The sequence below is a fragment of the Malaya genurostris genome, chromosome 3 (genome assembly GCF_030247185.1).
Source record: "Malaya genurostris strain Urasoe2022 chromosome 3, Malgen_1.1, whole genome shotgun sequence".
Classification (NCBI taxonomy): domain Eukaryota; kingdom Metazoa; phylum Arthropoda; class Insecta; order Diptera; family Culicidae; genus Malaya; species Malaya genurostris.
Window position 1 is genome coordinate 29,619,025 of NC_080572.1, and position 60,544 is coordinate 29,679,568.

A 60,544-nucleotide genomic window follows, 5' to 3' on the forward strand; every position below is an offset into this window, starting at 1 on the left:
TCTATACACTTGAAAATTTCGGATGGCATTCTAAATTTTCAGTTCACATACAGATTTTATTTAGTAAAACAACTTTTGATCATAATTTATCAATTAATCTCAAAATCCAACCATAAAAGCAAAGAATTTCCCAGATATGAGCACAGTACCCAACCTCACTTCATCCAATTTGATATTTCATCTTACGATTTCTCCATAAATATCAATCAAGCAGTCCGCGGAAAGTTACTGAATCATTAATGATCGATTTTTTTACCAAGTTTTTGTATGTTAGTATTCGATTCATAAGAAAAAATAAAACCCGTCATATTTTTCGAATCTTCAAACAAAATCTGAAAATTATCACCATCGCTTAGTTCAAAGCTCGCCACTTGAGCAGCGCGCGATCGCAGAAGAGTTGACTGGAGTCTTCAATTGACTTTGATAAATAAAAGCATTTACCAATTACAATTAATCCTTCGCTGCTTCCAGAATGGCGTTTGTGGAATAACCGTTCAGGACAGAACTGGGTGACAATGGTAAGGTTTTCCATCTGTTGCTAAACGACATAGACTGGCCAGTTAGGTTATGTTTTTAGCTAAACGAATTATGGCATAAAGGTAGCTGATTTGGTCATTGTGATGAATAAGGTAAGTGTAATATCTGCCGATGGTCTACGTCTTACCTTTACAGCGGCTTGTAGTTGAAAGAGGCCGATGTCAGTCGCAGTTTGTCCTCCATCGTGGTCAAGGATTGCTGCGTCAAATATTAGTAGATGCACGTGCTAACGCTGACATAGCTGTCAAGTACAAAACCCTTCAGACCGGCTTCCTGTCACGACGCCATCTTGATAAGATCAAAATCGGAATTTCAAAATCAGCTGTTTGTAACGTAAACAAACAAACAGTAATACATTTGTTTTATGCGTTTACCTTGTCCCGGGTTGACGGTTCAATGCATAGGACGCTGGTCTTACAAGCCAGCTGTCGTATGTTCGAGCCCCGACCTGGAAGGATTCTCAGTATCAGTAGGGTCTATAGTACTAGCCATGCAATGATTCTGTACGCTAAGAATCGGCTGCGAAGTCTGTTGAAACAGAAAGGCTAAATTCCACGGAAGGAATGAAATGCCAAGACTTTGCTTTGCTTGTTTAGTGCACGAAAATTAGTGAATTTTGGGTCGACTCTCTCACAATAACTTGTCGGTTTACCTAAAATACAGCAGACAGTGTTTTGAGACATCAAGTGGAGATAATTTTCACAATTTGAGTGTCGCGATGAGTATCAAAACATCGCAGTGTTTGGGGCTCGAAACGCGAGGGGCTTATCGTAATCGGTATACTTTCAAATGGCTGGTGCTCACATACCGGTGTCAGATGGGTGCTTCAGACACAATTATCATTTGTATAGTATTGTCGTATCCCTATCCCACATCTTCCCTCTTCTCAAAAAAAAAAAGGCAAAGAGTATGTGTATTTTGTGCAATATTTAAATAAGCAGGAGCCTGAAGTTGTCAGTTTAAACAACGTCGAGCTTGCTGTCTCTTCGTGTTCCCTCTATTTTCTCAAGTTTTCTTTCCACAATTACGACATCTCTTAGCTAAAACTCGATTGGACATTCCCTCAATAAGTTGGGCTCTGCATCCGTCATTGATTTCAGGTGCGTAGTCATATTTCTTGTAAAAGGCATATAGCAGTCGGTATCCACCAAATTTAGCGCTCGAATTATGGCTTGCATTTTCTCACCCACAGCCAAGAACAGTAGCTGTGATCTAGGTGGGCAAATACATTTTTTCTGAAATGCGGCAATTTCAAGGGAATCGATAAACTTGTGCCAATCATCCCACATCTTGTGGGAAAAGCTTGGATGTGATCCCATCCAGCCTTTGGGAAAAGCTTGGATGTTGTCCCATCGTATGATGTGCGTCGCTCCATCCAGGAGCACTGCCCTTCGTTCTGTGCTTCACCTGCGTTCAATGTTCATCTTCTGTATGTAGTAGCACAATTACTTAAAACATCCTCCTTCTTGCTGCGTGCTTAAGGTACAGAACGTGTGAACTTTCTCGCTTCATAGAAGCTGAACAATGTATTCTTGAAGCAGCTTAGAAGTTCTTTGGTTGTGTATCGCGTGGATAATTATTTTAAGAAAATGCTATTCATGAACTTCGTAAGCCACTTTAGCCAAATTAGTCCTTTTTATCCGAACTTCTAATTAGTGGGGGGGGAGGGTTAGATTTCACCGCAATTTCTCAAACTCATACGCTATTATAATTCAGCATTCTCTTTTTTAGCACGAAAGATTCTTCAAACCAAATTTTTCGAAATATTTCATCGGAACCTGTGGAGTGCTTTGGCGTTCGAATGTATTTTCCTTCAAAGGCTATTTTATAAGTTTAGTGTATTCCAAAATCTTATCTGAGAGCTGAAGACCGATAATATGGAATCATAATTGATTGCTTCATAATCATTTCATGAAGAACGGGAATGTACGTTCTTTTTTCGAGAAAATCACTGAGAACATTCAGGCGACTATCTCAACTTGCAACGTTTTTGTCATCCAGATATTGAAATATTGAAGCGGTTATCCTCGGGTTTGTGGTTCAATGCGTAGGGCGCTGGTCTTACAAGTCAATTGTCGTATGCTCGAGCTCCGACCTGGAAGGGATCTTAGTGTCAGTAGGATCGTAGTACGAGTCATGCAATGGCTCTGTACGCTAAGAGTCGGATGCGAAGTATGCCGAAACAGATGGTCAAATTCCACAATAGGAATGTAATACCCCAAGACTTTACTTTTTTTTGGCGGTTATCCCAACTAGCAACTTTTTCTTTGTGGTCATCTCGATCTCACATTGAACAAAGTCATTTTCAGGCGGTTATCCCAACTCGCAACTTTTTCTTTGTGGTCATCTCGATCTCATATTGGAAAAAAATCCCTGCTCCTTCAACACTATTGAAAGGCCACCACTTGGAAGCGCATGTGGTCATCCCGATCTCACATGAGAAACGAAACTTCAACACTCGTGGAAACGGTTATCCCAACTCGCTTTTTCGAGGTTATTTTGATTATGCATGCGGTTATCCCGGCTCGCACCAATAACTTATATTTTTTCCACGGTATCCATTACCTGGGGGCACTGGTGGCATTTCACTGTCCCGGGTTGGCGGTTCAATGCATAGGACGCTGGTCTTACAAGCCAGTTGTCGTATGTTCGAGCCCCGACCTGGAAGGATTCTTAGTGTCAGTAGGATCCATAGTACTAGCCATACAATGATTCTGTACACTAAGAATCGGCTGCGAAGTCTGTTGAAACAGAAAGGCCAAATTCCACAAAAGGAATGTAATGCCAAGACTTTGCTTTTTTGGTGGCATTTCACCAGAGTGATACACGCTGGCGTCAGATTCTTGTCTACACAGGGGATGCAAAAAGCAAAACAGCGCACAAAGAGGAAAGCGCACTTCTTCTCAGTGTCGAATATACAGCATTTGAGTGTGTGCTTGTGGTTAAATCGCTCTCACGCGCTCTCGCCAAAATACACCCAAGTGACCACTGGTGCGTGCTAGTGAGCGAACACTTCTGTGATTTATTTTTAAATTTATAGAAGGTAACGATGGCCTTGCTATGACAATCTTTTTCGCAGTAAGGAAAAACTAAACATTAACGATAAATTGCACTTTTGCTAGATATGCGTGCCCCACGTTTCTCTTATGCGAACCGTACACTAGAGTCCTCATCGACGTGCGCACTTCGGAGAAAATATCTTCATCCACCTCAGAGAACTTCAAAGCTCTGCTCTAGCAATTTAGTGTGATCGAATGCTAGAGTTGAACAAAAATATACACTCGCTCTCATGCATAATATTTTGCCGTGAATACAACTTACTTTACTATGGGGTGCCTTTTCAAAAATTTACCCTCTGAGAGAGTGATAAGTTTTTGATCGTGAATATCTCTTGTTGTATCTAATGAATCAACATAAAATCTTCAGTTGTGTGACATAATCTGAAATAATGCAAAATTAAACTTTTCTGAAATGTTTGGTATAAACGAGTATCAAAAAGGATAATTCATAAGGCGCGTTTGCCTTTCTCGTATTTTTAAAGCTCATAGCTCAGGGATCTGTGAAACGATTTATATAATCTAACTACCAATAGAATCGAAATTTTTCAACTTAAACGTGTATAACAAAAGCATTGAAGTATTTCAATAGTACATTACCCTGTCTCATTTGACCCATGTCAACACCAGCCAATCAGAACGCGTTCTGAGGAAGAAAATAAAATATCTGCTGCTGTACAACAAATCGTTCGAGAAAAATGTTCCGAACAGTGTTTAATATCGTATTGAGTTCCACAATTTGGTCCTTCTGAAAGGCAGGAATGACTCCGTACAGCATCCTGATAGTTTCCTTCAATGAAATGCAAATCCGAAATGAAATAATCGAAATTAAAATTCTATATGCTGCTATTTTTATAGCGGATAGGACCACCCATTAGTGAAAAAGCTACAAACGAAATCACGTAAAAAGAAACCTCTTAACAAAAATTGGATCAGTTTGGATTCTATCGCCACTGCGAGCAGATGTATTTTGTGTCGTTTGCAAAGCTAGTTTCGCTTCCGACAAGAGCGATTACGTCACAGCTGCCAGTCATTTGCATTGGTGAAAAAACAACGGTGGAGACCATTACACAAAATCAGCCGTTCTAATGGCTCTGAAAGTTTTCTAAAGAACTATGTATTATTAGGATTAGGATTTGTTGTTCGCAAATCGAAGGTCCTATAGTCCAATCCACGTGCGAATGTGTTGATGTGGCTATTCTCAGCAGTTGAAAAGTTAATGCTAGTGTGAGTGAAGTGTTGTTGAATGTTGAAATATCCCAGTGAATTTTGTCGAGCCGCATCGTGCCAATTATTGAAGACATATATGCAATAAAAAACACTGCAATGCCAAGAGAACAGTTGAGAAAGACATAAAATCGTTCATGAAACTCTATATCACGTAATGGAACTGTCTTCTACTTGGTTCATTAGTTCATAGCTTACGAAATTCTATATGAATTTTTCGCAGTGTATGATTATGAGTCAAAAATGTTGTCAGTGTAAAATTGAACCCACAACAAACTTTGACTTCGGCTCGCACACATTCTAATTTCGTATATGAATAGATCTGCGCACTCTGCATCGGTGTGAGTAACAGAGACGTCAAATTGCTCAATTATCGAATACCTAATAATTGATTAATTCGAAAAATCAGACATCACTAACTGCTCCAAACAAACCAATCTTCGAGATGGTACGTGTGCATCATTGAAGCAATATCTAGCTATGCTCACTCGACGACAGAACAAATTCATCATTGCTGGGGACCTGAAGGCACGGCATGAGCTTTGGGGAAACAAAAGATAGAATCGAAACGGATTCGTACTTGCCGAAGAATACTAAGCTGGACAGTACAACATCCTCGCTCCAGATCAACCAACGCGACTTTCCAGATCGGGAGTTCATTCCATTTTGGATATATTCATCAGCAACATCGCCATAGACAGCTCTCCGGTTGTCTTCAAAGAGCTCTCTTTCGACTACTTTCCAGTAATATTGACGTTGGGATCTTCACCAGAAACAGTGCCTATGCAACCATGGATTAACTATTATCACATCGACTGGGTCCAATTTCAACAAATCGCCGACCAACTTATTAATATCGATTTGCCACTAGATTCTCCGATGGAAATCGATGCGGCCCTATCTTCCTTCCAGCATTCAATCACAGTCGCTTGTGATAGGACGGTTCCAGTACAACATATGCCGAGTTCCTCTCTTCAAATTGACAGTGTCACCAAGAAACTCATCCGACTTCGAAATATCTACCGGAGGCAGTATCAACGAACTGGCATCATAGATAAGAAGGCCTCTTATAACAACTTAACTAGGATAATCCAGGAAAGGATATCTGAGCTTCGCAACAGGAACTTCCAGCAAAAGCTTCGAGAAATTCTCCCACACTTTTCCGGCTGCTCGGCCATCCATGGAAGTTGACCATCAATGTCAACTTCCCTCTCTGAGCAGCCTAGATAGCCGTGTAGTGTCGGTAGCGGTTTCCCAACTGGCTAAGAATAACGCTACGGTCCACCTGTACCGGTGGTATAAGTCCACCAAACAGGTAAGCCGTGTGGCATCCGGCGGAATTATTTTTTACCAAGAATTGATCCACTGGTTTCCTGTTCCATGTCGTAAAAGGCCACAAAAATAGGAACTCCTAAGTCAAGGTGTATTTCCGTGCCGATGACTGGATGGCTGCAGGAGGTTAAACAATGCAGTCGTGAACGGAATATCTTGGGGTTTTCCCTTACTGTGTTAAGCGAAGCTCTGGCACAGTGGACGACTTCTTTCTTCGCAACTCGTGGGATTTAAATGATTGAAACATTTAAAAAAATCCTTACGTGGTTCGCTATAGGCGATTATAAGCCAATATATTTGGTTTCTTGTAGTTGTACGGTTAGTGCTGGAGGTGAAATGTTCGTTGCTCTAATTGATAATGGTTAGAGTGGCACAAATCAATCTTCAGCATAAACGTACAGCAACTATGAATCTATCCAGACTTCTGCAAGAAGGTAGAGCTTCTATAGCTTTGGTTCAAGAACCATATTTCCAAAAGGGAAACTTCTACGTTGGAAAATTGTTAAACCCAGTCTTTGTTGCCTTCAACAAGACCGGTATGACTAATCCACGTGAAATGCCTCGAGCATGCATACTTGCAAATAGTGCTCTCGATGTTTCTCTCATATCGGAGTTCACAACTCGGGATATTTGTGCTGTCACAGTTGGTATGACTATTGATGGCATAGACAGGAAATATGTCTATTGTTCGGCATATTTACCGCATAACCAACCTTCACCAAGCGATGACTTCAAAAAGGTTGTATCATACTGCTGCAAGAGTGATTTACCGCTTGTAATCGGCAGTGACATAAATGCTCACCATATCATTTGGGGCAGTACAGATATACAATTCGAGAGGCTCTGATATGATGGAATTTGTGAGCAGTACAAACCTGCACATAGTCAATGCAGGAAACAGTCCAACTTTTGCGAGATCTGGAAGAGAGGAGGTTTTGGACGTAACTCTCTGCTCTAATAGAATTGCACATGAGTTGGTGAATTGGCTCGTCTCCGATGAGCTCGAACCTTCGTTGTCTGATCATAAGTACATATTCTTTGATCATTAAAACGTTAAATTTGATATTATCACATATCGTAATTCCAAATCTACAAACTGGGACCTCTATGAAGAGGGCTTGGCGACTAGATTTTACGGGTACCAACCAACAATTGAAACCCCAATTGATTTGGAAAATGTTGTCGACGAGACAAATTCACTCATAGTTGCAGCATATGAAGAGGCTTGTCCACTTCGGATTGGGCGAGCTACTAGAGGAACTCCTTGGTGGAATGCTGAACTTGCTAGACTAAGGAAAGTATGCAGAAGAGCTTGGAACCACCGACGCAGAGATGGGTCGGAGGCATTCGTGTCGGCTCGAAGGGCTTACAAAAATGCTCTTCGATCGTCTGAGCGAAGTGGTTGGCAAAGCCTCTGCACAAATGTCTCTAGTCTCAATGAGGCTAGCAGATTAAATAAGTTACTTTCGAAGTCTAAGGACTTTAATGTCAGTTTCTTAAGAACTTCAGATGGTGAACACTTGTCTGATGAAGGTGATGTACTTCACTATCTTTTTAACAATCACTTTCCAGGATGTATGGATCCATCACCGACAGCTCTTCCCGAGACTTTTTCAGGTAGTTACGATTCTTGGGCACTTGCTCGAAGCGTTGTGACGATTGAATCGGTCAAATGGGCAGTTGAGAGTTTTGCTCCGTACAAGTCTCCTGGAAAGGATGGAGTTTTCCCAGTGTTACTGCAGAAAGGGTATGAACATTTCAAACATGTTTTGAAGAAAATACTTACTTTTAGTCTTGCGACTGGATATATTCCAAGAGCCTGGCAGGAAATAATTGTCAAATTTATTCCCAAAGGCGGTCGCGACACTTATGAGGAAACGAAGAGTTTCAGGCCTATCAGTATAAGCTCATTTCTTTTTAAAACAGTGGAACGCATAGTAGATCACTATATCAGGAATGTTAGTCTGGACGTACATCCGCTACATGGAATGCAACATGCTTACCAGCGTGGAAAGTCCACTACAACCCTGTTACATGATGTTGTGTACAACATTGAAAAAGCTTTCTCACAAAAGCAATCTTGCTTGGGAGTTTTCCTAGATATTGAAGGTGCCTTTGATAACGTGTCTTTCAATTCAATTCTGGAAGCAGCTCGTGGTCATGGCATACCTTCAAGTATCACAAATTGGATACACGCAATACTTAGCAATCGACCTCTCTTGTTCATCGCTTCGGCAAGCAGAGATTAGAAAGCTGAGTGTCTGTGGGTGTCCTCAAGGTGGTGTACTATCCCCACTTTTATGGAACCTAGTCGCTGATGGTTTGTTAAGGAAACTTAATAACCTTGAATTTCCGACTTACGGTTTTGCCGACGATTATCATATATTGATGACCGGTATAAGCATTAACACTCTCTTTGAATTAATGCAACAAGCCCTGCGATCTGTTGAACAATGGTGTTGTCAGGTTGGATTATCTGTAAATCCGGGCAAAACATCAATGGTGCTTTTCACTCATCGTAGGATAATCACAGGAGCTCGTCCGTTGCAGTTCTTTGGTTCAGAGGTGACTGTGGTCGATCAATTTAAATACGTCGGGGTTATTCTTGACTCAAAACTGAATTGGTCTGCTCACATTGACTTCAGGATTAAAAGAGCTTGCATGGCTTTCGGCCAATGCAGACGAGCTTTTGGAAAATCATGGGGACTCAAACCCAGATATTCATTGGATCTACACAACTATTGTTAGACCAATTTTAGCATATGGATGTCTTGTATGGTGGCAGAAAGGAGAAGTCGCGACAGTTCAGTCAAAGCTAAATCATCTCCAAAGGATGGTCCTAATGGCGATGACAGGAGCATTCACGACAACTCCTACTGCTGCTCTAGAGGCGCTACTGTGCATTAAACCACTACATGTGTTCCTAAAACAAGAAGCATTATCTTGTGCATACCGTCTTAAGGTTACAGGGCTTTGGAACAGTAACCCATTAGATTATGCTACCAGCCACACTCGCTTGTGGTCTCAAATGGTTACGTGGGATGAGTATTTATTCGCTCCTAGTGACCTAACTCTCACATGCAGTTTTCCTTTCAAAACATTCAATGTGAGCTATCCTCTTCGTGAGGAATGGTTGTCTGGAGCGACAACTTGATGAACACATAGTTTGTTATACGGACGGTTCTCTGTTGAATGGTCGTGCTGGTGCTGGTGTCTACTGTCGTGAAATGAGGCTGGAACAGTCTCATTCACTTGGAAGATACTGTACTGTGTTCCAAGCAGAAATCTACGCGATTCTGTGTGGAGTACAATCGGCACTTCAGCAGAGGATCTGTGGTAAACGAATTTATTTTTGTTCCGACAGTCAGGCAGCCTTAAAAGCACTCAGTTCGAATGACTCACGGTCGAATCTAGTGATCGCGTGTCGAACTCAAATTGAAGACCTCAGCATTTCAAATGCTGTTTACTTCTTATGGGTACCCGGCCATTCTGGTATTACTGGAAATGAATGGGCTGATGAGTTGGCTAGAGCTGGTGCAACGAATGATTTCGTTGGTCCTGAACCAGCTTTACCACTTTCAACTAGTTGGATAAAGCACAAGATTCGTTCTTGGGCTGCATCCAAACATACCAGCTACTGGCGCAGCTTGCAAACTTGCGCTCAGACAAAAGCATTTCTACCAGATTTAAATCTGAAAATGTCAAAGTGTCTACTGCATTTCTCCAAGCATCATTGCAGTATTCTGGTCAGAGCTCTGACTGGACATTGCAAACTCAATTATCACATGGCTACTATTCAACGTGCTGAGTATTATTCGTGTGATTTGTGTGAATGCGATTATGGTACTTCATATCATCTGATATGTAACTGTCCCGCATTGAAGCAGCTACGTATCCGGGTTTTTGGTTCTCCATACATGGTTGAGTCTGTGTATGCGGACCTAAAATTGAAGGATATTCTCTCGTTTCTTACCCAATGTGGTAAGGAGCTATAGACAGAAGGGTTCATCGTTCTTCCTGGAGTGAATGAATCCCTTCTGTATTCACCTTAAATAGGGTTTAGCAGATTGTTTGGCATCCTTTAGGGGGTACCGAATTTACTTCTGCTCGTACATACTGCGAATCGTTCTGCATTCTTCCGGGAGTGCAGAATGGTGTCGCTTTTGTAAGATCTCTAAATCCTCTCGGGGGTTGGAGGTTTTATTAACAGCAGACTGTTCGGGACCTCGTAGAGGTTCAGAATTTACTTCTGCTTCCACTAAATGTGATCCTCAGCAGATTGTTCAGCATCCCTTAGGGGTGCAGAATTTACTTCTGCTTTTATGTGTTTTTGTGTCGTCAATTTTCCCCATCCTCCTAGTCCAACCCTTACCATTTCCTTTCAATCCTTCCCTCTTATATATCGGGAAAATGATGCTAAAAACAAATTGATGGCAAGGCACAAATCTCCAAATATCAAAGGGAACGTGCCATTTGAGCCAATTTGTTATGATTCCTGATTCCTGAAAGCCCTTCTGGTCCATAACGAAGGTGATTAAGAAAAAACCGAAGCCTATTTCTCTTCTGATGTCACCCCAGAACGCAGCTGAAGGAATACCTTTAATCACACCAGTAGAGAAGGCAAATGCGCTAGTCTAGCAGTTTGTGTGTTCTCACAATTCAGGACTCAACATTGTTAGTCCACATGAAAGAGCCGTTGCTGATAGCGTAGCTAAGGTTGACCAATCAGACAGCTTGGTTCCTGAGGAAAGTAGAGACACTGCGAATGAGCTGATGGCTATTGTGAAAAAAAATCCGAAAATATGAAGGCCCTCGGATTCGACAACACATTCAACATTGAGCTGAAGCATTTGAGTATTCGCTCATTTGTTTTCTTAGCTAAGATCAACTGGTGCTGGGATCTTGGCTATTTCCCTCCAATGTGGAAGTTAGCTAAAGTTGTCCCAGTTTTGAAACCGGGGAAAGATCCTTCCTTTTCCAATAGCTATCGGTCCATCAGCTTACTCTCTGCCCTATCCAAGCTGTTTGAAAATTCAATACAAAGACGAATTATTGCTTTCGCAGATGAATAGGATATATTACTTGGAGAACAGTTAGGGTTCCGGAAAGGAAGATCCACCATCCACCAACTTACAAGGGTTAACAACGTCATCCCGCAATGTCACTTGTTTATGTTTTCTCTTCTTCACGTCTCTCTGTTATTCCAAAATAAAATGACAACCGCACTAACACACAGAAAAATGTGATCACCAGTGTATTTTACATTTTGGGGTGACCTACCCAAGCAACCAGAAGTTCCACAATTACTTAAAAAGTCCACTTTCTTGCTGCTTAAAAGTACACGCGGAACTTTTGAGAACTTGAAAGTACAGATCAAGTTCCGCGTGAACTTTCTAGCTGCTTAAGAAAACACGTGGCAATTTTTGACAGTTCGAAGTACAGAACAAGTTCCGCGTGAACTTTCTCGCTGCTTAAGAGTGCACGTGATACTTTTAGCAACTTGAGGGTACAGAACAAGTTCCGTGTGAACTTTTTCGCTGTATAGAAGCTGAACAACGTATTCTAGAAGCAGCTTAGAAGTTCGTTCCGCTGCGTCGCGCGAACTTTCAAGTGTGGATAATTACTCAAAAAAAGGGCTGCTTAGAATGGTATTGATTAACTTTGAGAGCTGCTTAAGCCAAGTCAGTCCTTTTTATCCGAATTTTTGGTTAGTTGGGTATAAACTCAATAAAATCTACACGTTAACTTTATGTGAAAAAACACGTAGATTCCAAAAATGGCTTTGTCATCGGAGTTTACGTGATCTACTTATCAACCATCGGATCTTCAGTTCGGTTTCACATCTCATCCAAGTCAGTCGATAAATCAAAACCGCTTATGTTCGGACAGAAGAAACCAAGTACAGTATTGTGTAGTGAACAATAGAACGATCTCAAAATGAGTTAACCAAACGAACAAAAGCTACCGCCGGTACGAAAGAATACAATTATTGTTGACTTCAGACAGTGCAAAATTCGACCTTCGATACTAGAACTTGAAGGTTTGCTAAGGAGCAAATGCATCTTGACATTAGACGTGTGCATTTACTTCAATGCAATAAGACCAATAATGTTGTTAATATCCAGTTCTATAAAGAGTTGGTTGCAATTCAATTCGCTAAAGACAATAATAATGTGCACTATGTGGAGCATGAAAATATCAAGTACAACATTCCGGTATATATGGAAGATAGTGCTATGGAAGTGCGTGTGCATGATCTTCCCTCAAGCGTCCCCGATCCTTATATTCGCGCAACTACGTCCCAATACGGAGAGATCTATTGAAAAAGAAAAGTGGAAGAATTTTTTCCCCGGTATTCTAAATGGCGTACGTTTGTTACGCATGCGCTTGAGGAGGCTTTCTTATGTGACATTCGGTCAGGATACAAGAATACCGTGCAAATCACTTGTTACCTATGACAATCAGATGGCCACATGTCAATATTGCCAAATAGCTGTTCACTATGGTAAGCCATGTGATAAACCGGACAAGGAGACAACTACACCAAAGGACAACGGTGCTTCCTTCACACCAACCCCAAGCAACCCCAGTACACCTGTGACAGTCACCAACAACAGTGAAGCATCCCCTTCAACGAAACCATCCAACGTATCCCATATAGAACAAAGTACACCAGCTGCAATTAACAGCTTACCATCTAACCAACCAGCAACTGCAAACAATGTACAACAAGGCGCATCTACAGCAACTAGCAACGAAATCAACAACAATACCACGGCAATGGATGACGAGACGAACCACGAACAAACTGCCCCTCAATCCTCGCAGGAGGAAAATGGAAGCTCCCCCTAGAAAAAGGGTGACAACGAGATCCAATACAAAAAAATAATCTAAAAACTCAGCTAAATCGGCCACTTAAAGCTTGTACGCAAATAGGCCTGAATAAAATATCTCTTAAATAAAAAAAACCATCGGATCTTGATTGAATATGAAATGAACCATATGTCAGAATTATTGCTGTTGTCACATATATTCTATGTGTCATGTACTTACTTGAATTCATTTTGTCATGTTCATTTTGTGCTCACAATATGGCGTCAGTTGGAAAACCGAGAACAAACAACATAGGCCAAATCCCTTTGGACCCTTCTACGGTTATCGACAGTTATGAAGTCTGGCTAATTTTCACTATATTTTCAGATCCAATATTAGTACCAAGCAAAAGTATAATTAATAAGCAAATGTACCATTTATTGAGTTTACTAAGGCTGTGAACAATTTCGCGATTAATTTCATCTTTTGGTTAAAATCTGACACTCGAGCGGTTAATTTGATGTTGTCAAAAATAATCATGCCCACTTGTACGCGGCGGGCAGATTTACCCCCAGATGGCTGGCTATGTTTGCGAGACATTTTTCTGTCTGGCAACAATGCAACAACCGTTTCTGACAGAAAATTTCGCCTAGCGGTTATTAACGGTTCTGTTTCTGTCGGATTTTTGCATACAAGATTGGCAGATCCGGTTTGACTCGATTTTACATTATTAGCGTCTTGGTTTTATGTTTTCAATAAAAAGTACACGCTCGTTCAATGTTACTCTAAAGTGAGTACAATTTCACTCACTTTCGTTAAAAGTTTAACTACTCTATAGTGCATAAAGCTTGTTTACTCACTTTTGAGTAAATATGGTATTTGTCAAATTCTGAGTAACATTTACTCAGTGCTACAAATGGGAAAATTAGCTCGAGTGAGTAAATATTACTCAATATCATTCGAATTGAATAAGGAATTCTTTGCTTTAAACAAATACTAACTTACTTCTATCCAACGAATGAATTAAGACGCTACCTGTTCATCGGTCATTGGAAAGGATTCGTCTGCCTTCCTACGTTGCCCACGTACTGGCATTTTGTACAGCATTCGTAGAAATGCTCTGATGTATTCTTATACAGAAAAAATAAATAAAATACTTGCTATATGACTGAACTACCGTCTTCAACTTGCGTGAATTTCTTTGAGGTGTATAGTAAGCATTTCGATTATGTACCTTTATAATCTGGTTCCGCCTCCAACAAAAGGTAAAGTTCAGTGAACGTAAATTTTCACACAACATTTTCAAAGCACTGTGAGTAAAACTTGTTGTCAATTTAAAAATTGAGTAGAAGTTACTCAGTCTTCTAAATCAATATTATTCACTTTTTGACATTTGAATTAAATAAGCAAAAGTGAGTACAAATTACTCACTTCAGAGTAACATTAAATGAGCGTGAACATATGAAAGGCAATAAGTTATTGCTTTTCATATATACTAATTATGGAAAATGTTAACATTACGTTCTCACTACCAAACATACATATTTCAATCTCAGTTACCTCGTCTCCAGATTTGTTTTTTGTATGTACATACGGAATTGTCGAATATCAAATGAAGTCGAATAAAAAAAGGAAGAGAGAATTAAACAAGACACATCCCATTTGTACGCGGCGGGCAGATTTCCCCCCAGACGGCTGGCTATGTCTGCCAGCCATTTTTGCCGGAATTCTGCCAGAACTCCGGCAAAAGTCTGGCAACAATGCAACAACCGTTACCGGCAGAGAATTTCGCCTAGCGGTTATTAACGGTTCTGTTTCTGTCAGATTCTTGCCATACAAGATTGGTAGAACCGTTTTGAATCGGTTCTACATTTTTAGCGTCTTGGTTTCATTTTTTCATTAAAAAGTACATATTAAAGGCAATAAATTATTACCCTTCATAATAATAATTATGGAAAAAGTTTGTTGCCAATAACAGTGTTTTCTCACTACCAAACATACCCATATTTCAATCTCATTTAACTCGTCTCAAGATTCGTTTTTTGTATGCACATGCGGGGTTGATGAATATCGAATGAAGTCGAATTAAAAAAAAGAAAAATAAACAAGACACATATGGCGAGATAATGACGCAATTTCGCCTAGACAATTTTGACAGCAGCCGAAAGGCAGCCAGCCTTCTGACGGTTGCCAGAATTCCTCACAAGCGGGATACGGCGAGATAATGACGCAACTTCACCTGGACAATTTTGACAGCAGCCGGAATGCAGCCAGCCTTCTGACGGTTGCCAGAATTCCTCACAAGCGGGTGCTCGAGAGTTATTTACCGACATTGAAAAAAGGCTTGCAATGAAAATTCTAATATTATTTCGTTAGTCGAAATCATTAACAGTGGAAAATAAACCCAAATAACTTTCCGTCCGTCAAATTTTGAAATGGGTCGCAGTTTTAGTTAAATTTAACTACTCGACACAAAATAACCACTCAAGTGTCATATTTCAACCAAAAGATAAAATTAACCGCGAAATGGTTCACAGCCTAAATGGCTCTACGAACCCAATCCTCAACAGCTTATTTGCATGACCAATTGTCATTACGCGAATTCTGTGCACCAAAAATACGAAACACAATTCAATTTTGTTTTTTTCTACAGCGAATTTCAAAAGGCAAAACCTCTAGATTGTGTTCCAGCACAACAATCACATCTTGAACTACTAGTTCCAGCTGAATGCTTAAAGGGAACAATGTTTGCTTAAGTTTAGCTGCTCCAGAGATAGCATCAGATCATAACATTTAGAACAATGCATTCTATGTTTCTGATATTTTCACCAGTGATTCAACAGAAACGAATTTATGTCATTTAAGGGCTGAGGCCAGTAGGTCGCGTATAACCACGTGGCTCGCTCTGCGTATTAGATTTTTCTTCATGCTCTCTCTCAAATGTGCAAAATGACTCTCGATGTGGCCTAATGGCCAAGAAAGTTTTGATGTTTTCCGTTACAAGTTTGACTACATCACATAAAACCCAATAAAGCTACCGCTTGTTTGGCAGCCACTCTGAGCCGATTTTATTTCTCTCTCATGCTTCGTTACGGTACTAGGAAACAAGAGCAGAAAAAATGGTGCGTCTGTAGAAATCGACTTACCATCACAAAAATAACATTCACTTCATTTTTATCGCGACAACATATATGTTTTATGCACTAATCGAATCTAAATTGAATTATCTAGACATTGTCAGGATAGATTTTTGATCCATGCTTTTGAAGGCGAGATATTCAATGAACAAGTTGAAAGACGGCATTTTTAGCTATGCAATTCTTCCTTCAGAAAAATGACTTTCCCGACCGCTAATGTCAATGAATCATTCTGAAATTTTCACAGAATAATATAAACTAATTTACTAAGAGATTGTCAGTTGGGTTTTTGATATTCGTCACCGTTTCTGAGAAAATCAGATTTAAAGCGTAAAAATAGCCCTCTAAAACGCCCTAAAACACACTGCCCTCAGCCCTTAAGGTAGCGCTTCGCCGTGGTCAGGTCGAAGCAAGACATCTCACTGCTTCCTCTTGCTTTGTCGCCGAAATTTCACCCTAAATTGCAAATTTCTAAAATACTAACCCGATTCACGAAAAACATACGATTGTAGGTAAATGATTTTACTATACATTTGGCGAAAAATATCAGTTAGAAAGCTTTTCTTTCGCGAGATTTCGTGCGAGTTTTGTTAAAATTTGGTTTTCTTTTTTCCTTTTCTCGCTATAAACAACTCGCATATGTAGGGATGTGCTACGTTTTCAACAAAGCGTCAAAGCTAGTAGCGATGAAAATCTTTACTGATTTCTGGTTCTACTGAAACATGAATAGAAATAATTTTACAAAGTAGTAACACTTACTTACATTTTCTACTCATCTACATTCAACGTTTACTCAGAAAGAACGGACAACGAAAACAAAAGAAATGTTGTTAGCGTCTACCGCATGTAGCATTTTGCACACCCCAATGCATGCGTTGACATTGTGTGCGTGCGAAAGAATAAGGAAAAACTCATTTATATTTAAAACTCGCACGAAATCTTTCGATAAAAATGTTTATCAGGCACAATTTATATACGAATAGATAGAAAAATTAATTATCTAGAATCGTATGTTCTTGGAATTTCCGTTTTCTTCCCCGTTTTCTCACAATTTTGGGTAAAGTGCGTGAAACCCCGGGATAGGCAGCGAACTCCCGTGACCACGGCGAAGCGCTACCTTAAAAGTAAAATTTTCAAAATATCTGCGTGCCAACAAAATTTATAGCAATGTTATGTCCCACAGACTATGTAATCTATTAGTTTTTAGTACCAATATACATTATTAAGATTCAATATAGGACTTTATAGTAACAAATACATGAAAATAATTTGACTATTAAGTAAAATTAAGATAAAAAGTAAGTTCACATGAAATAAATTTCACAGTACAATTCATTTTTTTTTTATTCCATAATAATATATTTAAAGGCACACTGCTAAAGCTCCGTACAATTCAAATGAACTTTGTATAAATTTCGCAAAATTATTCTATAGAATCTACGAAGAAAGTGACGTAGTTATTACGTGATGAAAATGTGGAGTAAGAGTTCATGAGTTCATTATGTGCTATTTACACACTAAGATTTAATTCCTTTGTTCGGTAATATTTTTGACGAGAAATTTGGGTAATCTATAAAAATGACCGATTTTTCGGTACGTGAGTTTTCTTTTACAATAATTATGCAATTTTTTACCAAACGATCAGTCTTACGTAAATTTTCATTACAGAATTTTGTAAATAGATATACAATTCATACGGTAAATCTGAATAGTCGCCGAGTACGGTAAAAACCATACTGTCCGTATGGTAAAATTATCTTCCAATGACCGAAATTCTGTGAAAACTGATTGTCATGAAACTAACTGTCAAACAGTTTTTAGTGTCTTTTTATTAACCAAACGAAGAAAATCTTGAAGAATGCATCGAATGGATTGAGGCACAGGTGCAAAAATGTTTAAAACAATAGAACAACTAAAAGCTTTTTGTTTACTTATAGGCAGAAAATAATTTTGTATCACTTGTCCACTTGCTGCCTACACAAGTCGTTCGAGGGTAATTTCTGGTGGAGTCAACGGATTGTGCAGTGTTTTGGAAGGCGTTCATAATTCCGGTCAGCCGGAACATTTGACCCTTTTTTGTGGAATAAAACCATAACCACAACAGGTTGGAATTTTCTTTATTCGTTTTTGTGAATTTGTGTTGTTGTTTGAAATCCGAAAATCCAGAATTTTAACCAAAGGAAAACCATGAAACAAAAAATTATCGAACAATCAGTTAGTTCCAATTGGTTTACAGTTAACGGTAGTTGTTTGACAGCTCAGCAATTACCGAACGATCGGTAATCAATTTAATTACCGAACTGATTAACGAAGGTTCAGCTGTTGAAAATTCGGTAAAAAATTACCGAATTCTGCGAAATATTCTAGATGTTTATATTTCACATAAATATTACAAGAAAAGTTCTATGGATGTCAAAGATTTCAATGTGGAAAAATCCTGGTGGATACGGTTGTATCGTTTGAGTTGTATATCTAGCAGCGGTCGGTCACCAGAATGTCTGCCAGCCATATTTTTCCATCTGGCAGCGTTTAGTCAGCCATCTGGCAGCCATGCGTATCACATACGTTTTCACGTAGCATTGAAGTGTGGATTTTTCTGAGTGTAGGACGGTGACACTTAGAAATGACAATGTAGGTGGCGCAAATTTTGGTGGCTGGAATTTTAGTGCCTGAGTTGACGCAAGTAATAACAAAATAAAAATCACAATGAAAGGAGAATTATCTCGGAAAGTTAATTTTCATTCATTAATAAATCCTCTTGGTGCGAGTGTGTCGTCGGTTTGTTGGATCGGAAGATGTCTTAAATTGTTGTTTTTTTAATTTTGCGAAAATTCAGAACGATATTGATGGTAGCAAGTAAGAATAAAGTACCTCATTTGCCACAAACAACGAATGAAACAAGACCATATGTAAATGTGCGGGCGTTTACTTGCTGAGATAACATTGTTTAATATACTTATTTACTAAGCGAACACAGCTGAAAGCAAGAGTTGATAGTTCTAATTAGACCAAACAAAGGAAGGTTTCATTAATGGAGTCGAAATCAACTCCGAAGTTTTCGGGGACAGGTATATTTTTAGATTAAGATGGAACCGTACAGAATGATCTCATTATTTAATTTTCATTTTTAGATGTCGACAATGAAAGCCCTACCGATAAAAACAAAACTAAGAATCCTGATAGCACTGAAAGATTGTACAAATCAATGTAAGTAATATGAGAAAAATGCTTCAAAGAGTAGTAGTGATTTTCGAGTTTGCTCTCCATGAAGTGATTGCAACAATTTGTCAAGAATAAGCAGATTCACACGATAATGTGAAAAACATAATCAGTTTATTGCTCCTTTATATTTTAATTCAAGGCGTAGAACCTAGTTGAACTTTTTTACCGGTTGCAAATTTATGGTTTCCATACACTTGAATTGCTTATTTTTTTACAGAATCAATGGTTATAAAGCATGACTAAATAATGGACCGTTCATAAACCGAGTAGACCAAAATTTGGAACTTATTTACTCCCGCGCCCTCCCTCGTAGACCTGTAGATAACCTAGGCCTGTTAACATATTTAGTGCAAAGAGTATTCTTACATATATTGCGGAAGAACCTAAAATAAAACGATATTCCGACGCTCCGCAATTTATACGAGAGATTTATCGCATCGCGCTCTATGTTATATTTACGTAAACGAAACAAATAAAACATTCAATAGCTCTCACAGTTGGCCTTTTCTAATTCACGAATACAGACAATACGTTCAATCGTATGTGATGTAAACATGGATGAAAAACCAACTTTTCCGAGGTCCGAAGGCCGAGTGTCATATACCAAACGATTCAGTTCGACGAACTGAGCAAATGTCCGTGTTTGTGTGTGTCTGTTTGTGTGTTGTCAACAAAGAGGTCGAGATCTCAGAGATGACTGGACCAATAATGATAAAACGCGTAACAAGTTAAAAGTGTCCCCGTCACCCTGAACACTATTGAATGGTTTTGAGATCGGATGTTCACTTTTTGAGTTATACGAAGTTAATACTCTCATGACGTTCGTATCACCTAAAAATTACACAACTTCTGAGATCAACGAAATATACAATACAATACAATACATTGTTTACCAAAAAATACATTTTTTAAAAATTGCTTGAACAAGACTGAAGTTTTTTATGCAGACAATGCGTGCTACATAGAAAAAACGTAAAACTATTATTTACTAGTTAAATACTTAGCAAAATCGATTATTCAAATATCATTCTGCCGATACATCACTTATTATTTCATCAATTTATAACGCCGGCTAACGCGTAAACAGTAATCATAAGGAAGACAGAGTACAGAGTACCGATTATTTCATATTTTTGGTAATTCCGTAACCGAAAGTTACATCCGGGTGAAGTTCAGAGAGGTTATGAGATTTTTCAAATTTCATTGATATGTCGAAAATCTCAATCATTTAATGTAATAGATGAAATATTTTGAAATAATTGTGATGTAATATTTGATTCTGGAGCTCGAGTACATATTATATCATATGATTAGCACTTTGTTAATGGTGTAGGTATCTAATTAGGGATCTAATCACCGAAAGAACTACGAAGTGTAGGAAATGCGATGGTTTTTTTTAAAAGTAGGCAAATTCTGTTAAGCAACCATTTTTCGTTCGATGGGTAACAAAACTATATTGTATATACTTTATGGTTTGCGATTTCTATATTTACAAAAGCAACAAGTTTTGTTACAGCTTATTTGTACCTAGTTTGCAAAAAAAAAAATTGTAATTGCTACTAACATCAATAAAAAAGCGCAGTTTTGACTGGTGACTAGCGACATATTGGAGATCAATTCAATATAAGTTGTCGTTACGTTGCCATGTATTACTGAAATAACTAACTCTTTTCATAGCATGAAAATAACTTGTTTTCACATGAACTAGTAAAACTTAATAAGTTTATGTTTCGATTGACTCATCAGTGGATAGCAGTTAAAATTGAACTTCTTGATGCTAGTTGATTTTCTTGATCGGCAGTTCAATTTTAAACTCAATTTTATTTATATTCTTAAATTTTTAATTCTTCTTGATTTCGTCTTGTGTTGGTAAAGACATGAAAATAAATCTATGAAATTACCCTACGTTTCAAATACTCAAAAGTAATCCATGTACACTAAATTCTGGTAAATTATTATTTTAAATTCTTATTTATTGAGAATCCTTTCCATGGTTGGTGGGCTTGACGGTATTGCATACATCATCAGATACAATCCATCACAATTTAATATAAATATGTGTTTCAACTTCAGTATGAAGTGGAAATTAAGTGAAGTGAACGCATCCCATTTGGGTGTTACGCGATGACAACAGATGAATGATAAATCAAGTTTATTGGTGGTTTGTGTACCATGGAATACTGTGGATTGAGATGGAATATAGACTGAACATGCGAGCAATAAAGGTAATAAAGGCCACCGTTTCAGCTCAGGACCAACATTCGACCAATAATACAGATAGAAGTAAAGCAACGGTACCCCCATTTATCTCAACTCCATTAGTCATCTCATATACGAAAACCATTAGTTAGAGTGAGATCTGCTGTCTCGCTTCGCTTCGAGTTTTTGTGTCGCTATAACAGCAGTATTGAACAATTTTCGAACTATTTTTTCTGCAGTATAGATGGTTAGTGACGTAGCAAAGATATTCAGCAATACTGTGTTCGCGAAGTAATATCATCAAAAACAGTAAATAATATTAACATATATGCTGTGGTTAATAATCATTACAATGATAAGAAAAATATGATCAATCATAAAGTATGTTATGCAGCTCTAATTCACCCTATTTACCTTAAATATTAGTAACAAGAGTGCAGGTTCTGCTACGTCAATTCAAACGTGTCATTCCATCGCTGCGCCTGTTACTTCTATAAATTAAATTTATGTCAAGTAGCATTTTGTTGGGTTTAATCAAAATAATGCATCAGCAGCATCAAGTAGCTGAAAGTAAAACAAAGTCTTTGGTGCCTATAAAATGAATACTAGTGTGATTTTCTTTCATAATGCTCAAATCCATTGATTGATCTTATATGAATCAAGAATCATTTTAGCTAAAAACTACCGATTTCGTGTGACGAAAGATCAGTAACGATTTTAATCGATGGGATTTAAAGATCATTGATGATGATCATAAAAAGATCAGATCAGTGGTGATCTTCATTGGGAAAGATTACAAGCGATCTTCTTCGGCAGTGATTTCGATTTAACAATTTTTTGCTTTTCTCATATAGAAAGGCAATGCAATCGCTGTGTCGACATCACAAAATGTCTGTGTGTGTATGTATGTATGTATGTGTCACTCAAATTAATGTCATTCAATTTTCTCAGCGATGGCTTAACGGATTTTCACAAACTAAAATTCAAATGAAAGGGTCTTAAGGTCCCATAGAAAGTACCTGAGTTTCATTTGGATCCGACTTTCGGTTCCGGAATTACAGGGTGATATGCACTAGAGATGGGCAATTCGTTCGCGAACGGTTCAAAAGAACTCACTCACTGAAACGACTTCACTCACTGAAACGACTTCGGCTATACTGGTTCCAAGTTCCCGGTTCCAGAAGTATCGGAAATAGTGGTCAAAAAGTTTAGAAGAAGATTCACTCTATTTTCTCAGAGATGATTTAATCGTTTTTCACAAACAGGCTCAAACGAAAGTTCTTATAGTCTCATAGCCTGTTGTTTAATTTCATCCGGGTCCTACTTCCGGTTCAAGTACTATAGCGTAAAGTGTGCAATCATTTAGTTGGACGATAAAAAATAATGAAAAATTCTTATTAGCTTGACAAAAACAAATCGAAAAGGTTATGTTAGTTTATATCCAAAGAAAAGTTTCTTATTTTACTCAAGATCGAAAAAAAAATTTCATCACAGAAAAGTACTATGAGAAAGGCATCATTACACCACTAGGTGGGTTAAAACTGTTTTTTGAATTAGTTCTCACATGTTTAATAAGTTGAAAAGAAATTGAAAATACTATGAGTGGCCGTTTCAAAGAAATCAATTGTTTTATCTGGAAGTTAGAAAGAACACACATAAAGTAAGCTAACAAGATCTGAATCTGAATATTCATATTCTGCTCAAAAATCTCGCGCCATTGCATCTATTCTCACAGTGCTATCAATGTTACTTCTTCGATGCATGCGACTCAAATCATGCGAAAGAAATTTTGTTTAGGAAACATTGAAAACTTGTTGCAAACAGACACTGTTTCTTCTCAGTAACTACTGTTACATACATACTCGTACCGAACTTACAACAATTGGAATTATTAGAATAATTCTCTAATTTGTACGGAACGACCGAAATTAGCTCTGCGCCGAATTCGTATTACTGTTTTTGAACTACTTGATTTTAACAACAAAATTTCTAAAATAACTATAAAATTAGTTAAAATTTAGAATTTACTGTGCTGAAAAAAACTCTTATTTTTAGAGAATGTTTTTAGTTGGCGAATATTCTGGACACAAACCAGCAATTTCAATCCAACACGCAATTCTCATTGACAACTAATTTCGTTATTAAAATCAGAAAATTTGATTCTATTTATCTATCACCGTCATTGCTGAAGGACAGCACAAAGAAAACAAAAATGAAATTGGTTTTATTAACAAGTTTATTAGCCAAAAACTCATGAGAAGTGTCAAAGCAAAACAATCCATTAAAAAGCTAAAAAATACAGTCTTGTGGAACTGCTTGCAAATTGTTTAGATATTTTTCGCATGTGTTACGATATATCCATATATAAATTTCTAAACCGATATGTAAAAATGACATAAACTGTCAGTGAAAAGTGTACTTATTAAGAATTTGTGCGTATTTGGAGCAATTGTGGGTAATAATGTTTTTACGCGAAACAGTGAAGTGAGTTTCGAATGTTGCACTCTAATTGTACACGTCAAATGATGTTTTTTGCATCTTCTAACATTCCGGGCTACACCGTCGGGTGTGCTACTTGTATTCGGTTTTTGTTTTCCGAGTACTCAAAGTTTTCAGTGAAAAAATCGATTTCGCGAAGTCGAATGAAGAAAACAGCGATTTAGAAGTAAAATTTATGTTTCGCTTATGTCTTTTTCTCCAATACAACATCGTATTTATACCTGTCAATATAGAAAAGATAACCGCGACTGAAATTTTTTTCGGTAGTAGTGTGCCATCTAGTGGTTAGTAGTCATTACGGTGTTAACGTTTTTTCGGTGACAGAGCGCCATATAGCTGCAAATTGCAGAAACCAATTCAACAATTTATGTTGGTTGAAAACAACGTTTTATTTCTCTAATTCAACAAAAAAATTAGTTGAATGGATATGAAGTGTGCCTTAGCTAATAAATGACAGCACGTTTAATTAGTGAATTCAACTAAAAAACCCTTCTTAATCCACCTAGTGGTGGGATAATGCCTTTCTTTTTTTTCATAAAAGTTCATGGCATCAAAAAAAAATTTCGATTTTGAAAATTTCATGTACTCCCCCCTATGGTTCAAATTCAACGCTTTTTGTCGGTTACGTCACATATACAATCATATCTCTGAAACCAAAAGTCACAGCCATTTGATCTTCGAACTTGATCAATGGCCCGACAGTAGCTTTCAAACGAGCCCAAGTTTGTTAAAATCGGTTCAGCCATCTCTGAGAAAATTGAACGCGTTCAAATATCTTCTAAAAGTGCACACACACACACACACACACACATCGACATTTTCCGATCTCGTCGAACTGAGTCGAATGGTATATAACACTATGGGTCTCCGAGGCTCCGTTCGAAAGTCGGTTTTTCCAGCAATTCTAATACCTTTCTATAGAGAAAGGCAAAACCCTTCTTAGTCCACTTAGTGGAATTTTCATATATCTTGAAAAATCACCATAGGGGGGAGTACATGAAATTTTCGAAATCGAAAAAAAATTGTTGATGCCAAAAGGCTTAGAATTGCATGAAACGTCAAGATTTAGTGTCATCTCGAAAAAAAATTTTTTGAAAAAATCGACTTTTTGGGACTTTTTTTTAAATGATACTAAATTTCGATGTTTTATGCAGTTTTAAGAGTTTTGGCATCAAAAAAAATTTTCGATTTTCGAAATTTCATGTACTCCCCCCTATGGTGCTTTTCAAGATCGAAAATTGTCAAACTTTTAACACCGGGCAGCACCCCTTACGCATGTCCGATTTAGCTCAAATTTTGCATGAAGGCTTTTTTAGAGGTGCTTGAACTTTTGAGCACTAGAGCTTAACGAAAATAGAGGTGATCCCAAAATTTTGGCACCCTTATATACATAAGAGCGGTAAAAATCAACGTATTTTGTCGGTTACGTCACATATACCATCATATATCTGGTACCAAAAGTCACAGCCATTTGATTTTCGAACTTAATCAATGATTCGACAGTTGCTTTCAAACGAGCCCAAGTTTGTTAAAATCGGTTCAGCCATCTCTGAGAAAATTGAGCGCGTTCAAATACAACGCTTTTTGTCGGTTACGTCACTTATACAATCATATCTCCGGAACCAAAAGTCACAGCCATTTGATCTTCGAACTTGATCAATGGCCCGACAGTAGCTTTCAAACGAGCCCAAGTTTGTTCCAATCGGTTCAGCCATCTCTGAGAAAATTGAGCGCGTTCAAATATCTTCGAAAAGTGCACACACATACACACACACAGACATTTTCCGATCTCGTCGAACTGAGTCGAATGGTATATAACACTATGGGTCTCCGATGCTCCGTTCGAAAGTCGGTTTTCCCAGCAATTCTAATACCTTTCTATAGAGAAAGGCAAAAAGGCGGGTGGATAATGTCAGAGACATAACTGGATGTCGTGAATACGAAAACAACTGACATGTTCCTTAACACTTCCGAATAAATCGATTAGTTGATCAATTGTATGAATTATGCAAGCCTTCTCCTTCTTCACATTTTTCGCAAAAACAAAGAAGACTTCACTTGATCTTGATGCACTGTAAATTTCACACAGCGAAAAGTGCACAACTCTAATCAAACTGTTCTATATTTGCACTAAACTGAGGATATTTACCTTCGATTCGTGAAGAATAAATCCTAATAGTTCTTTAGAAAACTTTTAGAGCCATTAGAACGGCTGATTTTGTGTGATGTTCCCCAACGTTGTCCTCTTGTCGTTGTTTTTTCACGAATGCAAACGAATAGCAGCTGTGACGTAATCGCTTTTGTCGGAAGCGAAACTAGCTTTGCAAACGACACACAATACATCTGCTCGCAGTGGCGATAGAATGCAAACTGATCCAATTTTTGTTCTTTTTACGTGATTTCGTTTGTAGCTTTTTAACTAATGGGCGGTATAGAAATAGCAGCATATAGAATTTTAATGTCGATTATTTCATTTTGGATTTGCATTTCATTGAAAGAAATTATCAGGATGCTGTACGGGATTCATTCTTGCCTTTCAGAATCACCAAATTGTGGAAGTCACCACGATATTAAGCACTGTTCGGAACATTTTTCTCGAACGATTTGTAGTACAGCAGCAGATATTTTGTTCTCTTCCTCAGAACGCGTTCTGATTGGCTGGTGTTGACAATGCTGGTGGGTTAATTGAAACAGGGTTTTCAATAGTGTACTATTGAAATACTTCAATGCTGTTGCTATACACATTTAAGTTGAAAAATTTCGACTCTATTGGTAGTTAGATTTTATAAATCCTTTCACAGATCACTGAGCTATGAGCTTTAAAAATACGTGAAAGGCAAACGTGTCTTATAAATTATCCTCTTTGATACTCGTTTATACCAAACATTTCAAAAAAGTTTAATTTTGAATTATTTGAGATTGTGTCACACAACTGAAAATTTTATCATAGAATTGTGATCATATTTCCGATGGCATGTACAAAAAATTATGTTGATTCGTTAGATACAATAAGAGATATTCACGATCAAAAACTTATCACTCTCTCAGAGGGTAAATTTTAAAATGGCGCCCATAGTAAAGTAAGTCGTATTCACGACAAAATAGCCATTTCAACAAATATTTTATTATTATTAAGGGAACTAGAATTAAAAAATCTTAATTAGCAAAAGTAAGATTTTTTTAGTTGTCTCAAAAAATAACTAACCAAAATCAGAAAATCAACTAATTTTTTCGCCAAAATGCTAATTTCGGTCTTTCCGTGTGTGAATAGTGTAACGATTCCAGTAATCATCTCAGCTCCAGTGAACGTAAACCATTAGTATACGAAATAACATTAGTAAAAGTTATACAAAGACCATTAGTTAGAGTGGGATCTGCTGTCTCTGTTCGATAGGTTGTCTTTCAGGAAAGAGGAAAATAGGTGCATTCACTTCAAATTTTTGCATCGTTATAACAGCAGTATTGAACAATTTTCGAACTATTCTTTGAGCGGTATTGCTTCTTAGACCCAAAGCAAAGATGTTGTATATGATTTTTTCACAATTGGTTGATTGCAAGTTGAGTAAACGACAAAATAATATGGCGACTCTACTAGTGAGATGACTCTTGGTATAATAGTCCTATTACCTATCTTCATATGATATAATACGCATGGATTTGTTGTGGATTTTTATCGCTGAATACACTAAGCAAATAATTTCAAGCTTGCACTACGACGAATAAAATCATTTCTTGGTATTTTTCGTGAGATTAGAGCGAGCAAACACGTTTTTAGTACTTACTATTCTCAAGCAGCAACAGTCGAGCCTACAATCTTTGGTCAGTGTTCTGTTAATCGTACTAGCGTTTGAATGTTGATTGTAGTAGGAAGCCTTTCTGTGTAGATTCGTTTCGATCGGATCGAAATCGAACCATTTATAAAAAGTGAATATTTACTTAACTGTCATTCGTGATTCGGAGTATCATCAACAGTGTTAATGTTTGTGTGAGGGAATATGTGACAAATGTAAACTCATAAAATGTCAAACGAAATAATTTTTTGAGTACAGAAATTATTACTATAACGAAATGAATTTCCTTAGTGGAAAAACAGGTAGTCAGATTGGAACGAACAGGTGCAACGAGACTAGCAAAACCAATGGATATCACTATGCCCTGCTTCAGGACGACATGGATAACAGGTGAACAAATCCATTTAATATTGCTGCTAGTTTTATCGTTAGAAATCATCAAAAGCCGTAATATAGCGAACAATTTGAACGGTTGATACACTCTGTTCGTTGTACATGACCTTGGGCCTTTCCATTGGTCAGAACTGCGTCTGGCACAAATCGCACGATTCAGTAGTCTGATTCTTTGAACCTTTCAATATTTCATTATTAATGATGGTAAATCTAACTGATCTGTTTTCCGGCAAAGCAATAACCAGTTTACCTTCTGGTCGGCGTAGTTTCTTGTTGCTGTGATGCATGAATGTTTCTTATTGAAACATTATTCGCGAGCAGCGTTTCATACAATCTCAATCTAACATTGTACAAGCTGAAGATTCAGAAGTACAATATAGGATTCAACTTATACATACCTGTGGCTAAATCTTATTAATCGGTTTATCTTTATAAGTGTAGTTTCATTAACTTTCATTCAATGTGGACTCACCTGAGGACATTATGCTCGCAAAAAAGTATGTTGCTGGCCATTTATTCGTGAAATGTGAGAACTGGATATCTTGATAATATGATGTCTTTGGTAAATGTAAACAATGCACTCTAAAGGAAAACTAGGAAATTTTTATTTGCCATTTTATTCTTCTATTTCTCTGTCATCTGATTACACTTTCGCTGAATTTGACAACCCTTATATTACAGATACATATTTCGACTGTTATTTTCAGTCATCGCCAGTATATCAAAGTTAAAAGACTTATGAAACTATACGGATGATGATTAAATAACAGTCTGTATACCAAGGCCGTTTTTTAAAGGGGCAGTGGGGCACGTGTCCCCGGTCTTAGGAGCCCTTTACGGGACCAACCGAGCAAAAAAAAGTCATTCAATTAGTTAGGGGCACACAAATAAATCTTAACTTTAAACAATGTTTTTCACTTCTGTGCGAAACAAATTCTCTGTACATTTAGAGGTTAACCTATGCATAGGGCACAAATTTTGTATTTTAAAAATGAGTTTTTCAGATATGTTAGTACACAGATCTTGGCATTTTTTTACGATTTTGAAAATCTAATACGTTATGTTTGAAAGCGTTTGTCAGAGTATTTTTTCAGATTTTTCAAAGGTCGATTACAAAAAACGATACATCAATTTGTTCATCAATAAATGCACTCTGAATATTACTAAAATAGAAAAATGCTTGGATAATCTTTGTAATAGAGAAATTTCCCCGGAAGTATGCAACTATGAGTGAGTTTGTCTCGTTGACAACATTTTCCAAATCAATTGGGGTTACAATTGTTGGTTGGTACCCGTAAAATTTAGTCGCCAAGCCCTCTTAATAGAGGTCCCAGTTTGAAGATTTGGGATTACAATATGTGATAATATCAAATTTAACGTTTGAATGATCAAAGAAGATGTACTTATGATCAGATAACGAAGGTTCGAGGTAATTTACCAACTCGTGCGCAATTCTATCAGAGCAGAGAGTTACGTTCAAAACCTCCTCTCTTCCAGATCTCGCAAAAGTTGGACGATTTCCTGCATTGACTATGTGCAGGTTTGTACTGCTCACAAATTTCATTATATCAGAGATAGATAGTTCAAACAATGGACTTTCATATGCCATTTTAAGGTTTGACAATACCATTTAATTTCGAAATTCGTATAGAATTCATCAAGATATCCATAAATTAACATATCTGAAAAACGCATCTTTTTGAATAAATATAATATATATCATAATTGTCCTTGTAAACAAAATATGTTTTGAGACTTAAATTTCACACGGTAATAGCTATCCAACAAGCCATAGATTGTTGAAATCAGTCCAATTTCAACGGAGATATTTTTGTATGAGCGACTTTTCCCCTTATTCCAGTAGTAGGAGTTTTGAGCGTTGCATGATAAAGCATGATGCTTAGGAGCAAAACGAAACCCGATTTTCAATACTGTTATGTGCAATTGTTTCTAAGCACCAAATAGACAGTGTACAACATCCTTTTCATGTCTATCAGGTTTGCTGAATTTTACTTAAAGCTTGCTTCATTTAGAATTGAAACAAACTTTTGCTCATATTGTGGCGCTCCTGGTGGACGGATTTGGAAGTTCTTGGCCCCCACGTGTCGGGAATTTTGTTAGCTTTATGTATGACTTTTGGCATTCCGCATATCGATTGTACTCTGTAAACAATCAACATGGAAGCCGAAAGAAGAGAAAAAAATTTTGCACAGTTATTTGGAAAATCCCTTGTGGTCTGCATCTAGGCTAGCTAAACAGCTGAAATTGCCAGAAATACCGTATGGAGCGTTATCAAACGGTATAAGGATACATTGACGACGATTCGGAAGCCTCAAGCCAATCGTCGGAGTGGAACTGTCGACCGGAAAGTGCGTGGTAAGATTTTGAAGACGATTAAGAAGAATCCTAATCTGTCGGACCGCGATTTGGCCAGAAAATTCGGTGCTGCCCATAGTACCGTGAGGAGAACTCGACTCCGAGAAGGAATCAAATCGTATCGAGCTAGCAAACAGCCAAATCGGACACTAAAACAGAACAGTGTGGTCAAATATCGTGCTCGGAAACTATATGACCAGGTGCTGATCAAGTTCGACGGGTGTCTTCTGATGGACGATGAAACCTATGTCAAGGCTGACTTCGGGCAAATCCCAGGTTAAAAATTTCACTTGGCAACGGGGACGTTCCAACCAAATTTAAATTTGTTTTTGCCGACAAATTAGCAAGAAAATTTATGATTTGGCAGGGCATTTGCAGTTGTGGCAATTACTGAATTACAGCAAAGTCGTTCAAGTATAAGAAGGTGTGCGCCGCCTAATGAGCCGTGTTACAGGAAAATTTCAAGAAATCCTTCGAAACCGTGACGAATAATTTTATCCGTATTTTTTCTTAAAAATATGATGAAAACGCTACATTTGTATAAAAAAAGATCTTGAATTCATTAATAAATAACTGAAATACAGGCAATTGTCTTTGTTCCAATTCTATCTGAAGTAAGCTTTATCTCAGCTCCATTAGTCATCTCATATACGGAAACCATTATTAATTGAAAGTCGAGTGAAAATAACACGGTGACTCTATTAATGAGATGACACTTGGTACATAAGCCCTAGTTAGAATCTATAACAATAGAAACAGTAGTATTCGTCATCTAACACTCGATGTGGATAGACGAATAACCTATTACGACCTATTTCGAGTTTGTTTTATCTTTTATTCGCAACTGTCTATCTACCCAAGCTATGGGTAAAACGCGCCATAGATCCGAGAAGGATCCAAAGGATGCTAAGCGTCTAAAGCCAAGTGATGTACAGGTAAACGACCGTTTGCTGAGTAACAACCAATACGCTAATCTGCCAGTTGATGTCGAAGAGGAACTGCAGAAAAGGAAAACATGCCGCCTTTCTATCTGAGCTTCCCACCAACTCTACGCTCGGATTTCAACGCGCTGATCAGCAAAGGACTACAGGCAACAATCCGTTTATGTACTGAAGGCTACAAAATAATTGTTTCGGCTTTGAACCACTACAAAGCAGTGGAATTGTACCTGAAGCAGACAAAAGCGGAATACTTCACACACGATATTGCCGCAACAAACCTATGAAGGTTGTATTTGGTGGACCACCCGACATGATGGAAGCCGAACTAAAGCCGGCACTGTCGGAGGCTGGACTTAAAACCTGTGATGGTGTTTGAAATGAAACGACATAACACGGACAAAAAGTATCGAGATCAATTGTACCTGGTTCATCTGCAGAAAGGGCTCCATCACCATGAGTCAACTGCCGAAACGATAAAATCGTTATTCCATATAATCATCGAATGGCAAAAGTATAAACCGGTACATAGGGATGTCACACAGTGCACGAACTGTTTGAACTACGGCAATGGAGCGAGAAAGTGCCACATGAAAAGTCGGTGCGGGAAATGTGCCGATTCACACAATACCAACGATTGCCTACTATATGACATCGCTGTAAAATGTGTGAATTGTGATGGCGACCATCCATCTACTAGCAAATCGTGTTCTAAACGTGCTGAGTTCACAAAAATTCGACAACAGACGCCCCGTAAACAATCAACGCGCAAGAATGTTCCACAGGAGGATGAAATTAATTTCCTACGGCTCCCACTGTAGAGGGATATACCAAATTTGCCGCCACTTCCTCACAGCAATCCAAAAGATTCAGCCGCTGGATCACAAAAAGATTCTTTATACCAAAGTCCCTCCTGGGTGGGGCAATAATCAATCACAAGCAAAGGATAACTCTGGTGACTTTTTTTTTTTTTATTTAAAAGATGTTTTTTATTCAGGCCTATTTGCGTACAAGCTTTACGTGGCCGAATTAGCCGATTTTTTAAATAAACAATGTTTTGAAGTGGATCTCGTTGTCACTCTTTTTCTAGGAGGAGAAGAGCTTCCATTTCCCTCCTGCGAGGGTTGAGGGGCACTTTGTTCGTGGCTCGTCTCGTCCTCCATTGCCGCATCGGTGGTTTTGTTGTTGATTTCCGTCTTCTTTTCGTTTTCCTTGTTGTTCGCAGTCTTGAGCTCGTTGCTAGTTGCTGTAGGAGCGCCTTGTTGTACATTGGTTGCAGTTGTTGGTTGGTTTGATGGAGAAACAGGAGTACTACGCTCACTAGTTTTCGTTGTTGAACGGTTGACCTTGTCTTTGGTTGAAGATGTTCTTTTCGCAGTTTCAGTGCAAGGTTTACCGTAGTGTGCAGGTTGTTCACAAAACTGACATGTAACCAGCTGATTTTCATAGGTAATCAGCGTTTTACACGGATGTGTCCCACCTTGACCACAAATGATGTATGATGGAATTGCCTTACGTAGTTGCATACGTACCACTCGCACGCCATTCCGGATGCCGGGGAAAAAATTCTGGTAACTGGGGAAACTCTGGTGACTTATTGTCTGCTGAACAACTGATCGTCATTTTTGAAACAATGACAACAAAACTACGAAACTGAAGAACGCGGTTAGATCAAATCAACATCTTAGGCAAATTCATCATCGAATATGCAATATAATGAGTTGGTTGTAGTAAATTGGAATGCTTGCTCACTCAGGAGCAAAACTGCTGAATTATCGGACTTTCTTCAAGACAAAAAAGCCGATATTGCTATTTTAACTGAAATTCAGCTTAAACCTGAAATTCCTATTTTATTTCGAATTACGGGCTCGACAGGACAACTAACAGAGGAGGGGGAGTTACCATTGCCATTAAACGATCCATTCAACACAGGCTTCTGTCAGCCTTTAAATTGCAACTTATAGAAGCCATACGAATTGAGATTGCAACGACGATGGGACCCATCATCATCATTGCAGCGTACTGCTCCAAACAAACCAATCTTCGAGATGGAACGTGTGCATCATTGATGTGAGATCTGACTATGCTCACTCGACGACAGAACAAATTCATCATTGCTGGGGACCTGAACGCACGGCATGAGCTGTGCGGAAACAAAAGACAGAATCAAAATGGATTCGTACTTGCCGAAGAATACGAAGCTGGACAGTACAACATCCTCGCTCCAGATAAAAAAAACGCGACTTTCCAGATCGGGAGCTCATTCAATTTTGGATATATTCATCAGCAACATCGCCATAGACAGCTCTCCGGTTGTCTTCAACGAGCTTTCTTCCGACCACTTTCCAGTAATATTGACGTTGGGACGACGACACGACCAGGCACTCCGAAGAAAAATTGGAATAAAATGTGTCTGTGAGTGATTTTCCGTCAGTTACCACAAATATAGCGACCCCTTGATAATGATAAAATTAATATTTTTAGGCAACACTGTTCTGGTTGCTATGCGTTATTTGTCAAGAAACCGCAATTATAGAAATAAACAAACAAATAGGAAAAGTATCCCGATCCATTGTCAGTATCCACCAAAATGCAGTCATGTATTTCCAAATCTGTTGCAACACAAAACGAAACTGAAATTTCAATCATGTATATTTGCTAATAATCAAGTAAAATTACTGTTTCTAGAACTCGAAAAAAAGGTGGAGCAGGATGTTTATGTCGTCTATTATGCATTCAATTAAGACCAAAAATATTATTTCGTAACACTAGAAGAACGCTCACAGAAGTTTAAATCAATGGAAAAAGAACGATAATGAAATTCCTGCGTTCTGTGATGTCGATTTGAAACACCATTATTAAATTTAAGCTATTTTTAAAGATCCTTTATACATTGAGTCAGTAACGAAAAAATGCATTTATTTATGTTATTTCTCTGCTAAATCATGCTAAAAAACTTGATTGTTATTCATGAAGATTTTTATTGAAGAGGCGTTTCAAGTCTTCTCAAGAGAATTTTACAAGAATTATCCAGATGTCATACTAAAACTATTCTAGGGTTAGCAAAAGTCATAAAACAAAAGTTTGTCTCAATGGCGTGAAAAAATAGTAATACTGACGATACGATCTACTTATAGGAAAGTCTTAGTCGCATAATTTGAATATACTATGAAAACTATGTAATAGTTACAATACATTATTGAATGTTTCTAATGAAGATGGTGTGAGATGCCGATGTAGTTGATTGGTAACTGCTATGCTATCAAATTTCCGGTGCATACAATTACTGGTAGTGCAAATAAAATGATATATATCGGTATCGCAAAAACATAGCGCTTCACTTAACTTTTAAGGGCCGACTCTTGTTCTTAGGTACAGTGGTAAAATGCGCGACTGGTATATCGATTCGGAGTTAGTTTTGTTTATCTACATAAACATGCCTTTGAACAACAGTATCCAAGGTATCTGTTATTCGAAATCAATAATTTATCAAATCGAGTTGCCAGTTTTAACCAATTTTCGAGCAATTTCGTTTTGACATTTCGAGTTACTGAGGGGTAGTCAGATTTGCGATACAGTTTTAATAGACGAGTGGCAGGTCGTGTCGTCGGTTGGGATCTTCACCAGAAACATTGCCTATTTAAACTCAGAGGAACTATTGTCGCACTGACTGGGTTCTATTTCAACAAATCGCCGACCAACTTATTATTATCGATTTGCCACTAGATTTCTCGATGGAAATCGATGCGGCCCTATCTTCCTTCCAGCATTCATTCAGTCTCTCGTGATAGGACGGTTCCAGTACAACATATGCCGAGTTCCCCTTTTCAAATTGACAGTGTCACCAAGAAACTCATCCGACTTCGAAATATCTACCGGAGGCAGTATCAACGAACTGGCATCCTAGATAAGAAGACCTCTTATAACAACTTAACTAGGATAACCCGTTTCAATCGTTGGAAGCAGCAGTCATCGATGCTTTCATTTGGATTTCGGTCGTCAGGTGGAGCAGTCGTCAATGATAAGAGCAGACCTTTTGCGTGGTATAAAGCCTCAAACGCTTAGGTCGTGCTTTCATTTATAAATCAAACTGTCTCTCAGTTAAACTGTTAAAAAGAAATTTAATCAAAATTATTAACTAGTAAATTACCGTAAATTAAAAGATGAAAAGTGACATTACTACATCACTTGACATGTAATATCATACAGAAATGTAACCAAAGAGAAACAATAAATATTTAATGTAAAAAAAATATGTCGTGCTTTCATTTCTACTTCAATCGTCGGGAGCAGCAGTCGTCAATGCTTTCATTTGGACTTTGGTCGTCAGGTGGAGCAGTCGTCAATAATGAGAGCAGACCTTTTGCGTGGTATAAAGCCTTAACGCTTAGGTCGTGCTTTCATTTGGACTTCAATCGTCGGGAGCAGCAGTCGTCAATGCTATCATTTGGACTTCGGTCGTCAGGTGGAGCTGTCGTCAATAATGAGAGCAGACCTTTTGCGTGGCATAAAGCCTCAAACGCTCAGGTCGTGCTTTCAATTGTGCTTCAATCGTTGGGAGCAGCAGTCGTCAATGCTATCATTTGGACTTCGGTCGTCAGGTGGAGCAGTCGCTAGTAATGAGAGCAGACCTTAAGCGTTGTATAAAGCCAGTTTCCCTTCGAAGAAGATCGATTACATAATCCTGTTGGTAGTCGTTTACTTTGGAGCAAAATACTTCGGAAAATGGACAACAATGTGGAACATTCTGCAAAATCAACCCTTCTAATGGCTCCAAATGTTACCTAAAGAACTATAAAGATTGCTTCTTTGTGGATCGAAAATTAAAATTATCAGTGTAGTGCAAATCTAAGATAATTTGATCAGTTTTTTGCAATGTTCACAGTTCTAAATTCGCAACAGTGTTTAAAATCGTTTATATCCAATCAATGTTTAATATCTTAGAAAATTATACAATTTGGCTCTACTGGGATGCCAGAAATTAATCTCGTGCAGCATTTTGATAGTATCTTTTACGAAAATATTGAAATCCGAAATGAAATAATCGACATCAAAATTCTCTAAGGTATGGCACCTTAATTTTATACCATAATTTTATACCCAAAGAGTTATGCGAAATTTTACTTCACTATACTGTATACGGCCAATTTTTCAACCATTTTGAATTTGGCTGTCGTTGTCATCGTGTTGATTATGGTGCGATCGAATCTCCAAGCGAAATACAAAGCTTGTTACCGCAAGCGGAAGAAGCAGTAGACTCCAACAGAACACATCAGTTTCGCATTCACGGACAACAGGTCATCCTGGAAATAGAAGACGGAAGTCAGCGGTATCCATCGGAAGTCAATGGTATCCATTAGAATTTGAACTCAACTCGTCACTCTCCATAACGAACGCCTTCATGAAAGGTTCTTTTTAGAACCACTATTATTTTATCATAAGGAACTATACTGGTTATTTCGTAATATTTGTGTGTCAAAATGTTTAAAGTAACTAATCTGTACGGTAGTTTAGGTGTATCGTTTCAAATTCTAGTAGTGTAAAAGGGCAAAACTAGCGCATTTCACACTTTCGATCAACTAATTTATATTCGGAAGTATGTAGTAACAGTGTCAGTTTTATTCGTATTCACGACATCCAGTCATGTCTCTGACATTACACACCTTTTTATCAGACATCCCACCTCTTCCGGGTGGTGGTGTTCTGTCACAATTTGCTGATGATACTGCCATTCTTTACAAAGGTCGTGTCATTAATGCTCCGAAGAATAAACTACTGACAGGTCTGGACGCTCTAACTGAATATTTCACACGCTGGAAAATTGTGATCGATGCAGCAAAACCTCAGGTCATCTTGTTTCCACATTCAAGATCTCCAAAACTTGTTCCATCAGACGAATGTCGAATACGATTCGGTGATGAGGTACGACTAACATTTGACAGACATCTGATATTCAGGTCACATGTTGACAAAATCGTTCAAAAATGCAGCATACTCATTAGGTCTCCGCTGATTTGTAGAACATCTAAACTGTGCCTGAAGAATCAGATGACTGTCTATAAACAAATCATCTACCCCGCAATTGAATACGCAGTCCCTGTTTGGCGGGGCTGTGCACGAACGCACAAACTTAGTCTTCAGCGCATTCAAAGTAAGATTTTCAAGATGATTCTAAATCTACCCCCTTGGACAATACTAGAACAAAAATTCGAACAATACTGCACGAAATTTGAAGAGAGGTGCTCAATCTCTGTAATACAAATAATTCAAATTTGTACTTATTAGCTTAGGGATAGTTATAAGTAGGTAGATATTTCATTTCATTAATAATTAAAATAAATAATATGACTAAACATTAGTATGTAAAACAAGACTAACTAAAACACCTATTATTAATAAAAAGGGTCAAAACACTGTACTGTAAAACGTTGATGTAATACACAAAAATAAGATTAATAAACAGATATTTAAGGAAAAAAATAGAAACAGTAACTAAGTCGAAGACGAAACATGAAGTATGTGAAAATGGTTATGTGCCCTATGCTCAAAAATAGGTTAATCCCTAAAATGACCAAAACCTGAATCGGCCAGTCTGCCTAGCGGTTTATGTTGAACTGCTGGGTAACATAACAGTTCAACATTAACTTTTATGTACTAACGAGTCGAAGACGAAACAAAAAATATGTGAGTAACTCAATGTTACAATGTTTGCTTGTGTAGTACATATATGTATGTAGGTATGTGTGTGAGTATGTTTGCGTGTATATGTATATGTATGTGTAAATTGCATGTGTAAAAAAATACTAACTCAACATTTCTGTTCCATATGAAATTAATGCACACTGAGAAAACTGAAAAGTCGAACTAAGAGAAGGTCTAAAACTTGGAAAAGAAGAATGATGCAGAATGTCAGAAAGATTGAAGGAAATAAACGAATGAAGAACGCAAGAATATTACAAATAAGATAAGTATGTAAAACAAAACATCCCGAAATCAAACACCGCTCGGTTGAGATTTTATGCATTTCAAGTATCCAACAGGTAAACCCATTTAAAATATTATTATTATTGTTGTTACTATTACCATTATTTCATTACTACTTTACTATTACAATTATTACGGTATATATTTGAACAGATACTTATAACCTGTCACTGACTAAAAATAACTACAACTAATCAGGCAATATCGAACTGTCAAAATGGGAAACCAAAACAACCATCATACCACACAACTTTCCAATTATTCAGACCAATCTTTTCAACAGTATTTGTGAACCGAACCGTACCGATGGGCCCTCAGACCTAGTAACTATTCACCGTGGCTTTCGATTACCTTCGGTACGCTTATGCTTATACATACAAGCCTCATTCAACGTTTGTCTGAGCAGTTTTGAGCCGTACAAAGCTACCAATATGAATGCAGTCATCAGCACCAGCATTATTCACAAGCATGTTTTAACATCACGTTCGCATCGCTCCTCAGTCTGTGTTAAAGCACTAACCAGTTCCGAACGATCCGCACAAAAGCTGCTTCGTCAGTTCGTTTCGATCTGCGGTTCCAGACGTATGATCGGTACTTCTCATTCCGCAAAGCTCTTTGTTTTGATTAAAGCCTGCAATAATTTTGTTACTCGTAGTCGAGTTTGATCATTTCATGTTACGCGTACTTAATCCAAATTCGAACGGTCTACGACCTCAAATCATGCGCATATGACCTGGCAATCTTTGGAAGCAATTACAGTAATCCAGTATTAAAACCGTGTGTGGGGAAGTGACGAAATTTGCGATGCTTCACCGCATTGCTGTGTGAATATGTGTTGAGTGTTGTGACGCAGCTTAAGGGTTGCAGACCAGTAGTAATCGGCGAAACATAATGGTTAGCGCCAAACAAAAGCTTATGATTTCTACGGTTGCAGTAGTATTCGACTGAAGGTAGCTTAGCTCAGTATACATGGATGGGAGGCTGGATAAGAGGCTGCCAACCATAGCAAAATAAGCTCGTTTCCGCGAGTCACTGCCACTTTTCAACACAGTAAAACAATAATTCGGATCGGTTCGCAGCAAAGCTGAGAAGGGGAAAAGCTTATGAAATGTGGTCTAATTTCAGGTATGAAAACGCTTGGTGTGGCAAATTTCGGCTTCCTTTTATTTAGGAAAAAATGTAATAATTGCATTTTTATGTAATTGGAGTTGCCTTTCTCGTTTTGTGTGACTTTTTTATGCTGTAGATTAAGTTACCTTCATTACGATGTAAAGATGGTAAAACTTTGATGAATCATATACGAATGTTGATTCGTGATTATGTTATATTTTATGTTCAAGTAGAAATCTTTGCACAAAATCCCTACAATTTTAAATATTTCGTGTTATTAACTAAAATAAGTTAAATCCAATTGCTTGATTGTAATGATGTTTGCGTTTGACTTTACTTATGTATCCTGTTCCCTGTTTCTGGGATCTTCCCCAATCTGCATTGTTCAATCTGAAAGTGCTTGTCTAACAATTGAACAAGCACTTTCAGATTGAACAATGCAGATGGAGGATATGATGGATATGATAGTGTTTTTTTTATACCTATGTTATGTACGTTTATAGCATTGATTTGCATATCGATAATATAAGCGCTGCAGAGCTATGAGGGTTTTTTGTTGGCATTTTTCGATCAACAGGTTATTACAAAATATAATGCTGTAACTGTTTGTTAATTTTTGTGCAATTTTTAACATAATTTGTCATCAAAATTAATTTCTGTTATTGTTTGTGATTGGGTATGTACAGGTTCTACACGCAGAAAAAATATTGTATTGGTTCAACCAATGTGAGCCAATGAAACATCTAAAATTTGTTCGAAACAATCAAATTCTAGTTTAAAACAAGCATGCTTTATTCGATCTTAACTTGTTTAAGTCAATTTGAATATGCGATATCTCGGTTCGAAACAACTATTAATTTTTTGGTTTGATGGGCAAATTAGCGTTTTGCTGTTTTAAACAATCGGGATTTTTCTACGTGTACGGTTCAGCAAGCTTTGACATCTCATGTGAGACAGTCGACACACTAAACCGCTTACAGTCGAAGCCACAGAAACAAAAATTAGTTTTGTGAACAATAAGACGATTTCGAGATGAGTAAATCAAACGAACAAAAAATCCATCGTTGGTGTATTAAGGGGGAGAGGTAGGGTCTAACACTATTTTTTGTGGACGCTTCTTATGTCGTTTTTCATTAAGAACACTCGTGGAGTGTTTTGCTCGATTCGTGCAGTCGGGCAATCAAAACAGGTGCACTGTGTTTCATTGATTTGCACCGCACGAAAAAAATGCACTTTCGGGGCAATTCGCGGGCAACTATTTTGCACCCGTTTTCTTTTCTGAGCAGCATGCGTGCAGACCAAACTTTACAGAACCGTTTAATTGATCGGCTGTCAGGGCAAAACACTGACACCGAGCGAGTGGAATCAATGAAAAACGACATTAAAAATCATGATTTGCCATGTCCACTGCATCTCAGCGCAGACTAATCAGAAGTCAACAAATCAAAGCAGCATGGTTATAATAATGTTTCTCTATGCCCCAACGTTTTGGATTGATTTTTTTGAATTTTATTTAATTTGTGGTGGTTGTTTGAAGTCAAAAATTTGATAAAAAACTAAAACGCTCTCGTGACCTTTTCTATACGTAAACGCTTTCGTGGGGTATTTCAGAATTAAAATCACTGAAATTTTTAAATTTCAATGCATTCACAAATAAACGGTACAGTGTCATTCCAAAATCTTTTGCAAATCTTCTGAAATAATATTTGAGTTGTGTCAATTTTACTATGAATTATTAAATTTTTGGTAAGGCAAGGACCTGAATAACGTCAAAACTCCTTTTTTCTTATATAGAAAGGTTAGACAATCACTGTGAAAACCGACTTTTGAACCGAAGGGCCGAATGTCGTATACCATTCGACTCAGCTCGACGAACTGAGCAAATGTCTCTCTCTCTCTCTCTCTCTCTCTCTCTCTCTGTGTGTGTGTGTGTATGTATGTATGTATGTGTATATGTGTGTATGTGACAAATAATGTCACTCGATTTTCTCAGAGATGGCTGAACCGATTTTCACAATCTCAGATTTAAATGAAAGGTCTTACGGTCCCATAGATCGCTATTGAATTTTATTCCGATCTGACTTCCGGTTCCGGAATCACAGGGTGATATACACAAAAAAATGAAAAAAAAATGTCTCTTTTCTCAGAATTGGCATGACTGATTTTCACAAACATAGATTTAAATGAAAGGTCTTATCGTCCCATAGATCGCAATAAGTGCAAATCAATGAGAAAATGCGCACTCAATTTTTTTGGAAAATTTCTCTACCGATTTTTACAAACTAAGATGCAAATGAAAGGTCTAGAAATTATTGAAAAAGTCCCCGCAAAGTTGATCCAGATTCGACTTCCGGTTCTGGTATTACAGTGCGATTAGTAAAATTATTGAATTTCATGGGTATTTTTTCACAAGCGATGGCGAAACGAGCTACACATTTTTATAAAATTTACTGGTAAATTCATCAATTTGGCAGACCTTGTTAGTTGGGGGATATATAAATCTACTTTGAGACTACTAGTGCGCAGTTTCCTTTTCCGAACGCACCGGTAATAGTGAAGAAAAGCTCCAAAAACGGAACTCACTTCGATTTCGCAGCAACCGTTAAACCGATTTTCATAAATCATAACTCAAATTAAAGCTTGTCTTAAAAGATACTGAGCAATTTCACCCAGGTCCGACTTCCGGGGCCGAAACTATCATACAAAATGATGAAAAATCGGTACGCATCGGTACGTGCTGATACGAAGGAAGATGAAAACGACCCCGCCTAGCACACAGCGTGCTTTGTCAAATTTTGTATAGCGTGCAGGGTTGCCACATTAAAATCTATATTAACTTGACGTAACTGTTTACAAATTCAAAAGGTGGTGGTAGTTTATACCAAAGAAAATTTTTGATTTTATTCAAGTTTGAAAGAAAAAATCTTGACAGAATCTTCTAGTGATGTTTTTGTAAACATTAGTAATATGAGGAAGTATTACTGGTTCACGTTCATTTTGCATTCGCTTAAAGATAGCTTTTGCGTTCTATGTGATATTTGGTCAGAACTCAAGGATTTCATGTAAATTGCTTTTCTACTACGACCATCAACTGGGCACATGTCAATATTTACTGGGATAAGCCATGCGATACTCTGAACAAGATGACACCTACACTCCAGGACAATGGTACATCCTCTACACCGACCCCAACAAACGGGAACACTTCTTAGACATCGTCTGCAATCAATGAATTTCTACTAACAACGAACCCATTTAGGGTTAATGAGCTGGGGTCCACTAGGAGGTTGATTGTACCATTTATCTTTCTCCGGACAGGAGCAGCCTATATACCGTGTGAAGTCCGATGGAAAAAAACTGAACAAGAATAAGTCCACTAGGTCACTTGCAGGAGTTTCTTTTTTCCTTATTTATCAGATTTTTTCAACGTTTCACATCTGATTACTCTATTTCACTAAATTATCTCTTATTTCAACAAACAGTGTTGGCCTAACATCTCTTCCCATTTCTTAGTCGATCTACGTTCGAGCCTGGCCGGCACAGGTACTGATCAACGATCTCTGGGATTACCAGAGATGTACATTGAAGGATGATTTGTCAGTTCCAGGTCGGATCATCTAGGAATTCTCTGTACAATTTTAGCTTATCCCGATCAGTAACAGAGTAGCAACCAGGGGTGGTCGCTCAAGCTCGCATCGAACCCAATGACGGTTAACCCCTAAGTGATCGACGAACCCAACGCCTGTACAAAAATAAATGTGAGCAGTGGAACAGAAAAACTCCACAACGATGTTTTTGCCAACACCAACGACGCTAAACCGTTGGATGAGGCTGTGAATAGTGAACCGTTGTCTTCTTCCATTCGTTGGATTGCAATGAGCTCGTCTCTCTCCCAAGAAAGATACCCTCATTCTTGTTTACGGCCGTATGGGATACGTTCGAAAGTATGTCAAATTCATATTACGTTCCAATCAATCACACTTTCAAACATCGTACATGCATAAGAACAACGCCAATCTAGCTTTAAACCATCAGTTCTGGTACAGATTTAAGTTGTAATGAAAAATGGTTGATATCATTAGTATTTTGATTTGTTTTTTTTTCGCCGATTTTGTATCATCATGCTTGTTGACGTCCGTATCGACATTTCGTCACATACACATACTTTCGAACGAATGCGAACAAGCCATCCTTTTTCACTTGAATGTGTACGAATGCGATTCCTGTGCAAATAAAAGATCGGCATCAAAGGTAGTTTTTAAGGAAGATTCTATGTATCAAAGAAGTAACGGATGCAACACAATTAATAAATATCGTACTCAAAATCAATTTTATTCAAATGGGTAAATAGAACTTCGTGCAAAGTAAAAAAAAAGCATTGAAACTACCCTCCCCGGTGAACGACCAAGATGGTTGAAGCCGGAGTAAAATGAATGATATAAAAAAAGGATTGAAAATAGCAGTCCGATCATTAGTATTTGCGAAAAATATGTTGCATTTTTTCTTGCAATTTTGTCATATTTACGATAGTGAACCGTTGTCCCCTTCCATTCGTTGGATTGCAATGAGCACGCCTCTCTCCCAAGAAAGACACCCTCATATTCGGCTCTTTTGCACTTATGCTTAAGGAGGCCGTTTTACAATAAAAAAGTTTTTTTTTCTGGATCTTGAAATATTTTTTTTCCTTGGAGGAGAGGCGCTTTCGCTGTTATCTAGCGAATGAAGGGGGAGCAGTGGTTCGCTATTCACGCTCCCGTCCATTGGTTCGGCATCACTGTTATTGGCGGAACAATCGTTACTTATTTGACAGGCGTTGGGTAAGTTGAAAACTACAGGTGGTGTATTTTGTTCTATAGAGGATACTGATGTTTTCGTTGAGGGGGATGCTTTATTGTTGTTGGTGGCTCACACAAGTGTACTGGGGTTGCTTGGGGTTGGTGTGAAGGAAACACCGTTGTCCTTTGGTGTAGTTGTCTCCTTGTCCAGTTTATCACATGGCTTACCGTAGTGAACAGCTTTTTTCAATATTGACACGTGGCCATCTGATTGTCATAGGTAACAAGTGCACGGGATTCTTGTATCCTGGCCGAAAGTCACATAAGAAGGAATAGCCTTCTTCAAACGTTTGCTAAACGTGTTTAGCATATTGTTAATCACACGAATTGGAGTGATTTCATCGTGGCATTTATTTGAAGAAGTTTACTGATATTTAAATATTTCGTGGCAAGCGAGTCACATTGGGATTCATTCGAGTGAAAACAAGAGTGGTTTATTCATATTCGTTCGAAACTATCCGTTCATCGTATGGTCCATACGGACGTAAACAAGAATGAGGGTGAGATTACTACGAATTTTAGTATGACAAAAGATATAAAATTTTGCACTTCTCAATAGGACGGTTACAGAATTCCTGAGAAAACCGATCGGAGCCCCGAAGATCTTTACTCAAGTATTAATTCGAATACCTTATGGTTCTAATTATGATTTATAGGTTTTTGTAATTGATTCGGCAATAAATACCAGTTTTATGACAACTATACTTAGTGCCTCTTTTGACAAGTAATATAATGGTTTTTAAAGCTTTTACAACTGATCTAAAAATAGAACAACTCGTACTAGAATATAACCACAGAGATGTCCATCTGCTCTGTGTGACGAAGAGCAAGCGAAATTTCTCCCCTCGCACTGACAACTTCAACGAGAGCTCTTCTCTTTCACACATATACACCACTGTTGTATAAAGTGTGCACGCGTCAAGAGTGCGCGTGTTTATTTTCTTCTACCAAGATTTTCATAGTAAGACTAGATCTACTCTCTATTTATTGAAGTTCACAGAAGTGTTCGCTCACCATCACGCGCCTGTGATCACTTGGGTGTATTTAGGCGAGAGCACGTGAGAGCGATTCATGCAAAAAGAATGTGGTTATCTCGCACCAGTTTCTTTCAACACAATCACACACTCAAAGTCTTTCTAATTGACACTGAGAAGAAGTGCGCTTTCCTTTTTCTGTGCTGCCTATCGAATGCATCGGCAGTGTTGGAATGAAACTTACACACTGGTGTATTACTCTAGTGAACCATACATACACCCTTAATTTTGCATTTATAATTTTTTTATAAAGCATTGTTGTCAGTCCAATTCTTTCATAAATCATGAATCTAGCTTTGCGTGCGTGTTCATTGGATGACTGTTTCACTCAAAGCAAACTTGATAGCCCTAACGTACATTTATGACACATTTGTTGTGGGCTACTTGATTTATTGCTTCTCAGGTCAAGTGTAATTTTCATTAAGGAAAATTTCATGGCCGCCATTTTGATGTTCAATACAGTACACTGAGCTAAATTCTCATTTTCACATTATATTATATTCTAATATATTTGCACTATTTTAAATTCCAATGAAAATTACATGGTGTATCAATATCATGTCAAACATATGAGATAATCATATAAAACATAAAACTTTTCTTAAAGTTATTTTCATAAGAATTTCATATAGCGAATGGACTTTCCAGACTCAATAAAATTTATTAGCACCCCCTATAACAACTATTAGATAATCACACAACATATATAGGGACAATTTAAAAAGTGCATATTCTATTCAATCAGAATTTATATAGATAGCTTCATGTAAAACATATGGCTGCAAAAAACATAACCAGTAAGTTTTTTGCACTTTTATATAATAAGTATTCTATTGTTCTTGGAACCTAATATTGAAAAATCTCCCATGGGGGGGGGGGGGGGGGGGGGGGGGGGGGTGTTAAAACCCCTAAAACCCCACGGTGCGGGGTGTCTTCTAAATCGACATGACACACACATACTCAAGAACAGTATAACCAAAATGAGGGTTTTTTCATTGCGGAGTTCATTCCATCCGAATAAACTTAACATCGTGAAACTGGTTTCAAAATAATTTTCTTGAATTTGGAATCATTTCGATCATTTTCATCATTTTGCTTTATAAACTTTATACAGAGTGGTCCATTTAGCAGGAATATGCTCTTATAGTAAATTTCAGTAGGCTTTCTTGGAGTTTAAAGTTTCAATGCAAGATTTATGATGTAGCATTGAAGACAATAACATTTTTTTTCATAAACACGTTCAATTCATAAGGCAATGTACATTAGTTTTTCTTCGCTGTAGCATCCACCATACGAGGTCTGTTCAAAAAGTTCCCGGAATTTTTTAATTGCGCGCGTCTGGAGAGTCCGGTAGTTAAAAATTTTTTTTTTGTGTTGGTACATATGTCCCTAATGTATGGTGAAATTTTCAGCTGTATTCATTGTTTACATTCTGTCTTGTAGCGGCTGGTGTAGACGTGTTTTTTTGAGCTCGGCGATTTTTGTTAGTTTTAACAATGGAAGAATTGAAGAATTTGTATTAAATTTTGCGTGAAAAATGAAATAAAGTGTAACCAAGTGTGCGAAATGTTTCAGAGAGCCTACGGTGAGTCTGCTATGAAAAAAACAAGTGTTTCCGAGTGGTATAAGTGTTTCCAAGATGGCCGCGAAACCGTTGAAGACGACGAACGCTCCGGTCGACCCAGCACGTCAATAATCGATGAAAATGTGGGAAAAGTGGAAAAAATGATTATGGATGATCGCCGAATCACTATTAGAGAAGTTGCTGATGAAGTTGGCATATCAGTTGGCTCTTGCCATCATATTTTTTCAAATGTTTTGGGCATGAAACGAGTGGCAGCAAAATTCGTCCCAAAACTGCTGAATTTTGATCAAAAAAACAAACGCATTACCATCGCTCAGGAGCTGTTAAACGACGATCCAAATTTACTTGAAAGGGTCATAACTGGTGATGAAACATGGGTGTACGGTTATGATGTCGAAACAAAAGCACAATCGTCCACGTGGAAGCACCCAACGTCACCAAGACAAAAATCGCCGAGCTCAAAAAAACACGTCTACACCAGCCGCTACAAGACAGAATGTAAACAATGAATACAGCTGAAAATTTCACCATACATAAGGGACATATGTACCAACACAACAAAAAAAATTTTGACCACCGAACTCTCCAGACGCGCGCAATTAAAAAATTCCGGGAACTTTTTGAACAGACCTCGTATATAGTACTCCAAACCTAATATATTTCGAATACAGTCACAAAGGCTACTATTTAAAAAGGCATATTACTAACATACTAGTTTCCTTAAATATCATATTAGAGTTTCGGTTTCTATATATATATATATATATATATATATATATATATATATATATATATATATATATATATATATATATATATATATATATATATATATATATATATATATATATATATATATATATATATATATATATATATATATATATATATATATATATATATATATATATATATATATATATATATATATATATATATATATATATATATATATATATATATATATATATATATATATATATATATATATATATATATATATATATATATATATATATATATATATATATATATATATATATATATATATATATATATATATATATATATATATATATATATATATATATATATATATATATATATATATATATATATATATATATATATATATATATATATATATATATATATATATATATATATATATATATATATATATATATATATATATATATATATATATATATATACATGTTTAAGGAAAAAACTGGAAACATGTCAAAATGTATGAATATTGCGTCCAATCCTAACAAATTAAAAATAACACCGAAACATCACCCAAATGTTTAGTCCGATTTACCCCAGCACTATACTTTACATATCTATAAAACGCTAACCTGTGTAATATTCCTCTATCAATCGCATCGCAAGCCAAATAGCCTCGAATCGACTCGTTCTTATCAAGTATGTGCGTATTGTCCCGCTAATTCAGTATTCGATGTGTTCTCTCCATCAATGGAAGTAGTCCGCACTTAGAGCAAAATGTTGAGAGCTTCTATTGGCTGTAATTATCTATAAATTATTCGAAATGCTTATTAAGACAATCTCAACATGGTTTCATAGTAAAAAGTTTGTTTTGTAATATCGATTCAATTCGTTAAACCATGAGTAACTAGATTGTCGAAGTACTTACTAAGTTTTTCCGTAGCATGAATCGTACGATTACGTGATTACTAGAATAACAATTTTGTTGTTTCTTATCTCTGTCGGGTGAAACGGAGACTTCTCTTATGCTGCCACTATCGAGGTATTTTCTCTATTTTTCATTCATCCAAACAAAAAATATGGATTTCGTTTATTACATACTTTATAAAAAAAAAAGACGATCGAACAGTTCATTCTGCAGAAAAATTTGCTTAAGTATATATTTGCTGATTTTAATTAATCTTTCTTTTTGAACAGAGAAAATATGGACGACTACGGTGAATCAACTGGTCTGCTGGAACAGCAGGTGGCCTCCGTCCGGCTACCCATAATTGGAATGACGTGTCAGTCCTGTGTGAAAAACATCGAAGGTACCATTGGCGCCAAGTTAGGTATTATCAAGATCAGCGTGATGTTAGCCGAAAATGCCGGATACATAGACTTTGACCCGACACTAACGGATCCGACCCAGATTGCAGCTGACATCGATGATATGGGTTTCGAATGCACTTACAGTGACGATGAACGGAAAACGACGGATGAAAGCAGTGATGCGTTATTGACTCGAATAAGTATTCACGGAATGACTTGCCAATCCTGTGTAAAAAACATCGAGGGAAACATCCAAAACAAGACTGGAATTATATCGGTTAAAGTAATTCTAGAGCAAAAACTAGGGTTGATAGAATATGACAGGTGGTTGACTAATCCCGAGCGAATAGCAGAACTTATTGACGATATGGGATTTGAGGCCAAAGTGGCTGATAAGGAGAGTGAATATCAAAAGACTGACAACAACCAGGGCAGCAACAACCGGTCGGCCCGTTCGGAGAAATTAATTTCAATCGATGAGGACCTCACTCATCCAAACGAGACGAGTACCAATGAAAAGCAGGGCCAACAAAAGGAAATTTTCAAGCGTTGTTTTTTGCATGTCCAAGGTATGACTTGCGCTAGCTGTGTATCGGCGATTGAAAAACACTGTAAAAAAATATATGGAGTTGAATCAATTCTCATAGCACTTCTGGCGGCGAAAGCAGAAGTCAAGTATGACGATGCGTTGACCGCACCCGAGGATATTGCCAAATCGATCACGGATCTGGGTTTTCCAACTGAAATTATAGACGAACCTGGAACAGGGGAAGCCGAAGTGGAGATCGAAATCCTCGGGATGACATGCAGCTCATGTGTGAATAAAATCGAAAAAACAGTTTTGAAAATTCCGGGAGTTCTGAAAGCGTCTGTAGCTTTAACCCTCAAGCGAGGACGTTTCTCGTTCAATAACGAAAAGACAGGAGCACGAACGATATGCGAAGCAATCCAGGAGCTAGGTTTTCAGGTAACTGTTCTGTCGAACAAGGACAAAATGGCTCATAGTTATCTTGAGCACAAGGAAGAAATTCGAAAGTGGCGTTATGCGTTTCTTATCTCTCTCCTGTTCGGAGGGCCGTGTATGATAGCTATGATATATTTCATGGTGCTGATGGAAACACATAGTCACGAAGAAATGTGTTGCGTCATTCCTGGTTTGTCTTTGGAAAATCTCATCATGTTTGTATTTTCGACACCGGTACAATTTTTCGGCGGGTGGCATTTTTACATCCAGGCCTACCGAGCAGTGAAACACGGCGCTAGTAATATGGACGTTCTCATCACGATGGCTACCACTGTTAGTTATATTTATTCGGTCGCTGTCCTCATTCCTGCAATGGTGATGGAGTCGAAAACTTCTCCACTAACATTTTTTGATACACCTCCGATGTTGTTCATTTTTATTTCACTCGGTCGTTGGTTGGAACACATCGCCAAAGGGAAAACTTCTGAAGCTTTGTCAAAACTGTTATCACTGAAAGCTACCGAAGCGGTACTGGTGGTGCTCGGCGAGGACTATGAGGTTCTATCGGAGAAACTCATTTCGGTTGATCTGGTGCAACGTGGTGACACGTTGAAGGTAGTTCCTGGCAGCAAGGTTCCCGTGGATGGTAAGGTGAGTCAATTTTTGATCGTTCTGAGACTAGTTAATTATACGCTGTTGAAATCACAAATGCTGTTAGGTCATCTGCGGAAATTCCACCTGCGATGAAAGTCTCATCACCGGAGAGTCGATGCCAGTGCCCAAAAAGAAAAATTCTGTTGTTATTGGTGGTTCCATCAATCAGAATGGACTGCTACTTATGATGGCCACACATACCGGCGAGAACACCACTTTGGCACAGATTGTCAAACTAGTGGAGGAAGCACAGACCTCTAAGGCACCGATCCAACAGTTGGCGGACAAAATTGCCGGTTACTTTGTGCCCTTCGTGGTGGCTGTTTCTTGTATTACATTACTCGGATGGACCATCACCGGGTACATCGATATTAACCACATTCCCATGTCAGACGATGCTAAGGAAGGACTAAACAGGGAGGAGATAATCTTCAGTTATGCCTTCCGATGTGCGCTTAGTGTACTAGCGATTGCGTGTCCGTGTGCGTTAGGATTGGCCACTCCTACGGCGGTTATGGTTTCTACAGGAGTTGGGGCATTGCACGGTATCTTGGTCAAAGGAGCTGGTCCTCTGGAAAATGCGCACAAAGTGAAAACCGTTGTGTTCGATAAAACTGGTACCGTCACATACGGCATGCCGATGACTTCGAGGGTGTGCTTGTTCGTGAAGCCTAAAGTAAACTTTATCTTTAAGCTGTTTTTTTTTTTAAACCAATAAATGTGTGTATTCTTGATTCAAGGTTTGCTCCCTGGCACGCACTTTGAGTATCATTGGTTCAGCAGAGATAAACAGTGAACATCCAATCGCCACAGCCGTGGTAAAATTTGTGAAAGAAACTTTAGAGGTAGATGCTTTCGGAAAATGTGCGAATTTTATGGCCGTACCAGGTTGCGGAATCCGTTGTGTGATTTCGAACGTAGATGGAATTCTGAACCAAGGAATGCGGTCGGAAAAAATCATAAATTATCTCAACTCCTACAAAAGCGACTCAAATGGAATTAGCTTTGTAAATGGAACAGTGATAGAAGAACTCATTCCACAATTGAGTCCATCGCAAAAGAATACAATTGAGTTGCAGCAACTGTTACAGCTGGAAACCATTGAGGCTGAAGCCAGCGTTGAGGCTTTTTCGCAGGTTAATGAATTCAATGTTTTGATCGGTAATAGAGAATGGATGAATCGGAATGCAATCATCGTTTCACCGGAAATCAACATTAAAATGACTGAAGAGGAACAAATGGGAAACACTGCAATACTCTGTGCAATCAATAGTCAATTGATCTGCATGGTGTCCGTTTCGGACATGGTTAAACCGGAGGCTCATTTGGCGGTTTACACTTTGAAAAAAATGGGTATTGAAGTTATTCTGTTGACTGGCGATAACAAGAATACTGCTGGCAACATTGCTCGTCAAGTAGGAATTAATCGAGTGTTTGCGGAGGTTCTCCCATCGCACAAAGTTGCTAAAATTCAGCGCCTACAAGAGAACGGAATGCGTGTAGCAATGGTTGGTGATGGTGTGAACGATAGTCCTGCGTTAGCGCAAGCGGATGTAGGAATATCGATTGCTTCTGGTACGGATGTGGCAGCCGAGGCGGCTGATGTTGTGCTTATGAGGGTATAACAAAATCGATGCATTGTTTTATTCATCAAAGTAATTAATATAAGACCTGGATATTTGTAGAACGACTTGTTAGATGTCGTGGCCTGCTTGGACTTGTCGCGCAAGACTGTTCGTAAGATTCACCTAAACTTCCTTTTTGCTAGTATGTATAATTTGCTCGGAATTCCACTGGCAGCCGGCGTGTTCACACCGCTTGGGATTATTTTGGAGGTAAGTTAATAATTGTAATACAGATCTTATTCCGCAAAGATTTCGACCCATCATTGGAATGACATAAAAATTAGTATCTGAATTTTGCTTTGTGAAATTTCAGCCTTGGATGGCTTCGGCAGCGATGGCGCTCAGTTCGGTATCTGTTGTTTGCTCCTCTCTGATGCTAAAACTGTACAAAAAGCCGACGAAAGCAGCTCTCCAAACGCCCGAATATACAGCCCTTGTAGAGGTCGGAGCTCTGCTTGATCCGGAAACAGTTTCTGTACATCGTGGTTTAGACGATATTCCAAGACCCAACTTTGGTCGCTCTACGAGCTCTACTCTAGCCAAGTAAGTGGTTTAGCGTACGCTTAAAGTTTAATGTTGCTTTGTGGTAATTGATAGAATTTGCATTGTCGTGTTGTATACCTCATCGCTTTGTTGTCACTTTTAAAGACTGTTGATTTTTTTTTCGTTAGTTACTAAAAGCTTGATTTGATTTTTCAGTTTTTTCAGAGCACCTATTAACACTTAAAGCAGGAGCATCAACTAAAACTCAAAATATCCATCCCACGTAGACATTAACACTCATTATTTACTTTCAAATAACTTTTATTAACTAAGTTAAATATGGCGAACCTAATCTATACTGCCAAATAGTATCTGACATAGGTAGTGAAAGTATATTATTTTGTAAATTTACTTACTATTTAAGTTCAGAATGATCATCCTTCCACTGTTAAATACTTTTTATTGTATCCGATGAAAAAAAAATTGTCTAATTCAACTTTCAGTATTTTGTAAAACTTTCTACAACCTAAACAACCAAAAACCATCACAGCAGGTATAACGCGATAGATGCGAATGAATAATGAAATTACTATACACTGAGGTTTTTTTTCGCGATTTATTATGCAGTTTTTTACGCTGATTTCCTAAGTTGCGCGGTTTTTTTTATTCGGATTTCCGAAGTTTCTCGTTCTTTTTACGCGAATTTCCTAAGTTACTCGTTTTTTATGCGAATTTTCAAAACTGTCCGGTTTTCTGGTTTTGTCTTATTGTTCTTATCTGGTGTTGTTCCGAAATTTTTTTAGGTCAACTCTCTCACTTCTCACTATTTTCGATGCTTTTCAATTTTTTTTCAGATTGTGCCAGATCTTGACGTTTCGTAACATTTCCAAGACATTTAGCATAAAAAATACGTATCCCCCGCGTAAAAAGAGATCTCAGTGTAATCTAAATAAAAAATCTAAGTCTATCTTCTACTTTTTCCGCTAAACTACTACAAGTTTTGATATGTTATGCCATATGTTTTCCGGCTTCTATACTGAAGTGATACTTAGTTGCTGTAAGAGAAGACGTTAAGAGTCTGCGTAGTTTTTTAAAACAGAAGGTCAAAAAATTGTCTACCTATTTATCGTACATTTATTTATTGTGCAACTGAAACTAAAAACTGACAGAATATGTTTGAAAACACGCATTTCGTTTCTAACAAGTAGCATCTTTGTCTTATTGGTTACGTGGTAGCTGGTTAGAGCACACTTAGGCACTGTTCTTTAAATGCACCCAACTAATTTTGCAATTAGTCGTGCTAGCATTATTAGTTACTTGATCTATGCAGTAATGAGTTTCAACTTTGATACAAAAGGTATATTTTTTCGCTTCAATCGTAATCTAACGTGAAACGTAAATTTGTTAATTATTATTTTTTTTTAGATTATTCGGTCGAGGTAGTAAAGAAGTCAATGAAGATCATCTACTTGCATCTCATGCAATGACAGACGATGATGAGTTTAGCGTGGATATCGTGAAGTCGGTTAATGGCGGCATTTACAAAGATTCAACCGAATTGCATCAGCTATGAGAGCTGACACCAGGACACAGGTGGCATAGCATCAAAACTACCAAAAATTGCTAAGTCTGGTAGAATTTACTTACTCTCGTAACCGTGACCATCCAAAGTAAGAGTATCAGCCCAGTATTTTTCTTGGAGGAACCCGAAAAGCAGCCATAATACTGGGTGAAGCATTGCTTTTCAATGAGTATATATGTTCCTCGTTCATGTTTTTTTATCGCCATTCTTTACTACGTTATTCAGTGATTTGTGATATATTACGCATTATTAGGTTTGTTTCATACTGATTTGATGAGTTTAAAACTGTTTTCATCATGTACGTACTTATCATAGGCACAAATGTATCAAAACCATCCTTTAGCTAAAATAGGTGTACATATTAGGATGCTCAGATTTGCGTATTCAACTGAGAAGCTTTTATATGAATATTTATGAATAAAAAATACTTGACCAAAAGAATCAAATATCTAGCCTTGAATTGTTATCTTCTGCATTCGAATGGTGCTGCTGGTATGCAACAAATTACTGATTATCTGGAAACTGCATGCAACCGAATACGCATGCAAATACGTCCGATTCCCTTGCTAATCTAAACATAAGAGCAATCCTTTGATTTACCGGCCGATCGATCGCAAGCAAGGGGATTGTGTGCCATACTAGGAATTTTCGTGATTTTACAATAAATTATCGCTTGATTTTTATAATGGATACGTCCATGAAATACTTTCAGAAGTACTCTCGAAAGCTCATTCAAGCTTATTAATTCATCGATTGATTACTCGGTAGTCTCTACATTTAATTTCCGGAGGCGTGTTGAGCAACTCAATATTACCAGTGCGAGCGGTGTTTGTTCGCTACGTGGGTCTGAATCGCCAGCCCATAGTATTTAAATTTCTTTTGTAGTTTTATAATAATCATTGTTATACTGTTTTATGATAACCACTATTATACTGTTTTTTTTTAACACAGTTTTGTTTATCACCCTCATTCTTGTTTACGGCCGTATGCGATGCGTTCGAAAGTATATCAAATTCGTATTCCCGTTTACGTTCGAATCAATCACTATTTTAAACATCACACATGCATAAAAACAACGCCCATCCAACTTTAAACTATCAGTTCTGGTACAGATTTTAGTCGTTATTAAAAATCTTTGCTATCATTTGTTATTTGACTTGTTTTTTCGCTGACTTTGTATCATCATGCTTGCTTACGTCCGTATCGACCATACGACGAACACATGCTTTCGAACGAATGCGAACAAGCCATTCTTGTTTTCACTCGAACGTGTACGTACGCGACTCCTGTGCAAAAGAAGGATCGGCAGCGCAGGAAGTTGTTTTTAGGCATCAAGGAAGTGACGAATGCTACATAATAAATAAATATCGTACTCAGAACCTATTTTATTCAACTCGGTAAATGAAATTTTCAAATTAAACTTCGTGCAAAGTAAAAAAAGCAGTCCGATCAGTATTTTCTGCGAAAAATGTGTTACATTTTTCTTGCAATTTTTTCATGTTTTCGATAGTCTTCATATTTATTACATTGGTAAAATCATGCATTTAATATAAAATAAAGCATATTTGCCCATGGCGTATTTTCCAGTACCTAATGGATGTACAATTTGATGCGTAAAAACTTGGAACCGCGCATATATTCGAAGGCTCTCTAGAAAAAAACAGCATTTTACTATACTGCTATGCTTTCTAAATGTTTTCTGCAATACACAAATTTATGATTTGATTGCAAATCACCTTTAGATTCGAAAATAAATTTATTAGAAATCGGTTAAACTTTTTTCAATGTGTTCGAACGATTGATTCGCAACATAAAACTGACGAATCGAAACCACGCCATTTCGTCTATTCGTCCGTAAACGAGAATGGGACTTTCCGTTCGTATTATTTATTTATTTATTTACAATCAACAGACACAATTTGGTCCTAATGATAATTCCTAATAATATTCAGAAAATTTGTACGTATTCTGCTTCGTGACACATTAAAATCATACCCAGATGAAACGCGGTTGAACGATCTCTGTAAACCAATAATAGAACCGTTTGCGCCATAGTTGGTACGTCGTATAGGAAGCAGAGCTGCAAATTGTCAATCATGTCAAATGACCTTGACAGACTGACTAAAATCATCGTCAACTGTAATCGGTACGGTCAAAGTGTCTGTCAAATGAGATACTCGATAGTTCAATGACCAAGTAGAAGTATACTCAGTCAAAGACAGGTGACGCATTTTGTTCTCTCTCTCATTCTCCTATTCCCTGTTGGAGTAAAAAAATTCCATGAGAGTACTAACATAAACATAAATTTATAAAGTTAATTGTTCTTTGTAAAAAGTCATCGGATTTCGGAGTTTATTGGTGCACATGAATTTAGTTCAATGTTTATGCTGCTTGATTAATATTTAGTCACATCGTAATCAAGCAGTGACAGGAGAAATGAAAATAATATCAATCGCATCGGCAATCAATGAGCGTCCTGGTGAGTATAATATCAAGAGAATTTAAGTTATGACAGATCGGCTCTCAGACACTCAATATATGATGATTGGTAGAGCCTGGTTGGCAGCAGTCCAGTGACATAAACTTTCCAATCTTCGTCGTGCAAAGTTGCTCGTTGATAGTGACATTTAGCAGCTTTGATAGGAAGTCGAAGAAAAGCACTGTTGCGGAGAGCTCTGGGTCGCACATTAATATTAATTTCGTTGAGCAAAACGGGACAGTCGATCCTACCATTGAATATATCTGCTATTATCAAAGCACGAGATAATTCTCGTCGCACTTGTAATGTGTCGAGACCCATTAATAATCCACGACTTTCATAACTAGGTAGTTGATGAGGATCGGTCCACGGCAATCGGCGAAGAGCGAAGCGAACAAATCTGCGCTGTATTCCCTCAATTCTATGAGCACAGTTCAGGTAGCATGGGTTCCAAACTGCCGAGCAATATTCGAACAAGCGAGCAGTAAAGCGATTTTAGACAGTGTATGTCTGTAAAGTGTTTAGTTATTCTCATTAAGAATCCTAAGCTACGGGAAGCTTTAGCTACAATGTAACTGATGTGATGCTTGAATGTGTGTTGTTCATCGAGATGGACGCCAAGATCCTTAACGCTAGTAGATCTTCCAATCAAGGATCCATCCAGAAAGTATTCAACATGCAATGGCATTTTTCTCCTCGTGAACGTAACGGCCGAGCATTTGTCTGGATTTACAATCATACGGTTAACTTTACACCAATCTGCGAAGATTAACAATTGCCGCTGGAGAAAGGCTGCGTCTTCTAAGTTGCGGATGATGTGATAGATCTTGACATCATCAGCAAACGATAAGCGAGGACCTTCCAAGGCAAAATTGACATCATTGAAGTACAGTAAAAATATTAACGGTCCTAGATGACTTCCCTGTGGTATTCCAGATGATGCGAGGAACTCTCCGGAAGTATGATCGTCAATTTTAACTGCTAAACGACGATTCCTAAGATACGACTGCAACCAACGAAGAATGCTCGAACTGAATCCAAGTCTGTCCAACTTAGCAACCGTGATGTCGTGGTTGATTATATCGAAAGCGGAGGAAAGATCTGTGTAGATAACGTCCGTTTGTAAACCGTTTGACATTGCATCAAACACATAAGATAAAAACGATAGTAAGTTTGTGGTTGTTGAGCGGTTAGGCATGAAACCGTGTTGAGTATCGACGATATATTGCTTGCAGTGATTGAAAATTGGTGTCAGTATAACCTTTTCGAACAGCCTTGGTATAGCGCTGAGGGAAGTGATACCGCGGTAGTTGTTTATATCCTTTTTATCGCCTTTCTTGTGGACTGGGAACATAAAGGAAGCTTTCCATAAATTGGGGAAAACTTCTGTAGCGAGAGACATTCGAAACAATTTGCAGAGGGGAGCGATTACTCCACGCGAGCACTTTTTAAGAATAACTGCCGGTATTCCATCAGGGCCTGGAGAATTTGAGGCTTTCATTCCTACAATTGCCGTCCGTATTGAGTGTTCATCAATATTGATGCAGTTTAATGAGTTATTAGACAGGGGAACGTTAAGTGCTGCGGCAGCAATTTGCTGCTGAGTCAGGATTTCATTTGAAAAAACCCTAGAAAACTTTTCCGCAAACATCTGGCAGATTTCCTGTGTGCACGAACCAGTACGATCTCCAAAGCTCATTGACGAGGGTAACCCGAATTCTTTCCTTTGCTCATTCACATGTTTCCAGAAATGACTTGGATTTGATTTCAGTTTTCGTTGTACGTTGTTCAAGTAGTTGGCATGGCAGCGCTTAACGGTTTTCTTGTACAACTGATTTATCTGCACGTAGTGATTACGCAGGGAAAATCCTCCATGTTTAGAATACCTCTTTAGAGCGGCTCTTTTGGTCGTTTTCAGATGTCTCACTTCCGCAGTCAGCCATGGTGGATGCCGGGTCTGCCGTCTGGATCGTTTCGGTACATAGTAGTCGAATGCGTAGCTCATAACATTAGAAAACGTCTGCACAGCAGCATTGACGTCATCGTTGTCGAGAACTTCATCCCAGTCGATTTGCGTCAAGAAGTCGGTCATATTGGTGTAGTCGGTTCTACTAAAATTGTAGCAGATGATGTCCGTTGGAATGCAGGCGTTCTGTAAGCGATTCGAATCGAGCACGATATGTAATGGAGGATGATGACGAACAGAATTCACCAGAGGGAACGGTGAAGCACTAATCTTTGGTGCAACATCTTCTCTACTTGAAAAGCAAAGATCCAACATCCGGTTATTTTCATTAACGACAGGGTTCGACTGTCGAAGAAGGTTGAGGTTGTAGCCGTCGAGCATGGTTGTAATGCCAATGTGGAAAGTGGAGAGCGCCGGATCAGGAAAGAAGAAGCCGCCGGAACTTGTCTGCCATTTTATGCTGGAAAAGTTGAAGTCTCCCACAACCAAGATTTCATCTACGGGTAGTACATGAGTCGAAGTAATTTCTTGCAACGACTGTATGTGTGCATCGATTAGCGGTAGATCGCGGCATCGGTCCGGAGGAAGATATATCACACGAAGGTAGAGGGAAAAATTGACCAGTTTCAAACGCACCCAAACCTGCTTATTGATGTTCGAATACACGTATCGTTTGAAGTTAAACTGTCATACATTTTAGCGTTTCGCATATGGTTAATCACAAGAATCGGACTGATTTCATGAAGGCTTAGCATTTATTTGAAGAAGATTACTGATATTTGAATTTTTTGTGGCAAACGAGTCGCGTTCAAATTCATTCGAGTGAAAACAAGAATGGCTTAATTGCCTACCCGGTGAACGACCATTATTAGGTTAAAACCGGGGGTAAATAAACGATATAATAATAATAATAAGAATGGCTTATTCGTATTCGTTCGAAAGTACCCGTTCGTCGTACTACCGATACGGACGTAAACAAGAATGAGGGTGTATTATTTGTTTGAAATCAGACTCTGTAGACTCGAAGCGAAATCAATCTTCAGTTTAGTGACGACATCACATTGAACATATCATGCCAATTATATGGGTGCGCAGTGCTGCTAATCTCGCGCGCACGAATTTTACATTTCTCTCACCAAAATGTATCAGGTATGATGTGATGTGACGTCTTTTATACATGTTTTTAAAAGTGTTGTGATACATACTGAATGTGTATAGTGACGTGATATACTTATAGTAGAATTCAATGCTTAAAAAAGTTTATTCTATCATAAATATTCTACTAAACACTCAGACCCTATCAATTAGTGGCAAAGAGATTGTTTGCGCATTAACTATAGGGTCCGCCATCTAACATTTTTTTTGTTTGACCTAGCGGTTATTTCGACATTGGTAACCTTAATGTCACTTCTGATTTGACAGAAACTTAGTTTTATCCTTCCGCTGAACGAAAATGGTTGTGTATACGCTTGAGGAACGTACGACTGGGCTTGCGATCAGCTTGAAGAAGAAGCCGATTTTTGCCAAAAAATCATCTCGGATGAGGCACATTTGCATCTCGGCGGGTATGGTAATAAGCAAAATTGTCGCATCTGGGGGACGGAAAACCCGCACGTTATCATGGAGAAGCCGATGCATCCTCAGAGAGTGACGGTTTGGTGCAGATTTTTGTCTGGCGGCATC

At 37.9% G+C, this 60,544-nt stretch overlaps 1 protein-coding gene across 6 annotated transcripts; it reads left to right on the top strand.

Moving 5' to 3' along the window:
* Window positions 1–18,769: 18,769 nt before the first annotated feature.
* Window positions 18,770–54,862, top strand: LOC131434762 (copper-transporting ATPase 1). 6 transcript variants are annotated; one of them, XM_058601846.1, is made up of 8 exons: window positions 18,770–19,170; window positions 19,234–19,309; window positions 48,995–50,723; window positions 50,791–51,402; window positions 51,467–52,345; window positions 52,412–52,561; window positions 52,665–52,894; window positions 53,689–54,220. In XM_058601846.1, exons 1-8 carry the CDS (start codon window positions 19,134–19,136, stop codon window positions 53,819–53,821), a joined length of 3,846 nt encoding a protein of 1,281 aa, XP_058457829.1. In that variant the 5' UTR covers window positions 18,770–19,133; the 3' UTR covers window positions 53,822–54,220. The 6 variants fall into 6 exon arrangements, with proteins under 6 accessions (XP_058457829.1, XP_058457833.1, XP_058457827.1 ...); XM_058601850.1 differs by lacking the exon at window positions 53,689–54,220 and adding an exon at window positions 53,051–53,679 and having other exon boundaries at window positions 18,771–19,170; XM_058601844.1 differs by lacking the exon at window positions 53,689–54,220 and adding an exon at window positions 54,260–54,862 and having other exon boundaries at window positions 18,772–19,170.
* The last annotated feature ends 5,682 nt before the right edge of the window (window positions 54,863–60,544 follow it).

What these genes read in the sequence shown, in the direction of transcription:
- LOC131434762 (XM_058601844.1), top strand. Translation starts at nt 19,134, where the DNA reads ATGGAGTCGAAATCAACTCCGAAGTTTTCGGGGACAG. An exon ending in GAAAGATTGTACAAATCAAT is followed by an intron (nt 19,310 to 48,994) that starts GTAAGTAATATG and finishes CTTTTTGAACAG; the next exon opens with AGAAAATATGGACGACTACG. An exon ending in ACGAGCTCTACTCTAGCCAA is followed by an intron (nt 52,895 to 54,259) that starts GTAAGTGGTTTA and finishes ATTTTTTTTTAG; the next exon opens with ATTATTCGGTCGAGGTAGTA.